The sequence below is a fragment of the Lampris incognitus genome, chromosome 8 (genome assembly GCF_029633865.1).
Source record: "Lampris incognitus isolate fLamInc1 chromosome 8, fLamInc1.hap2, whole genome shotgun sequence".
Lineage (NCBI taxonomy): Eukaryota > Metazoa > Chordata > Actinopteri > Lampriformes > Lampridae > Lampris > Lampris incognitus.
Window position 1 is genome coordinate 12,871,031 of NC_079218.1, and position 72,089 is coordinate 12,943,119.

The 72,089-nt window shown below is 45.0% G+C and overlaps 3 protein-coding genes across 7 annotated transcripts in view; 2 read left to right on the forward strand and 1 right to left on the reverse strand.

The window, feature by feature from the left end:
- Nucleotides 1–21,933: 21,933 nt before the first annotated feature.
- cldn2 (claudin 2) lies at nt 21,934–27,926 on the forward strand. 4 transcript variants are annotated; one of them, XM_056285070.1, is made up of 4 exons: nt 21,934–22,033; nt 22,895–22,981; nt 23,593–23,917; nt 26,931–27,926. In XM_056285070.1, the coding sequence occupies exon 4, from the start codon at nt 26,933–26,935 to the stop codon at nt 27,746–27,748; it is 816 nt and encodes a 271-aa protein (XP_056141045.1). In that variant the 5' UTR covers nt 21,934–22,033; nt 22,895–22,981; nt 23,593–23,917; nt 26,931–26,932; the 3' UTR covers nt 27,749–27,926. The 4 variants fall into 4 exon arrangements, with proteins under 4 accessions (XP_056141045.1, XP_056141043.1, XP_056141046.1 ...); XM_056285068.1 differs by having other exon boundaries at nt 23,593–23,909; XM_056285071.1 differs by having other exon boundaries at nt 23,598–23,909.
- Nucleotides 27,927–42,521: 14,595 nt separating this feature from the next.
- Nucleotides 42,522–58,889, reverse strand: rbm41 (RNA binding motif protein 41). The gene is made up of 8 exons (XM_056285095.1): nt 58,854–58,889; nt 53,036–53,152; nt 51,652–51,853; nt 49,394–49,598; nt 48,070–48,650; nt 46,352–46,499; nt 43,604–43,989; nt 42,522–43,472 (listed from the first exon to the last, which is right to left on the reverse strand). The coding sequence occupies exons 1-7, from the start codon at nt 58,859–58,861 to the stop codon at nt 43,802–43,804; spliced, it is 1,449 nt and encodes a 482-aa protein (XP_056141070.1). The 5' UTR covers nt 58,862–58,889; the 3' UTR covers nt 42,522–43,472; nt 43,604–43,801.
- Nucleotides 58,890–62,058: 3,169 nt separating this feature from the next.
- Nucleotides 62,059–72,089, forward strand: part of klf8 (Kruppel like factor 8) — a 109,379-nt gene continuing 99,348 nt past the window's right edge. For both annotated transcript variants that reach the window (XM_056284836.1, XM_056284837.1), the window contains exon 1: nt 62,059–62,579. In XM_056284836.1, coding sequence (XP_056140811.1) covers nt 62,553–62,579 — 27 coding nt within the window. In that variant the 5' untranslated portion in view covers nt 62,059–62,552. The remainder of the gene's footprint in view (nt 62,580–72,089) is intronic.

Consider the following 72,089-nt stretch of genomic DNA (forward strand, 5'->3'; position numbering starts at 1 on the left):
CATATTGCATCATAAGGGCTGGCTGCTACAACTGTCCTTTCCCCAGATGTCACGGCAGGCAACACAGATGCTCCCCCCTCCCCTCCAGTTGTCTGAGGCATTGCAGAGTCCCTGAATGGCGCCAGCCGGTCACAGTGTAGCATCACTTTGCGGCCCCGTAGAGGCAACTGTACCTGATAGACAACCTCTCCTAGCTGTTCCAAGACCAAGCAAGACGCCACCCAGTGGCTGTCCAGTTTAGGGCACCTGCCCTTCTTCTGAGTCAGGGTGCAAACCCAAACTAGCTCCCCGGCTGCAATGTGTTGCCCCCTGGTACAGAGGTCATAATTTATTTTCTGCCGCACCCCCGCACTCTGCAATTGCCTCTGGGTGTATGCATGTGTGGTGTCCAAACGGTCCTGAAGCTGCCTGGCATAGCTCGGGCCTGCAGAGGCAGATAGTACATCCAGGGCCTGTCCAAAGGCCAGCATTGCAGGGGTCCTCATTTCCCTGCCCAACACGAGAAGGGCTGGTGTGCATGAAGTGGAGTCCTGGACTGCAGAGCATCACGCCATGAGGACCAGGGGTAAGTGCATATCCCAGTCGAGCTGATGGGTGGATGTTAAGATAGATTACTGTTCAGATAGGGTGCGGTTAAACCGCTCTACTAACCCGTCACTCTGGGGGTGGAGGGGTGTTGTGTGAGTCTTAGTGATTCCCAGCTGCTCACACATGGTGAAGAAAACCCTGGATTCAAAATTTCTCCCCAGGTCACTATGGATGGACTCCGCGACCCCCAGCCTGCTAAACATTCCTTCAACCAGGGCATTAACGATGGTGTTGGCCTCCTGGTCCAGCAGTGCATAGGCCTCCGGCCATTTAGTGAAGTAGTCCACAGCAGTGAGTATGAAGCAGTTCTCCCGTGCTGTACATGGGAATGGCCCCACAATGTCAACACCCACCAACAGCATGGGTTTTCCCACTGGAAACTGCTGTAGCTCAGCCCTCGACTGGCCCTGTGGCCCTTTGCGAGCTGTGCAGAGGTCACAGCGCCTGCAAAAAATCCTCAATGTCCCTTCTCAGACATCCCCAGTAGAAGGCTTGATGCAGCCGGCAGAGCATCTTCGTCACCCCAAAGTGACCTGAGCCTGCAAAGCCATGCGTGGCTTTGAGAACCGCCTCCTGCATTCCTCTGGGCACCACCACTTGCCACCTCTTCTCCCTGGTTACTGGTTCCACCCAGGCTCATTGGAGGACCCCATCTGGCAGCCACAGAGTCTTGAACATGGCCCACAGCCCTTTTGTCCATGGGGAGAGAGCTGCGACCTCTTCCCATGGCATTCGCCGCTGCGCACCCATCTACAGCATCACAGGCTGCAGGTCCCGGTCCTGTCTCTGCTCTGTGGACCAGTCCATAACATCCACCACCTGCAACTCTCTACTCACCAGTATGGCCACCCAAGGCACTTTTCTGTCCTGCCCATATGCCCCTAGGACCAGCTCATGTTCCCTGGCTTCTCTGCAGTTACAATACCGGCAGCCCTCTGAGCTGCATGGCCGACAAGACAACGCGTCTGCATTGCCAGGCCATTCTCCCGTACAGTGGGTTATGGTGAATTCATAGCACTGCAACTTCTCCAACCAGCAAGCCAACTGCCCCTCTGGCTCCTTGAATGTCATGAGCCACTGCAAAGAGGCACGATCAGTGTATATGGTGAAAGACCGGCCATACAGATAATACTTAAAGTGCCAGATGGAAAAAGACTACTGTCAGCAGCTCCTTGCGAGTGACACAATACTGTCTTTCAGCTTTGCTCAGTTTTTGCTGTAATAGGCCACAACTTTCTCTCCGTCTGGCCACACCTGTGATAGGACTGTGTCTACCCCACTCGCATCCGTGTCCAGGACAAAGGACAAATGGGGTCAGGGGGTGCCAGGATTGGCGCGTTTGTCAGGGCCTGTTGCAGCGTGCAAAAAGCTGTTTCACAGTCCTCATACTAGAAGAATTGCTGGTCCTTCTGTAGTAACTTGTACAAGGGGACTGCGATGCACGAAAACCCCCGCACAACCTTCCGGTAGTAGGAGGCCAACCCTAAAAAAACGTTTAACCCTCTCTGTTCTGTAGGGGTGGGCCACTCACGTATGATGCGCACCTCCTCCTCTGCAGTGCCAGTCCCCTCGCGGTGCCCTAATAAGGTCAGCTACCAGCTCAGTAGCCTGCATTCATCGGGGTGTAGCTTCAGCCCCGCCCACCTGATCCTCTCCAGCACTCTGCGCAGTGCTGCTACAGTTGAATCAAACAAGCTACCGTGAGCCAGGTCGTCCAAAAAAACCAGGCATTCTGTATGCGGAACCCCAGCTAACACCCTCTCCATTAAACGCTCGAATGTGGCAGGCGCATTGCACAAACCAAAATAAAGGACTTTAAACTGCCATAGTCCCTTCCCTGTGCAGAATGCAGTCTTGGGCCATGCTCTAGGAGATAGTGAGACATGCCAGAAGCCACTCTTTAAGTCCAAGGAAGAGAACTAGGAGGAGCCAGGCATTCATCCACACACAGAAGGGGATATGAGTCCTTCTTGGTGACCTCATTAAGTCTCCTGTAGTCAAGTCAAGTCAAGTCAAGTCAATTTAGTCCAGAAGCGCCACTCTCCCCACTTCTTTGGCACCATAACCACTGGTGAAGCCGAGGAGCTCTCAGAGGGCTCTATTATGCCTGAACATTGCATTTTTTGTAGACCCTGCTCTGTCGCTTCCTGCTGACCCAAAAGGAGGCACCATGGGTGCTGCTGTATGGGCACGGCATCCCCCATCTCAATGGAGTGCTGCACAAGAGCGGTCTGTCCCAGCTCCTCATCATGACATGCAAAGCAGTCCTGAAATTCAATCAGCAGCTGCTACAGTTGCTGCTGCTGTTGCACCTACAGGTCACTGGCACTCCTTTTCCAGATCTCCCGCATAACTGCCATCCTCTTCCTCTTGCTGCCCGGTGAGCTTCCACAGCCCTTCCGTACAGCTAACCCTGGGCTTGTGGTGCATACTGGAGTAACAGGAGCAGCAGCGGATGTTGAGCCCCCATGTCTTTTCTGGGACACCCCCAGCTGTTCCAGTTCCCTAGGATGCGAGGTCTGCACGGAAATTAGCTAGGACTCGATGCAAGGGTCTAAGGCCAAGGATGTTGTGTTGCTGTAAAGCCCCTTGAGGCAAATTTGTAATTTGTGTTATTGGGCTATACAAATAAAATTGACTTGACTTGACTAGGACTCAGGCTGGGCTGTACTGGGCATCCGCATATGGCCTGCGTGCTGACTTCACCCCACACAGCATCTGTGGGGTCCTGCTGTCAGCTCTCCTGTGCACTTAGGGTCCTGTGGCCTCATATTCACGACATAACCCCTGCCAAAACTCAATGTGGCCATTCCCAGGTCCAGCTAACAGCCGTGATCCCTCAAAAAGTCCAGGCCCAGAATGCACATGTCCTGCACCTCTGCTACCCAAACTAGATGTCTCATGCTCCTCCCCCACACCGTCAACATCGGCTGTCCTCTCCTCTTCATTGGTGCTAGCTGTACAGAGCTGAATAGCTGTGTCCTCCAGCCGCATTCCCACTGGCACCACCTCCGGCTGGACCACCGTGACTGTCGACCCCGTGTCCACTAGGGCAGTACATGAAACACCCTAAATGCAGATAGGAATGTGGCAAAAGTCTGAAATAGAGGTTCTTCCCACCTCAAAAACTTCCTGCCCCTTGCCCCTGCTGTTATGTGAGGCCTGGCTGACATGCGTGGGTGGTGTACGGGACATTGGTGCGGGAGTGCGCAGCATCCCGCCTACTGTGACCCCGCGTTGTTTCCCATCATCTTAGCCTGGTCAGGGCAATTCCTCACCAGGTGTCTGGTCTGGCCACAGCCCCAACAGAGGCGCGTCCTGAGGCCGTGTCTGTTGGTGCCCAGCTGGAGGCAGGGCCAGCCCCCCCGATCATTTTGGTCATCTCCTCCAGCCACGCCGGCTTTTGGGCAGCAGTCTCACACTCCCCCGCCACTCTGACCATCAGGGGGGTGTCCGCAAATGTGCCATGCTGCGCCGCTTCCATCACCGTCTCCCTTTCTAGCGCATACTCCAGTGCTTCACGCAGGGAGCATGAACGAGCCAGCTGGGTATGGGCACACAGGCCAACCAGGGAGAGTGCCCTGATAAATTGGTCGCGGGCCAGCTCAGTTTGCTCGGTAGATATGCGCGTACGCTCGTCTCGTCAAACTCTCAATGTCATTAGCCACAGTCCGCAGCAGCTCACCCGCACATCTTACTTGGCCATGCAGCTCAGATCGCAGGAGCTCCAGTCAAGAGCACTGCCCAAAACGCTGCTCCAGCGCGCTGGTTAACTTGCCGTAATCAGTCCTCTTGCTAGGATCCAACAACAGCAGACAAAACAGCGCATTGTCCATCAAGTTGGAGGGCTTTCTGTTCATCCCACCAAGCCAGGGGTGGGCAACATGATCCAGAAAGGGCCGGTTTGGGTACAGGTCTTAAGCACTTAACACACCTGATTCTATTAGTCAACGAAATCTTTGCTAAAGACCTGGATTTGCAGACTCAGGTGTGTAACTGCTTGGTTGGAACAAAGACCTGCACCCACACCGACCCTTTCTGTATCATGTTGCCCATCCCTGGATCAAGCGTTCGCCCTGGCTAACAGTTCAAATTGGGCATGGAAAGCCTCCCAGTCAAATCTGCTGATGTACTTAGGTGTTTTTATGCCTACCGAGTTTATGCAGCTCCAGGTGCTGCCATCTTTGTTTACCTCAGTGTCCAAAACTCTTGATGGCTTTTCTCGGTGAGGAGCGAGGCACGAATAGCAGCTGACATCTGAGCTCCCATGCAGGGGCTAAGCATGGCTCTCCCCTGGGTGTGGGCTCTCGTTTCACCTCAGTACCCCTTCGCCAATCATCATCGGCCACGCGTTGACCTCCCGACGATCATGCATGCCCGCCGTCTTCCTCTATCTTGCTATTCACTGAAGGCTCCTTCTCCTGTAGTAAAGATAGCTGATGCTACAAGGCAAGTGTCCAGTCAACAGCTAGAGTTAGCTCTCTGGCTCATAGACTGTCTGTACGGGCCAATATTAAGTTTACTTTACTACTGAAAAATGCCCAACAACGCCTGCATTTCCTGAGGAGGCTGAGGAGCGCCCGTCTATCCCCCAAAATTCTCACCAACTTCTACCACTGCACCATAGAGAGCATCCTGACCAGCTACATCTCAGTGTGGTACGGCAACTGCACATCTGTGCATCAGAAAGCTCTGCAGTGGGTCGTCAAGGCGGCCCAGCATATCACCAGCATCCAGCTCCCAGCCATAAAAGACATTTATCACAAACGCTGCCTTCGAAGGGGTCTCAGCATCAGCAGAGATCCCACCCACCCCAACCATGGACTGTTCTCCCCCTTGTACTCTGGGAGACGCTACAGGAGCCTCAGAGCCCGCACTACCAGGCTCAAAAACGGCTTCTTTCCCCAAGCTGTTACCCACCTGAACCTGGCTACCCACTGAATGTCTGTAAATAGGTTTATACACGTGCTTTTTTTTTTAAACTTTAGCTCTTAGTCTTCATCTGTATATAGCTTATACTATGTTTGTCTATGTCTGTCTTGCACTGTTCGGTGAAGCCGCATCCCTCATTTCGTTTTTAGCATGTGCCTGCACATTGTTTTTAACGACAATAAATTGAATTGAATGGAACGGCGTGTGTGTCTGTGTGACCGGTATAAGCCCGAAGCTGTCCGCAGACGTGGAACGCACGTCTGAGCCTTACAAGTTTGTTTTTCCACATTCCATAATGCAACATGAACATTTTTTTAATCAGCGTGTTTCTTTAAACTCTGAATTTAAAAAACAAAAAAGAAGCTAAATATAAAAGCCTCTTTGCAGCTCTAACTAGTCTGGGCAAAATATTCCTTCAGTACTACGTGAAACTGTAATGAAGCTCTTAAAGTTAATACTCCTGTCTGTGCCCCTGAGCAAGGCAATGGAAAGAAGAACTGGAGTTGGTCCCCGGGTGCAGCAGCTTGCCCACTGCTCCTATACAATAGGAGGGGTTAAATGCAGAAAACACATTCATTGTAAGAATCTTCTTCTTTCAGCTTGTTCCCTGTTTTTCAGGGGTCGCCACAGCGGATTTTATAGCTTCCATCGGTACCCTGTGAGGGCACAGCACCGACGGCAGCCGTTGTTAACCCGGGCCTTGACCAATCTGGTATGGTCTTGTCAATCCGCATACTGATTTGGTAAAATGTTACGTTGAATGCCCTTCCTGACACAACCACTAACCCTATGGACGGGGTCACAGGTAAAGCACTGGATGGCATCCCAGTGTTCATGGACTTGCACCCATGACTGTCGCATTATTCATTCATTGTAAGAATACAATGACAAAATAGAGTGGCTTTCTTCTTCTAGACGTGTCTACATGCCTTTGAATCTTTGAAGCCTTTTTTTGCATTATTAGGTATTATAAGGCATCAGATTACATTTGTATTAATTTATATTAAATTAAGTTAGTTAACTAATTAGTTTTATTCGTACTAAAATAAAACCAGCCTGTTGAAATTAAACAAGAAAAAGCGAGCTGTGTAAAGAGAGGTCCTTGGAGGTCACATAACCCACACCTGACAAATAAATAAAGGAATAAAAAAATTAAAAGGTCTACTACTACTTTTGGCTATTCCTGTTAGGGGTCACCACAGCGGATCATCCGTTTCCATCTCTTCCTGTCCTCTGCATCTTCCTCTGACACACCAGCCACCTGCATGTCCTCCCTCACCACATCCATAAACCTCCTCTTTCGCCTTCCTCTTTTCCTCTTCCCTGGAAGCTCCATATTCAGCATCTCTCCTCCACACATGTCCAGACCATCTCAATCTTGCCTCTCTTGCTTTGTCTCCAAACCATCCAACCTGAGCTGTCCCTCTAATATACTCGTTCCTAATCCTGTCCTTCTTCGTCACTCCCAATGAAAATCTTAGCATCTTCAACTCTGCCACCTCCAGCTCCACCTCCTGTCTTTTCGTCAGTGCCACTGTCTCCAAATCATATAACATAGCTGGTCTCACAACCACCGTGTAAACCTTCCCTTTAACTCTTCCTTAAAAAAAACTAATAATAATAATAACAATAAAAAATTATTAAGTAAAAAAACTTAAAATTCAGTATTGATCTGAAAGGTTTCCCTGATGCCAGATGTAATATGACTGTACTCGAGCATCTCAATGGGGATGTGACCAGGAGCAATTAAGAAGACCCCTACTCCTGATGCCTCCCAATACCTCCCGCTTCAACAGGGAAGGTTTTGGGGGTCTCTCTTCCTGTCTCACACACACACATACACACACACACCTCCTAACTCCTCAGGCACACTCCAGAGCTCCAGTCCACCTCCTTTCTGTCGCTTCGCACCTTGTTAGAGCCAGAAGTCTCACAGACCGATTCTCTGAGACACACACACACACACACAGATGAAATGCCTGGACATGTTCTATCATCATTAAATTCATGTTGGTGGCATAGTGTGATGTCTATGGCAGAATGACACCACCACCGTTCAGATCAGTCTCCTGGAAGCCTTGTTTGTGTTTTGCATTTTATCTCCCACCGGACACCAAAGGGATTATACAGGGATTGCTTTATGCACACATACTATATGTACTTGACCTCGTCTGTGAACGTAGCTCCTCTTCTGCTGCGATAGTCTTTTGAGCTACTTGTCAATAAACGCTGTTAAGACAAAAATAAATAAATACATAAAAGTGTCTCAGTCGTCTTTGTGACAGATGACGTAAAAAGACAATGCTGACGTCCAAAAAGTTACCTTTAAGCTTGGTTGCGTTTGAAATCACATACTATGTACTACATACTACATATGTGTACTATCTTCTAGTGTGCTAGTGTGGTGTAGAACTAGTGTATTAGTATGTGAGTAAAACGTACAATGGCTATTCGGACCTGCCTTCTATGACTTTTGTCATAGAACCGCGCCACTTTCTTTCAGCTCTTTATGGGTTAATGATGGCATGCTGTGTATTGACTGGTGTGGTGGCCCACAACTTTATGTAAAACATAAAAATAAACAGTGATCTTAACTGTGTTCTGCTTAGCATAGTGAAAAGTAATACTTATATTTAAACAGTTCCACTGTTGTGCTGGTTTGGGTTTTGTATCGCCCTCCACCATTGTTGGTTGCTGTCGTTAAGTATCGCAATGCACTGTGGGATACTCATGCCAGCCTAGTCTGACTCATCAGATGTACACTGTTAGTATAAGCCTGCTATTGACCGAGTATTTCAATCTGAGTTCTCCCCTTCCACTATCTGCATGTTACCGTTTTCAAAGTTCCCGTCGCTACATGAAACAACAACAACAACAACAACCTCCGAGCTGGCAACCTACATGTTGAAAATGCCAAGTTCCCCCTGACACTATTTTGCAAGGGTGCCATCGCTGTATCCTGAGCCTAGCACTGCCCAAGACGATTGTGACTGGTTTAAAGAAATACAAAGAAGCCAGAGCGTTTTTCCCCTATACCAGAATGATGACGGTTTGAGCCAGACTTTTCTCAAGTGCTCAAATGAAGTGTGGAGATAGGTGTGGCTATGCAAGACTAACGCCAGCCTAATGTCCAGTGTTTGCATACTCCGATATTTCTCTGGATGTAGCAATGACATCTAGTTATTTTTCCACATACTATTTGATGCATACTATGGTTTCGCCTGTACTAAAAACAATCACATACTATTTTGGTGTACTGACTAGTATGCATGTATGTACTTTTGGACACAGCCCTTGTTTTTTAGTTTACAGAAACCTTTACAGAGACACAAGAAAGGCTCTGAGGGGGAGACAGCGACTCTCACCATGCTCACAAAACAGCTTTCCGTAGGGCTGTGATGATGAAAAAAAAAAAGAGGTTTACCAGATAGTTGATAAATGTTTTCATGGTGGCACGGTGGATTAGCATTTGTGTTTGACCTCTAGTATGGAGGTCAGCTATTCCCCATGTGTCTCCACTGGCTTCCTCTCACAGTCTAAAATCAGGTGAATCAGAGACTCTGAATAACCTCTCAAGATATGAATGATTTGGCTTCTTCCACAAAAATGGGTACCGATAGGAAAAGGCCCTGCCACCAGCTGACTTCTTTTTAACTTTTGGTACACACAGGAGCCCTGTATTTAGAGAACAAAGAGCTCGAGATGGAATGTACGGTTTAATGAGATCAGACAGGTATGATGGGGCAAGTCAGCAAAAGGACCTTGAAGTCTGATCTAACATGGATAGGAAGCCAGTGAAGGGAGGCAAGAATTAGTATAATATATTTAAATTTTCTAGTTTTTGTTAGGATTCTAGCTGCAGCATTCTGAATCATCTGAAGACTTCTAGTACTAGCATGTGGTACACCTGAAAACAGAACATTACAATAATCAAGTATGGATGAAACAAATGCATGTATCAGAGTCTCTGTGTCAGCCATGGACAGGTAAGACCGAATTTTAGCAATGCTACGTAAGTGAAAAAAAGGCAGTCTTGATGATTTCTTTAATGTGCTTATCAAAGGAAAGGCTGGGAACAAACATAACACCCAGATTTTTGGCTACCACACCTTGAAATCACAGAGTTGTCGATTGTTATTGTTACTTGATCGAATTGGTGTCTGTGTCTAGCAGGGCCAATGACCAGCATCTCAGCTTTATCCAATTTTTCACAGTAGCCAAGCAGGCCTCTAAATTAGCCATTTGAGTATGATCATCAGCCCTTATAGGCACATACAGCTGAGTATCATCAGCATAGCACTGGATATTTAGTCTATGACTGCATATAATTTGGCAAGAAGTGAAATATAGTATATAGAGAAAAGTAGAGGGCCAAGAACTGAGCCCTGAGGTAAACCATATTTAACGTCATAGAATTTTGATGTAACATTATTATAGCAGACACAATGTGTTTTTCTAGATAAGTAGGACTTAAGCCAAGAGAAAGCTACGCCAGAGACACCAAAATTACAATTTATTCTGTCTAATAGTAATACAGTGATCAATGGTGTCAAAGGCTGTACTGACGTCCAGTAGCAGAAGCAAAAAAAAGTGGAATCAGAGTCCATAGCTAGTAGAAGATTGTTCACCACTCTGGTCAAGTCAAGTCAATTTTATTTGTACAGCCTAATATCACAAAGTTTCAGTGGAGTAACAGACACTGAAAGCCGATTGAAAAGGTTCATATAGATAGTTTTCTTCTATATAGGTCAAAAGTTGTTGATACACAACTCTTTCTAGTACTTTAGAAAAGAATGGAAGATTAGAGACTGGTCGATAGTTAGAGACCATGGATTGAGGTGTGTGTTTTTTAAGTAGAGGTTTAACCACAGCTGTCTTAAAACTGCTTGGAACAGTGCCAGAAATAAGTGATAAATTAACAATGTCTAGCATTGTAGGTCTCACGAAAGGCCAGAGGTCTTTAAAAAGTTTTGCTGGTAAGGGATCAAGTTGGCAAGTAGTTGGTTTAGTAGCTGACATGACTTAGTCAAAGTATCAAGAGAGTTAGTCTCAAAAGCTGTAATAACGGGGACTATCAGTGACTCATCCTATAGATATGAATTTGGTAAGACAGGATCTGTAGGATCAAAACAACCTGGAGGCACCCTCGTTCTAACATCTGGCACCTCATTGACTACATTATCGTCTGCCAAAGAGACTGACGCGAGGTACTCAACTCCAGAATGGGGATCAGTGTAGATGACTGCTGGACTAACCACTGCCTTTTCTGCTCCACCCTGTCCATCAAGGTCGCACGCACATAGCTATTCTAGTTCTACTACATGCGTAACCTTCGTGCAATACAACTTTAACAAGTAGAATAACAGCATTATCATGCATATTAGTCACAGCTATGACTGCTGTTAGTCTTTCAAAGATAAAATTAAACTGTAATACTACTGGCTTTACATCATCAAGTCAGCTCAGCTGTCACTTTATTTTGGCATGTTGAAGTATGACAGTATGTTGCAACGCAATATTTCAGGTCTATAGCCTACATTTCGTTCAGATTTTAGATCATTTTTCAGACTGATCATTACCTGTAGCATATAGTTATAGGTCACATGTACCCGCTAGTCTGGACACCTACTCAGCCAACACATCTTTGGAAGTGTTTACAAATTTATCCAGCGGTCCTCGCACTGACTTATGAAACTCTTCTTTTTGGTCTTTTTTCCCTTTTCTCAGCTGACAAAATTTTACCCACTTACGAAATTGGTCGCACTCTCGCAACCGACATTCATTTCTGCTTCTCCTTCTTCCTTGCAGTGAGCAGCAAGATGGAGCTACGCAATACTGAAAATGAAAAAACCTGAATAATTTGTTACATTTCTTTTCATGTGACCTTGACTATGCATAATAGAATTGATTCTATTATGCAAGAACCCTGCTTCTTAAAATATGGGAAAAAGAGGAAATCCCAGAGCAACTTAGGAATGCATTCATTGTCTCTATCTTTAAGAAAGGGGACAAAGCTGAGTGCGGAAACTACTGTGGTATTTCCTTGCTTTCCACCGCAGGGAAAGCTCTGGCTACGGTCTTGGCCAACAGACTCCCCCAAATATCAGAGGAAATTCTGCCAGAATCCCAGAGCGGTTTTTGTCCTAACAGAGGCATCATGGACACAATTCTTACTGTTTGCCAACTCAAAGAAAAAGCCCAGGAACTGAGTTAACAATTGTACATGGTCTTCATAGACTTAACCAAAGCTTTTCATTCTGTAAACCATCAGGCCCTCTGGCTAGTTCTGTCAAAAATAGGCTGCCCTGACAAATATATCAGAGTACTATGACTACTATATGACAACATGTCAGCTAGAGTACTCAGCAGTTATAGAGATGAGACAGAGTTCTTCAAGGTCCACGCAGGAGTTAAACAAGGCTGTATCATTGCCCCCAACCCTGTTCTCTGTCTTCACTGCCATCATCCTCCACCTCATGGGTCCCAATCTGCATCAAGGAGTCAAAATCATGAATGGGACTGATGAGAATCTAAGGTAAAATCACTACCACATCCGTCATAGAGCTGCAATATGCCAATGAAAATGCCTTAGTATTCCTCGTAGAATAGGAACTACAGAGCATACTGGACACCTTTGCAAAGGCACACAAGCAGCTTGGCCTGGCCATTAACCTAAAAAAGACCCATATCCTCTACCAACAAAAATATACCTGCTCTGCCCCTATCCATCTCTGTAGACAACACCAGACTTGAAAATGTGGAACAGTTCCCATATCTCGGCAGCCTCCTCTCCTCCAAAGCCAACACTGACAATGAAATACACCATCGCCTCAGCTGTGCCAGCTGGGCCTTCTCAAGATTGAGTAAAAGGGTTTTTGAAAACCTTGACATTGACATTAACATGCCTACTATAACTGCCACCATTGCACAACATCAGCTGAGATGGACTGGGCATGTCCTCCACATGTCTTGACTCTCACCTCCCGAAACAAGTCCTTTACTTTCAGCTTGTGACAGGACGCAATGCCCCAGGAGGAGAAAAGAAGCAATGTAAAGATAACATCAAGGCCCACATCAAAAGGTTTGGCGCTGACCTTAACACCTGGGAACAAGCAGCAAAAAAACAGGCAGGTCTGGAGACTGGCTGTCTGTGAGGGTGCTGGGGGCTACAACCATGATCTCCACTGTGCTGCTGAAAACAAGCGCAGACTCAGAAAGGAGCGAGTTACCAGAAAGGCCCAAATCACATCCTCAACCACTTCTTCACACCCTTGCCCACATAGCCCCAAAATATGCGGCTCCAGGATCGGCCTCTATGCCCACCTGAAGACCCAGAAGGAGGACAGTAATATTTGACCCCGAGTGACCGCCGATCATGATGAATGGTTTGTGTGTGTGTGTGTGTGTGTGTGTGTGTGTGTGTGTGGACCCCTTACTTGCTTGCACCCAGTGCTGGCTGAGAAAGGCTTGAGCCATCTGCAGCCACGAGTAGATGTACGTATATGGGTCCAAAAGAAGTAAATGAGTGTTCTTGCTGGTGAAAATGCAATTAGGAGGTACTCTGCAAACATTTCGACATGTTGACCAGGTAAAAATATATGGTGACCATGGCCTAACAAAATCCGCTATCATAATTGGACAAAAAGCTTCAGGCTGAGGCAGGAAGAAACTAGAGGGCTTTAATGTGATTGCAGTTTGCTCTTTACATCTACATTGAAATTACTTGTGTTGGTCAAAGGCCTATGGTCAATTCCAAGAGCTTAATTCGTCTAACTGACAATTTGCAAGACAGTGATTGACATGTTGATCTGCTAATTAGTGTTTACCAATCATTTCTACTGACAACCAAGTAAAAGCAGCTTTAATGCAAAATACAATGCATAATTCAAAATGAATAAAGATGCATCTAAAGGAGAAGCACACGGTGAAAAGGTGATGTTGTGTAAACTGTACATCAGATTCATGTTGTCCTGAGTGACTGGAAGACATTGTATTTTTTATTATTTTACCCAAACCCAAACCTGACATTCATAAGTGTCTTCTACAGATTAAACTTGCAGAAGACCAGTCATTCAAATTGATAAAAAAAAAACTTCAATTGGCAAACTTGAATCTGCTCAAAAGTTAATTTGATGTGAAATTGAGTAATTTTATATATATATATATATATATATACACACACACACATAAATATACACACACACATAAACACACACACACACACACACACACACACACACACACACACACACACACACACACACACACACACACACACACACACAAACAAATGCGATGCATAGCGTCTTTTAGTAATAACTGACAAGTGATCATTTTCTCTGCTGGTCTGTGTATTTTTTAATCCTTTACGTGTTATTGCAGGACACCATAACAGGACAGTTCCTAGTCTGAGAGTTCACTGTTAGCCAGCTAACAGGCTAAATAGCTACTCAGTGTTTGTATTGTTCAAACAACATCCTGTTCACTGTGTCTGGTGACCTGTCGCATGAGCCCTTCCAAAAAGTCGAAACACTGGCTTGAAGGTACTACACATTCAACAATAAATCAAATGATTAAGCATGAATGAAGGCATTTAAATTGTGTTATACTTTGATCCAATTTAGACCTTACCGCGATAACGCTAATCAGATAAAGGCATTTACATGACTGTGTCTAAAGTATTGAAGTATTCCCTCCAGTAAAACCCACTGAAATTGAAACTCTAACCTAACCTGGTTAAAGTTGCACAGAACGATAGAAACCAAAATATGTCAGATTGTGGACTGACATGATTCGAAGATAACATGAAATTCTCTCTACGTTCAACCTCACAGTAACAACCGTAGTCCAAGATCTCAGTGTTGTTGGTGCGATCAGGGCCGTGGCTTGGCTCTGTTACGCCTGATGTTCCTAACACCTCCCGTTTCATTTGGGGAGGTGTCGGAGGTCCCGAAGCCCCCCCCCCCACACACACACACTCCAGAGCGGCAGTTCACCCTCCCCTTTGTGTCTTATAGCACCTTGTTAGAGCTGGGAGAGGAGCAAACCTATTCTGTTCCCACATTGACACCCACGGACGCGTGTGTGCAAGGATGCATGCTAACACATCACCAGCATCAGCCCACATACGATAACACACACACACACACACACACACACAGCCAGTTTTTCTATACCCATGAGGACCCTCATTGACTACATTCATTCCCTAGGCCTTAGCCCTAACCATCATAACTACATGCCCAACCTTAACTCTTACCCTAACCTTAACTTGATCCTACCCCTAACACTAAAACCCAAGTCCTAACCCTAAAATAGACCCTTAAAGATGATGAAATGTGTTATATGAATACATCTGCCTTTGCTTGCCTTAAAGAAGTGAAGAGTGGATAAAATGTCTTCACTTTGATGGTTAAAATCTCAAATTGGTCCTCACAACTGAACAAGAACATACACACACAAATTATTGTTATTCTTATCACTTTTGCCCTTTTGCGGTAATGGTGTTTTGTTTTTATGAAACCATAATTAGTTAGAATAAGTTAAAGCTCCCCTCCAGACATATTTTAAAGTTTAAACATACTATACGTAAGATGATTAATATATTGTTTAACATGGTTTTTGTAGTTAATGATATGTATAAGTCACAAAGGAAGCTTTCATTTGACTGTTGGTCAAGTAAAAGCATCTTTCTCCCAATATACCCAACATCTCTCCTCCACACATGTCCAAACCATCTCCATCTTGCCTCTTTTACTTTGTCTCCAAACCGTTCAACCTGAGCTGTCCCTCTCATATACTCGTTCCTAATCCTGTCCTTCTTCGTCACTCCCAATGAAAATCTTAGCATCTTCAACTCTGCCACCTCCAGCTCCACCTCCTGTCTTTTCATCAGTGCCACTGTCTCCAAACCATATAACATAGCTGGTCTCCCTACCATCTTGTAACCTTCCCTTTAACTCTTGCTGGTACCCTTCTGTCACAAATCACTCCTGACACTCTTCCCCACCCACTCCACCCTGCCTGCACTCTCTTCTTCCACCTCTCTTCTGCACTCTCCGTTACTTTGAACAGTTGACCCCAAGTATTTAAACTCACACGGCTTTGTCACCTCTACTCCTTCCTCACCATTCCGCTGTTCTCCCTCTTGTTCACGCATACTATATATCCCGTCTTGCTCCCTCTAACTTTAATTCCTCTTCTCTCCAGTGCATACCTCCACCTCTCCAGGCTCTCCTCAACCTGCTCCCTCCTCTCACTACAGAGCACAATGTCATCCGCGAACATCATAGTCCACGGAGACTCCTGTCTGATCTCATCCATCAACCTGTCCATCACCATTGCAAACAAGAAAGGGCTCAGAGCCGATCCTTGATGTAATCCCACCTCCACCTTGAACCCATCTGTCATTCCAACTGCACACCTCAGCATTGTCACACTTCCCTCACACATATCCTGCACCACTCCTACATACTTCTCTGCAACTTCCGACTTCCTCATACAATACCGCACCTCCTCTCTCGGCACCCTGTCATGTTTTATCTAAATCCACAAAGACACAACGTAACTCCTTCTGGCCTTCTCTATACTTCTCAATCAACATTCTCAAAGCAAACATCACATCTGTGGTGTTCTTTCATGGCATGAAACCATACTACTGCTCGCTAATCGTCACCTCTCCTTTTAACCTAGCTTCTATTACTTTTTCCCATATCTTCATGCTGTGGGCGACCAATTTTATACCTCTGTAGTTGCTACAGTTCTGCACATCACCCTTATTCTTGAAAATTGGTACCAATATGCTTCTTCTCTACTCCTCAGGCATCCTCTCACTTTCCAAGATTGTGTTAAACAATCTAGTTAAAAACCCCACTGCCATCCCTCCTAAACACCTCCTTGCCTCCACAGGTATGTCACCTCGAACAATGGCTTTTCCACTCTTCATCCTCTTCATAGCTGCCATCACTTCCTCCTTGCAAATCCACCGCACTTCCTGATTCACTATCCCCACATCATCCAACCTTCTCTCTCTCTCTCGCTCTCTCTATCTCTCTCTCATTTTCTTCATTCATCAGCCCCTCAAAGTACTCCTTCCACCTTCTCAACACTCTCCTTGCTTGTCCGCACATTTCCATCTCTATCCTTCATCGCCCTTATCTGCTGCACATCCTTCCCAGCTTGGTCCCTCTGTCTAGCCAATCAGTACAAGTCCCTTTGTCCTTCCTTAGTGTCCAACCCCTCATACAACTCACCATACGCCTTTTCCTTTGCCCTCACCACCTCTCCCTTCACTTTACGCCGCATCTCCTTGTACTCCTGTCTACTTTCTTCATCTCTCTGACTATTCCACTTCTTCTTTGCCAGCCTTTCTCTGTATACATTCCTGGACTTCCTCATTCCATCCCCAAGTCTCCTCGTCTTCCTTCCTCTTTCCAGATGACACACCTAGTACCTTCCTAGCTGTCTCTCTCACTATTTCTGCAGTGGTTGCCCAGCCATCCGGCAACTCTTCACTACCACCCAGCGCCTGTCTTAACTCCTCCCTGAACGCCCCATAAGTCTTCCTTCTTCAACTTCCACTATTTGATTCTTGGCTCTGCCTTCACTCTCTCCTACTTCTTGGTCTCCAAAGTCATCCTATAGAGCATCATCCAATACTGCCTAGCGGCCCAATTCCTTTCAGATCATTCCTCCTTTTTAAGATATAGTCCACCTGTGTGCACTTTTCTCGACTCTTATATGTCACCCTGTGTTCCTCCCTCTTCTTGAAATATGTATTCATCACAGCCATTTCCATCCTTTTGCAAAATCCACCACCATCAGAATCCACCACAACATTAATCACACATTAAAAGCAAATCTAAAAAGGTGATTGATTAATGATATGAACATGGGCAGATCGGTGCGGTCTCTGATGTGTTTGGGGAGGGATGGGGCAGCTATGGAGAAAGCTCTGTCGCCCCAGGTCTGGTGCTTGCTCCTGTGGGGTGGAAACAGGAGGTTGGCATCAGAGGAGCGAAGGCTGCAGGAAGGAGTGTCGTAAGGGAGCAGGAAGGAGTGTGGTAAGGGAGCAAGTCGGCAAGGTAGGAGGGGGCCTGGTTATGGAGGGCTTTGTGAGTGAGGAGAAGGACTTTGAATTAGATTCATTGTGGGACAGGAAGCCAGCGGAGGTTCTGGAGGACATGGGTGATGTGGTCAGGGGAGTGGGAGTGGGTGAGCAGCAGAGTTCTGGATGTACTGGAGCTCGTTTTGGACTTTGGATGACGGGCCGTAGCGAAGGCTGTTACAGTAGTCAGTTCTAGATGTGATGAAGCCATGGATCAAAGTTTCAGCAGCACAGAAGGAGCGTGATGGGCGGAGATGAGCTATGATTTTTTTTAGGTGGAAAAATACAGTTCTGGTGATTTGACTGAGGTGGTGTTCAAAGGAGAGGTTGCAGTCAAATGATTCTGAGGTTACATTAATGCTGTTTCTCAGAGTGGCTCATCAACTTGAGAGATTTTTTTTTACGCTCATCCATTTGACTCCTGATCCATAAAAATTATCCAAACAGGAGTCAAAAGGAAGAGATTTAAAACATTCACAACCTAAGATCAAGTTGTTTGTAAAAACCTCTTATGACCCCGAGTTCACATTGCTTTCATTACCTCCTGTAAAAACAATGAAGAGATGGTGGTAGCTCATCATGTGGGTGATCTGAGGCCACTTAATATAGTTAAGTATTAAGGGGAGAGTCACAGGAGCTCATCTTGTCAATTTTGTGTTTAAAATCACATGGAAAGAAAAAGACACCGATGTCGTGCAGGTTAAATCTGTGAAGAATGTTTACGGAGCTGGATTTGTCAAATAAAGATGATATAACAACACGGCACGGCAAGTTGGCACATTTCATACACATACAGAGTACTTTACATAAATATGAAATACATCCATCCATCCATTATCTTAACCGCTTATCCTGCTCTCATGGTCGCGGGGATGCTGGAGCCTATTAAAAGATGAAATACAGAGGAAAAAAGGCAAAGGAGAACATGAATGTCTTTAGACTGACCAGTTGGCCCCCATTTTCACACTGATCTTCAACAGATCACGGGAGCTGTGTGAAGTCCCCTCCTGCTTCAAGAGCTCCACTATCATCCTGGTCCCCAACAAACACTGTGTCACAGGATTAAATGACTACAGGCCCATTGCCCTAACATCTGTGGTCATGAAATCCTTTGAGAGACTGGTTTTGGCCCACCTGAAGGTAACCACAGCCCCCCTGCTCAACCCCTGCAGATTGCCTGCCGAGCAAACGGGTCAGTGGAGGATGCAGTCAACATGGGATTGCACTACATCTTCTAACACCTCGACTCCCCAGGGACATACGCAAGGGTCCTGTTTGTGGACTTCAGCTCAGCGTTCAACACCGTCATCCCAGAGATCCTCCACTCTAAACTCACCCAGCTCACTGTACCAGCCCCCATCTGCCATTGGATTAAAAACTTCCTGACAGACAGGAGGCAGTTGGGGAAATTCACATCCAGCACCCGGATAATCAGCACTGGCACTCCCCAGGGATGTGTGCTCTCCCCTCTACTCTTCTCCCGCTACACAAATTACTCCACCTCAGGTGACCCGTCTGTTAAACTCCTGAAGTTTGCAGATGACACAACCATCATTGGTTGACGGTGGCTGATGGTGATGAGTATGCATATAGACAAGAGGTTGATCAGCTAGCCCTCTGACGCGGCCATAACAACCCGGAGCTGAACACACTCAAAATAGTGGAGATGACAGTGGACTTCAGGAGTCCCCCAACACTGCCCCCCCACCATACTCAACAACACGGTGTCTACAGTGAAAACCTACAGATTTATCGCCTTCATAATCTCTCAGGACCTAAGGTGGGCATCCAACGTAGACACAATCATCAAAAAGGCCCAGCAGGGGATGTGCTTTCTCTGCCAGCTCAAGAAATTCAACCTGCCTCAGGAACTGTTGATTCAGTTCTACACTGCAATAATCCAGTCTGTCGTCTGCACATCCATCACTGTTTGGTTTGGATTGGTCACCAAACAGGACAGGGACAAACTACAAAGGACAGGTAAGTCTACAGAGAAAATCATTGGTGACAACCTGCCCTCCATTCAGGACTTACACACCTCCAGACTCAGGAAACGAGCAGGCACCATCACTCCAGACCTATCACACCCTGGTCACAACCTGTTCCGACTCCTCCCCTCTGGCAGGCACTACTGAGCACTGTACCCCAAAACAACCAGATATAAAAACAATTTCTTTCCGCAGACTGTCATTCAAATGAATGCTTAACACTGTCAAATAAATCCAACTATGTTGTATATACTGTACTGTACTGTACATTGTACGTATACTGTTACGTTCTGTCATGTCCATCTACCTCAGGCATGTAAGTAACCTACTAACATCTATTTCAGCATCTCTGATATATTATGTGCACCATTGCACTTTATCACCTCTTATTTCACCTGTATAAGTCAATCTTTGTGTATATATCTGAAGATTGTTGTGTTGTCGTGTTGTTATTCTATGTTAAGTACACTGAGCGAGCCACGAAACCGGAGTCAAATTCCATGTAGTGTAAACCTACATGGCCAATAAACATGATTCTGATCTATCTATCTATTTATCTACCTATCTATCTATCAGTCTCTGTATATTATATAGAGCTGTGTTGTTCGCTGAGGTGATTTTCATACACTAGTGTGTTTAGTGTAAAGTAAGATTTACTCAGGACTGCCATCTAGTGGTCAATGCTACAAACCACATAGTCTCAGTCAAAGTGAGCTTGACACTAAATTTGCATTCGTTCCCAACGTCATTCTTTTTCCAGTTTTGGCCCATTGACAATTCCTGCTTTATAAAATGTTCTCCTCTAACTAAATTATGCTAAGCTAAGCTAAGCTAAACTAAACTTCTCCACACAGGGCTCTCAGCTGCAGGATCAGATTTGCTTTAATCTCCTTTGTAACTCACCTCCTCCTTTTAAATGAGGCCACATAAACTTTTAGAAAACGAAAGCTGCGGCTCAGACAACCAGACGGCTCAGACAAGAAGAAAGAGGAAAACAGAAGATGACAAAATAATTCCCCATTTAGTTTCTGGTATTTCTCTTTCTGCTCTGTGTGCTGTTCCATTATGCAAATCCTCCATTAGCTTTCTGATTTGCTCTCTGCGCAGATGTTTATTCCTGTCTCAGTCACTTTTTCCACTCGACAATCCTCAATAAGAAGACACTCAAAAACCCCTCAATGCTCTCTTCTAGATGTTCTCAAACACACTTAGTCTCACTACTTAGATGGGTTTGCCTTCTGTCCGCTGTAGTTTTGCATGTGTTCGTCACACTGAGACAACACCACAGTTCATTGTTCCTTGTTCATTTAAACTCACTTTGCAGTCGCTAACATCCATCCATCCATCCATTATCCAAACAGCTTATCCTGCCCGGCCTTGTGATGGCCTGGCATTCTGTCAAGGGTGTCTCCCCGTCTGCCACCCAATGACTGCTGGGATAGGCTCCAGCATCCCCGCGACCCTGAGTCGCTAACTCTTAATATCATTTGAAAGGCAGCACCGATGTCTGTTTTGTGCCACAGGTGAGGTCAAAGACAATATTCTTCCTAGTGTAGACAATACATTTCTATTCTAGTCTATTATTTTCTATTCTATTCTTCTTTTCTTGGCCAGATTACAGTTCTGGTACCCCGCCACCAGCCCGTCAAACCAGTATGAATTAAGGTCAGATCAGCTGACCTTGGTTTCCTCATTAATATGCAGTGTGTATAAAGCCTCTCTGTGGCATGCATAATGGCACAGTGTCTCTGTGGCATGTGGACCTTGCCCTGTGGAAAGTGGTTGGATTACATGATAATCCCATAATGTGTTTTTTTGCTGCCATGTGAAGGCCCGCCGGAGAGATTAGGGAGCGAGGTTTGGAGGCTCACACTGGCTCCCGGCACTGGTTACATGGGAGACTAGTTAACTACTAACAGCAAAACACACAACACACACACACACAGGTAAACAGACATACACACACAACCAGGACGCCACACAGAGGTCACATGAATTTGTAATCGACCTCCGGGGTAAGAACTCTGCTCATCTGGCAGCTCATCTGGCAGCCCACTGACACGGTATGTATTTATTGTGTAATTATAGAGGATTTTTTGGGGGGGGGGGTTGTTGTTGTTTGGTGTGTGTCGCCGCTTTGCAGATGACAAATAATGACACTGAATCACAATGTAAATTTGGGGCTAAGAGATTTTGTGTGTGTGTGTGTTGTGCAACCGTGTAAGCTTGTGTATGTGTTTGTGGGAAATGGAGACATGTTTGTTGACTGATCCGTTGTACCTGCCTCTGGTGTGTCTCCACGTGTGTCCTCCCTGACCGTGGGGATTACAGACGGATAACCTGGTCTGGTTCCTGTCACAGCGGCTGTACGTGGACTTGGTTGGATCAGCTTGTGGAAAGGAAAGGAGACCTGTAACAGGTGAACTACTCACACACCATAACTTGCTTTGGGAATGGTCTTCCTACAGGTTCTGAGCAGAGCACTGAGACAAACTGAAAACACTTTGTAGATCATCGGTCATTGTGCAATTTCTGCTTTACCTCATTTATTCTCTCAGGGGGAAGACTATGCTGATGCTCAGAACTTCAGTCTGTTGTTCTGCTTTGGCAGCAGGTTGGAAAGGCATTGTGACTTTAACTGACTTATCAAACCTGGAGATTAGATAAACTTTAGTGGACACAACAGGGAAACTGCAATTTAAGTTGATTTGATCTTACGCGATTTTACCTTTAATTATTTTGTGAGTAATACAATGCTAAGACCACTGCTAGCATTTTAAAGTACAACCAGAGGGTGTAAGCTAGCCTGTAGCCCACTCACTGCAATGCAGACATCCTCAATTGTTTCTCCGGGGAGCCGAAGAAGGAGGAGGAAGAGGAGAAGTATCATCCTATAACATGAACAAGTTGGTTTATTTGTGTCTTCTGTAGCCTTGTGGTCAAGACTACCCAACGAGGTTCGAGTCCAAAACATCATGACTGTAACAGTAGTCATCCACCATACAAATCTCATATATATATAAAATAAAGAAACAAATTAGATTGAATAGCTAACTTTTTGCCAAAGGTTGCTATTAATTTCAAAGGTAAGAAAAATGATGATCAGTAATCTGCACTGAGACCAAGTTAGTCTGAGTCAGTCTGCTGTGGAGTTCAACACAAGACGTGAGTCCATACATGAGGACTAATTGCAAAACATCAAATTGTGCCTTTTATCTATTTATTTCATTATCATTATTTTTTTCCTGTTTTTTTATGTCACATGCTGTGGATCCTGCAGCACCACGCTGCCATTCTCCTGACCTGGAGTTTGGGCCCAGGTCCGGACCAAAGGTCTGCCCGGCCCGCAGCAAGAGATGATTGACAGGTGAATGGTTAACTGACCAACTGGTGACAAGGATGCCTGTGTCTCACTATCAGAAGTGTGTGTGTGTGTGTGTGTGTGTGTACACAAGGGGCAAAGGTCTGGATGAGCTAGGGAAAAGGACAGAGAGAAATTAAAAGGGGTATGCCAAAAACACACACACACACACACACACACACGGATAAGTTAGTGCATCTGATGTGGAGAGACAGAGAGACAGAGACATAGAGAGACAGAGAGACAGAGACAGACAGACAGAGAGAGGGGGGTGTTTGTGTGATGAACTGAGAAATTGAAACAAAGTGTTACTTGGTTATAAGTAAGACTTATTAACATATGAGGCTACTGAGACGTTGGAGATTCAGTCAGGTGGTTGTTGACATCTGAAAGAGACATACAGAGATAAAGAGAGAGACAAAGAGAGAGACCACATGTTTGTCGCTCTAGCTTGTTTTTACATCATTTCGTGAGGAGACGACATGGATGAATTGATGTGATTCAAACAAAGGTTCAAAATTGAATGTGTGAATTCACCATGTAGTGTGTGTGTGCGTGTGTGTGTGTGTGTGTGTGTGTGTGTGTGTGTGTGTGTGTGTGTGTGTGTGTGTTTGTAGTACAGTAAGGTGGTGGTTGTTATTAGGGGACGGCGATACCTTCAGTCACAGCATCAGTGTCAAGGGGCCACGAAATCAGCTCTGGGTGTAGCGTTGTCGGTCAGAGAGGAGATCTTACCAGAGAATCGGGGGCCACGTTCACAGAAACAGCAGCCAGCGGTCTCTTCAGCTGAATCGACGCCTGCGATAACAAGTCCTGCACCTCCTGCTCAGCTGCTGTGAAAACCAAAAACCATCCAACGCCCACATTAAGCTCAGCAGAACCAACCCTTGACTGTCGCTTCTTGCCAACCTGTCAGTCCCAGCTACACCCACAGGTAACAAGGTGTGTATGGCGCTGTGGGGTGGTGTGTGTGTTCCAGGGTGTTGGATTATATGGAGTATAAAGAATGGATGGATGGATTTCATATAGCTATATACATATATATGTATGTATGTATCTCTATCTATCTCTGTTGTTATGCATGCCATGTTGTTATCTCATCTATAAGTCAATCTATCAGTTTTTCTTTCTCACCATTTATCTATCTATATGCAATGTTGTAATGTTATATTATGTTATTATATTGTTGTTACGCTATCTCGTCTTATCTCATTTATCCATCCGTCCATCCACAGGGACGACACAGCTAGGTATTGTTACATTTAATTAAGGTGCAACCAATGCAATGTATATAGCACCTCTAGCCGTAGCGCATTTGCAGACCCTGTCCCTGGTTAGACTTTTGAGAAATAGATAAAATAATACAACACTCTAATACAAGCATAGGGACTAACAATAAAACAGACAAAGGCAAACAACCACTACAAACAGCAATTAAAACAACTATGACTAAAAAGGACAATTAAGAACAGCAAAAGAGAATGGAAAATGTGTATAATTATGTACTTCAGTGTTCACCGATTTGCATTTGTTTAAGCCATAGTTTTGCGTTAGCACTGAAAGCTTTAAAATCAGTTAATGCTTTTATTTCTGATGGTAGGCTATTCCAAATCTATGGGCCTTTAACCGGAAAAGAGGACTGATCGAATGTTGTTTAGCGTTTTGCAGTCTCCACTAACTGCTCCCCTCATAGTGGCTCCTTTGCTGTTATATTTTAAAATCATTTGATTAAATAGTTCTAGGGCAAGGCCATTCACACAATTAAAAATCATGGTAAATAAAATGGTGCCATCTTATTGGCTTCTGAGCCAATATTTTCAAAGATTGCTTGTATAATGACATTATGGGTTTCATTGCTGATTGGGTTGCCTGGCCCCAAACAGTTAGACAGTAAGAAAGATGTGACAGAATCATGGCATGCATGTATAATTGGACGGCCTTTATGGGTAAACAAGATCTTATAAGTCAAAAACAATTAAGGTTAGTCTTGATGGTCTTGGACACTTTCCTAATATGTACTCCAGGTTTTAATTGGGAATCCAAGACAACACCTAGATATCTGAGCTAATTTACTTTCTTTATTTCCTTCAGATCAATAGTTATTGTAAAGCCATCCAAGTTTTCATCTTATTGAAAAGCACATTGAAATAGTTTTTGCACAGTTCAGTTAGGAAGTTATTTGGAAGCCACTGTGAGACACCGACCATTTGCTTATTAAGTAACTCTGCAGCCTGTTGTGGAGACTTTGTCGATACATAAATAATTGCATCATCAGCATATATTTGGCACCCGACCTCTTTACAGCTGTCTGGTAGCTCATTAATGTATAAGCAAAAGAGCTATGGTCCCAGAATGGAACCTTGCGGTATGCCCATTTTGCAATTTTGAAGGGGTGAGATCATACCATAAATTTTGACACGTTGTGCTCAGATTCCAGATATGCTTTAAACCAGCTGAGAATTTTTTGGGGAAGCTTTTTAAGTTTATTTAGAAGTATCTCATGATTCATTGCGACAGGCATGTGGGTGCAAGTCCATTAATACTGGGATGGTGTTTTACCTGTGCCCTCATCCATAGGGTTAGTGGTTGTGTCAGGAAGGGCATCCGACATAAAATTCTGCCAAATCAGTATGCGGATTGACAAGACCATACCGGATCGGTCGAGGCTCCATACCAGATTGGTCAAGGCCCGGGTTAACAATGGTTGCCATTAGTGCTGTGCCCTCACAGAATACCTATGGAAACTATAAAATCCACTGTGGTGACCCCTGAGAAACAGGGAATAAGCCAAAAGTAGAAGAAGAAGTATCTCATGATTCACAGTATTAAAGGCCTTTTTCAGGTCTAAAAATACTGCTATCATTACTTTCTAATCATCTAGTGATTGCTTAATAATTTCTGTAAGACAACATGTAGCCATTTCTGTTGAATATCTTGGTCGAAACCCAAATTCTTTTGGATTGAGAAGCCGGTTTCTTTCAAGAAAATTAATCAACTTGGGCGTCCGGGTAGCATAGAGGTCTATTCTGTTGCCTACCAACACAGGGATCCTGGTTTGAATCTCTGTGTTACCTCCGCCTTGGTCGGGCGTCCCTACAGACACAATTGGCCATGTCTGTGGGTGGAAAGCTGGATGTGGTTATACGTCCTGGTCGCTGCACTAGCGTCTCCTCTGGTTGGTCGGGGTGCCTGTTCGGGGGGGAGGAGGAACTGGGGGGTATAGCGTGATCATCCCAGGTGCTACATCCCCCTGGCGAAACTCCTCACTGTCTGGTGAAAAGAAGCGGCTGGAAACTCCAATAAGAGGAGGCATGTGGCAGTCTGCAGCCCTCCCCAGATCGGCAGAGGGGGTGGACCAGCGACCGGGACAGCTCGGAAGAGTGGGGTAATTGGCCAAGTACAATTGGGGGGGAAAAGGGGGGGGGATTAATCCAATGCTCTGCCACTAACTTTTCCATCACGTTCGCGATTGTAGGAAGAATTGTGATCAGTCTATAATTACAAGCTTGGTCAGGTTCTCCAGACTTAGAAAATGGAGTTATAAATGCTTGTTTAAATATTTGAGGAAATTCCCCAGTACTGATGGATAAATTTATCATATGTGTTGTAGGCCTTATCAGAGTATCAGTATACTTTTCATAAAATCAGTGTCTAATGTAAATACATCTTTAGCCTTTGAGTTGTTTAATTGATTGACTACTTATTAAATTTTATCTTGATCAGTCTGTGTGATGAAAAGGGAATTCACTGTATCATTTACTGAGGTCTGACAGTTCTATCAGTTTAAAGTTTGGTACCAGTTCTTCCACGGATTGGACAAAATAGGTATTAAGTGCATTTGCAATTACCATGCTATCAGAGCTTATCACTCAATTTACATTCAGTTGAATTATTCATCTTCATTATTCGCATCATTCATTATTCATATATCCTCCATGTGGTTATAATTATGCAGTCATGGCATCAGAAGCACTGGAGCTGATGGGTTTCTTCCTGGGTCTACTGGGGATGCTGGGAACGCTGGTGGCGACCGTTCTTCCATACTGGCGCACCTCGCCACACATTGGCTCCAACATCGTGACGGCTGTGGACAACATGAAGGGCCTGTGGATGGAGTGCGTGTACCAGAGCACTGGTGCCTTTCAGTGCGAAACCTACAACTCCATGCTGGCCCTGCCCTCTGACCTGCAGGCCTCCCGTGCGCTGATGGTCATCTCTCTGGTGCTGTCCATCCTGGCCATTGCTGTGGCAACGTTGGGCATGCAGTGCACCGTCTGCCTAGAGGGCACAGGCTCCACCAAGAGTCGCATGGCGGGGGCTGGCGGAGGGTTCTTCCTCACTGCGGGCTTCATGGCACTCGTGCCCGTGGCGTGGACCATGCACGAGGTGGTCCAGACCTTCTACCAGCCCAACATCCACACCAGCATGAAGTTTGAGCTGGGCGAGTGTCTGTACGTGGGGCTGGCTGCGGCGCTTACGTCCATACTGGGCGGTGGGCTGCTGTGTTTGTCCTGCTGCGAGGAGCGTGATGGCGCCCGGGGATCCAGGAGGCACGGTAGAGGGTACCCTTACCCGGCGGGAGCGGGAGCTGGGATGCGGACATCCTCGCAGACCTACCGCAACCCCACCCTCCAGTTGAGCGGGGGCAACCAGACAGCCGGAAGGGGGCAGGTTCTTGTGCGTAGCGCCAGCGCCAGCTCTCGTTCCAGCGCTCAAGGGGTCCGAGGCGTCAAAAAGTCTCCGCTGGAATATGACGTCATGGGGTATGTCTGAGGGGCATCCCTGTGTAGGTCCAGAAACACGACCCCCTTTCACATCAAACTCAATCAAAATTATTTATAAAGCATGACATGAATATGTTCACACAAGCACCATGTTTTTCTCTGTGGTTGATGGACTTGATGTTAGTTGTGCTTCTCAGTGGACATTTAAAACTATTGAAAAACAAAACGAAACAAAAACTTTTCATAGGTTTTGTTAAAGTATTAATGTGTAATTACTGGAAAGATGATATAATTGTAAATTTGTATTTTTACTGCACTACAATTTAAAATGGCAAAAGGAAATATAAAGACATAACCACGTGTGTTATAGTTTATCAGTTGCAACCACCATTTCAAAAAATTTCGGCATACAAATACATGATGTACAACAATTACATATACCATCATAATATGAACAACCAAATATGATTTCTAGGCCTAATTTTTGACGGAAACTCAAACAGAGGTTGACCAGGCGGTGTCAAGTGTAAAGGTCACTGCGTTTGGTTTCACCTTGCCTTGGATTATTTGGGATTATTTGCTTTTTTTTTTTCCTTTTCTTACCGTTTCTACAGATATAAGTTGTCAAACCATAGCCCTACACTATCTGATTAGTAGGACTATCTTCAACAACTTGGATAAAGACTGTCGATCAATCTATACAAGGTAAAAAAGTTGTTCAACGCTATCACTGTTCACCGATATTTAGCTTGTTTGTAAATAAATAAAAAAAAGTTTACATTTGTTTGAAATGTGCACAAAATTCTTTACGACATTACAAAGGCAGACATTTTTAATATTTTTAGTGTGCATGGTCTCAATAGCAATGGAGCCGCCAATCTACTCCACCCAGCCGGGATAGAAACAACCTCATGTGTTAATGAAATATAAAGTTTAGACCAGTTAAAAAAAAAATGTGAAGATGATGCAGAATTGTTTCGGATAATCTGAAATACAAATGTGAGGGACATGTTTGATGGAAGTTCATAAAACATCGCTGTGTGTGAAATACAGGCCTACTGTACACTGGTACAGTATAAAGGACCACTAACAGGGAAAGTATTTTGTTGAAATTAAATGCATGTATTCTTTAGATCGATGTTGGCACACAGAAACTACCACAGTCAAGGATTTTCAGCCCTGACCTGAAGACAAATAGAAAGTGGAGCAAAAAACAACCCAAAACAAACACGGATCCTGACACTTATCCGATCAATACGGCTGCTGAAGTATTATTGACTTGAAAGTTGGGGTCAGGGTGAGAGAGGCCGATATAAATGAGTCCATTTTGATGATTAAGTTATGAATGAGTTAAATATATCATATGATATTATGTAATACATTATAACACCAATAAGCCAGTCTTCACATGTAAACTGCTCGGTTACCTATTCAGAGTTGAGAAGGTTGCTCTCAAATGGTTACCGAAAAGAGAAATAAACGAAGGCCAATTCAATATTTCCAAGATACAGATGATCGGGTTGTAAAAATGATGTCACTATCTCAACCAAGGATCATCACATATCAATTTTAAATTGAAAACATACATTCACAAATCACTTCATGATCTACAGAATGATTCTAAGTTTGAGTTTGATGTCTTCCGCTTGACTGAGACGTAGCAGCAACCCCATGACTTTTCACAGCTTACTCAAACTATTGCTCCTGGGTTTGTGTACGCCTTGAAATCCCATGCCACTGGCAAGGGGGGGGGGGTCTCGTGATACTTTACCGTGAAAAGTGGAACTAGTCTCCTCTAACTGTGCCTGTTTATGTTTCATCTGAGTCCATTGCCCTACAAATCATTGGGCCAGTTCCTACTATAGTATATTGTAACGTGCATGGATAAGAAGACACGCCAACCGCTCGACTAAAGGGTCGGACCCGCCAGCCAGCAGCCAGCGTGTCTTCTTATCCATGCACGTTACAATATGCTATTAGGTATATTATTGACTACCCAAGGCCAATAACGATTTCGTAAATGAACTTTGTTTTTCTAAACTTCCTATGTTCTTTGTCCCCTAATATAATATTGCTGGATAATTTTAATATACACATGGATCATATCAACCATACTCTCACAAGAGATTTTACATCATGCCTGAACAGTTTTGGATTATAGCAATATATTGATTTTCCGACGCACGCCAAAGGACACATCCTTGACCTGATTTGCTGCTCTGATGTAACTCCTCTTAATTGTAATGCACCTGATTTGCCCATTTCCAACCACAAGCGAGTATCTTTCAATGTTTTCTCTTTTTTTTGTTGATTCCCCCCCCCTTTTCTCCCTAATTGTACTTGGCCAATGATCTCACTCTTCCGAGCCATCCCGGTCACGGCTCCACCCTTTCTGCCGATCTGGAGAGGGCTGCAGACTACCACATGCCTCCTCCGATATATGTGGAGTCACCAGCCGCATCTTTTCACCTGACAGTGAGGAGTTTTGCCAGGGGGACGTAGCATGTGGGAGGTTCACGCTACCCCCCCCCCCCCCGAACAGGCGTCCCGACCGACCAGAGGAGGTGCTAGTGCAGTGACCAGGACACATACCCACATACGGCTTCCCACCTGCAGAATTGTGTCTGTAGGGATGCCCGACCAAGCTGGAGGTAACACGGGGATTCGAACTGGCAAACCCCATGTTGCCAGGCAACAGAATAGACCACCATGCCACCCGGACGCCCCTAATTATCTTTCAGTGTTAACCAATATTATTCAAAACAAATTTGTTTTGCTCCATCTCATCCCGTAACATTAAGAATATTGATTTATCTGCTCTTTCTAGTGGAATTCATAACCTCTCCGGCAAAGAGAATTTATCCACCCCAGATATACTGGTCTCTCATTACAACAATTGACTTTATAGTCATTTATATATTTATTTATTTACCCCCCCTTTTTCTACCCAGTTGTACTTGGCCAATCACCCCGCTCTCTGAGCTGTCCCGGTTGCTGCTCCACCCCTCTGCTGATCCGGGGAGGGCTGCAGACTACCACGTCTCCTCCGATACATGTGGTGTCACCAGTCGCTTCTTTTCACCGGACAGTGAGGAGTTTCACCAGGGGGATGTAGCGCGTGGGAGGATCACGCTACTCCCCCCACTTCCCTCTCCCCCATGAACAGGTGCCCTGACCGACCAGAGGAGGCGCTAGTGCAGCAACCAGGACACATACCCACATCCAGCTTCCCACCCGCAGACACGGCCAATTGTGTCTGTAGGGACGCCTGACCAAGCCGGAGGTAACATGGGATTCGAACCAGAGATCCCCGTGTTGATAGGCAACGGAAGACTTTATAGTCTTTTAAATGGACTTACTCCTTTAAAATCCTGGTCTGTTTCCTTTACCCACTCTGCCCCTTGGTTTACACCTGAATTATGCCAGCTGAAAGCTAAAGGCCACCGCCTGGAACGCCTTTATGTGAAAACTGGCCTTGTTGTTCATAAATGAGGCTCTTCCACAGCTAAATCATCTTATTATGTACATTTTATTAGATCAGGAGAAGCGAACACAAGAGCCCTGTTTTCCACAGTAAACAATAATTTATGGCCACCGGACACTCTTGGACCTCACCTGTATTCAGTTGCTCAATGTAACATCTTGATGACCTTTTTTAATGCCAAAATTTAAAACATTCACCAGCAATTGGCCTCTTTGAACAATACGACATACAGTTTATCTTATTCACCCTTCTATGTTCCCCTCTTTTCTTCACTATCTAGTTTTAAACTCCCAAATGTTGCTGAAATATCTGGTCTTATTCACAAATCCAAATCATCTACCTGCCAGTTAGACCCTCTTCCTACTCACTGAGTAAAAGTCTGTCTACCTTCTCTGTCCTCTTTAATAACTGATATCATACATTCCTCCATTACTTCCCTCATCTCTCAAAACAGCTGCAATAGCGCCAATACTCAAGAAACCTGGTGTAGACCCCAACAATTTGAATAATTTTCACCTAATTTCAAATTTATCGTTCTCTCTAAAATACTTGAAAGAATAGTTGCAGCTCAGGTACACGCTCACTTGACTGACAACCATCTGTTTGAGCAATTTCAGAATTTCAGCCTGGTTTTCTCTCTTTTCACAGTACAGAGACAGCCCTGGTGAAAATCACTAATGATTTGTTGATGGCAGCTGACTCTGGGCCCCTAGTCATACTCGTCCTTCTTGATCTGAGTGCAACCTTTGATACCATCTCATATAACATCCTCCTAGAGAGATTAGCGTCCACTGGAATCATCGGCACCTCTCTTGCCTGGTCTAGATGATATCGCTCTTGCCGCACTCAGTTCATCCAACTTACATATTTGAGTAGTCCTGTTTTGGCCCCCTCCTATTCATTATTTACCTTTTACCATTCAATTTCACTGCTACGTGGATGACACCCAGCTCTATTTATCCATCAAGCCTACTTCCACTCTTCCACCCATTTCCCTTTCTGACTGCTTACTAGAAATTAATTGGTTCTCATACAACTTGCTCAAACTTTAATAGTGATCAAACCTGAGGTTCTCCTCATAGGTACTAAATCTACTTTGGCTAAAACTGACAGCTTTTCTCTATTGGCAAGTGTATAGTTCCTCCTTCCCCTCAGATTAAGAGTCTGGGTGTCATCTTGGACAGCACATTATCTTTCGAAGCACACATCAACAATGTTACTTGGTCTGCATACTTCCACCTATGAGATATTAATCATCTTCATCCATCGCTTACACCTAACAGCTCCGCCATTCTCATTCACACCCTGGTTACATCCTGTATTGACTACTGCAATTCTATCCTCTTTGGCCTTCCTCTCAAATGTCTTCATAAACTTCAATTGGTTTTGAATTCAGTTGCCCGTATCATTATCAGAACTCCTTCCATTGATCATATCACTCCTGTTCTTCAGCAAGTTAATTTGCTCCCTGTTAAATATAATTGAATCGCTTTCAAGATCCTGCTTCTCACCTTTAAGGCACTTAATAACCTAGCACCTTCATATCTTTCCGAACTCCTTCATAACCACACGTCCTCCCGTACTCTCAGATCCTCTTCTGCCATCCAACTCACTACACCATCTGCCTGCTTGACTACCATGGGGTCTGGAGCCTTCAGTCATTCTGCCTCCCACCTCTGAAACTCTCTCCCACAAGATATTCGCAAAACTGACTCTCTTTCCACCTTCAAATCCCATCTCAAAACGTACCTTTTCAAACTAGCACATTCAGTCTGATCCTGACTTTAATGGTTACAACCACATCTGAGTTTTGCACAGATGATGATTTTATACCTATCTGTTGTATTAAGTTATTATTGTATACCCCTGCTTTGTTTGATTTTATGTCTGATACAGTGCTGCTTGTTTTGAACTGTTTTGTAAGGCGCCCATAAATAAAACGTATGATTATTATTATTTCTTTCGTGTTTCCTGTTTTACATCCTGTAGAGCTGGGTCCAAACTATGGACCTGAGGCACTATAGGGTAGATGTCACTTGACTGAAAATACTCGTTGTAATATGTGGGCTATTCCGAGTAGGGCGAGCTTCTGGACTGCATGGATGTTGATGTTGCCTGGGATATGGTTGGTGAACTTTTCCATTCCCTTCTTCACGATTTCTAGAGCTCCGATGAGCACTGGTGTTGTTTCGGTCTTCATACCCCATGTCCTGTTGATTTCAATCTCCAGGTCTTTGTACTTGGTCAGCTTCTCTGGGACCTTCACTGAGGTGTTTTTTGTTTGGATGGTATTGCCATGGCATGTCGATGAGCATGCACCTCTTTCCTTTCCTGTCCTTGGTAACGATGTTGGGCTTAATGGTTTTTATCTCTCTGTCAGTGTGGAGTGGCATGTCCCAGAGGATGGTGATATCATTGTTCTCAGTGACCGTTTTTGGCTGATGTTCGTATCACAACTCAGTCGTCTTGCTCTTGTAACTCCTGCAGGTATGCTGGTTCCAGTGCAGGTATGCTGTTGCCTTGTTGTACCTGTATATATGTACTTGGTCTTTGCCAGTTCTGGGCAGCCTGAGGCAATGAGGTCGATGGTTTCTTTGTACATTATTATTATTATTATTATTATTATTTCACACCTAAAAAATCCTAATTTTATAGCTTGTTTTTCTGGGATACTGAACTAGCAATGTAACGCTGGTTAAGTGGGGTGGTGTTGCATATTGTGAGACCAATTATCCACCTGCCAGCATGCCTTTGAGCAAAGTTTTTCCATCTGCTCTGCATATGACCCTATTCTTCTTCCTATCATTGCTATTATTATTATTATTATTAAAATTATTCATATCATGTCACAGAGAATACTGGTTTCTGATTGGCTAGAGGGTGTGTTAAAACCAATTAAAATGCACACGTCGGGTTCAGCTGTTTAATTACTGTTCTAAATTTATGCGTAGACCACAACGTTGCTCTATGACCATAACAACATGCTGATGAGTGGTAAGCTCAGTAAGCATTCAAGTTTTAGTTTAATTTGAGTTTATCCACACTTTGTGAAAACTACTATAAAAAACTAAACTTATAAAGGATTTATAAATGGTTTATAATTAGGTTGTTAACACTTTATAAATCATTAATACACCATTATAAACAAGTTATAACAGTTTTCGTACAGCGATGCAGGCTCAATATTTGGCAAGATCAAGTTACTGCTGCACTTTTTATCTATTCTGTTAAATCTCAGATCTTGCTAGTTGGTAAGTAACCAATGAGATCTGAGGCTTAGCAGTACAGATAAATGTGGGCTAACTATTTGGCAAGAAACAAGTCACGGTTGCCCTTTTTATCTAATGTGTTATAACACCTTATTAATAATTTACAAAGTGCTCACAACCTAATTAATAAACTAATTATGAACGATTCATAAACCCTTTATAAGGGTAGTCTTATCTTCAAGTGGTACCAATATACTTTCGATTGAAAAAGACTGTTTCATGAATGTAGAGAGTTCATTAATAATAAGATAAGGCAGAGCTGGGCCATATGGACAAAATGAAATATTACGATATTTTTGGACCAAATACCTCGATATCGATATTGTGACGATATTGTGGGGATGACTTTTGGTGCTTTCACAAAACCTTTCTACAATCATCAAAAATCTGATTGTTATTATATAGACATTACCAATGATTATTTAAAATATTCATCAGTAATGCCTATATAATAACTATGTGGGTAAATGCAAAAAATAGAGCAGCTAGAACAGTCTGAGAAGTTCAAAATATTACATTACTTTACTGTGATGCAGCCTTGAAAACCCAGAAAAGACAACACTTATGCCATATCACAATATCCAAAATCCCAGGCGATATTTAGTCTCATATCACGATATCGACATAATATCGATATATTGCCCAACCTGAAGATGAGGCTTTGATAATTGCCAGTTACCAGCAGGCATTCTTGCATCAAAGTCTCAGGCAGGGCGGCACTGGGATCAAAAAGTGGCCTGGGACTGTCCCGATCAGCCCGCCACAATCGGCCGGTCACCAACCATCCTTGCTGGTGATTTCCAAACCTCCAGCCCCTCTTTGTAGTTCTGTAAGTCACAAAGTAGAGATGTCTGAAGTGAGCAAAGTTGGCTGAATAGATAATATACTCACAGACTGAGGGCCTGGCTGTCCTCCTGCCTCTCACTGACTTAACATCTGTTGCACTGCTGAAGCGGTACTTTTCTGGCCCTGGAAAAGATTATGAATTCGTAAGGGAAGAACACAAAATCAACACAACAAATGTAAAAAAAGAAAAAAGAAAAAGGGTTTTAGCCCCAACTACTACTGCTTGCTAACATTGGCGCCACTCTACACGTGTTAGAATGCTGGCATGTAAGCACTAAAAGCTTGATTTTATCTGCTTGGACTGAAATGCTTGCTAAACTGATGCTCATGTTACCCACCAGCTTTCAAGATAATGGCAAATAAAATCAGCATAATGTTTAGCTTGGATAACATTTTAATGCACAAATCAAACTTTTGCATCGCACCTACGTTGGCAAATACGATAATGGCAAACATCGGAGCCTGGTCTATTTTCTATTATAAGTTGTTTTGTAGCTATAACTACTACTACTATACTACTACTTTTGGCTGCACCCGTTAGGGGTCGCTACAGCGGATCATCCATTTCCATCTCTTCCTTTCTGCGTCTTCCTCTGTCACACCAGCCACCTGCATGTCCTCTCTCACCACATCCATAAACCTCCTCATTGGCCTTCCTCTTTTCCTCTTACCTGGCAGCTCCATATTCAGCATCCTTCTCCCAATATATTCAGCATCTCTCCTCCACACATGTCCAAGCCATCTCAATCTTGCCTGTCTTGCTTTGTCTCCAAACCGTTCAACCTGAGCTGTCCCTCTATATAATCGTTCCTAATCCTGTCCTTCTTCATCACTCCCAATGAAAATCTTAGCATCTTCAACTCTGCCACCTCCAGCTCCGCCTCCAGTCTTGTCGTCAGTGCCACTGTCTCCAAACAACATAGCTGGCATCACAAAACCTTCCCTTTAACTCTCGCTGGTACGATTCTGTCACAAATCACTCCTGATACTCTTCTCTACCCACTCCACCCTGCCTGCACTCTCTTATTTACCTCTCTTCTGCACTCCCCATTACTTTGTACAGTTGACCCCAAGAATATAAACTCATACGCCTTTGTCACCTCTACTCCTTGCATCCTCACCATTCCACTGTCCTCCCTCTCATTCACGCATATGTATTCCGTCTTGCTCCTATTGACTTTCATTCCTCTTCTCTCCAGTGTATACCTCCACCTCTCCAGGCTCTCCTCAACCTGCTCCCTACTCTCGCTATGGATCACAATGTCAGCCGCAAACACCATAGTCCATGGAGACTCCTTCCTGATCTCGCCCATCAACCACTCACAACCTCTGCTCAAGAGCAGATCTTTAATGTAATCCCACCTGTCATTCCAACTGCACATCTCATCACTGTCACACTTCCCTCATACATATCCTGGACCACTCCTACATACTTCTCTGCAACTCCCGACTTTCTCATATAATACCACACCTACTCTCTCGGCACCTATACGTCTCAATCAACATTCTCAAAGCAACATCACATCTCTTTCGTGGCATGAAACTATACTGTTACCTGCTGATCGTCACCTATCCTCTTAACCTAGCTTCTATTAGTCTTTCCCATATCTGCTGTGGCTGATCAACTTTATACCCCTGTAGTTGCTACAGTTCTGCACATCGCCCTTATTATTGAAAATCAGTACCAGTATGCTTCTTCTTCACTCCTCAGGCATCCTCTCACTTTCTAAGATTGTGTTAAACAATCTAGTTAAAAACACCACTGCCATCTCTCCTAAACATCTCTATGCCTCCACAGGTATGTCAGCAGGACCAACTGCCTTTCTACTCTTCACCCTTTTCATAGCTGCCCTCACTTCCTCCTTGCTAATCCACTGCACTTCCTGATTCACTATCCTAAAATCATCCAACCTTCTCTCTCATTTTCTTCATTCATCAGCCACTCAAAGTACTCCTTTCACCTTCCCAACACACTCTCCTCACTTGTCAGCACATTTCCATCTCTAGCCTTGATTGCCCTTACCTGCTACTCATCATTCCCAGCTTAGTCCCTCTGTCTAGCCAATCGGTACAAGTCCTTTTCTCCTTCCTTACTAGTTAGTGTCTAACCTCTCATACAGCTCACCATACGCCTTTTCCTTTGCCACCTCTCTTCGCTTTATGCTGCATCTCCTTGTACTCTTTCTGTCTACTTTCTTCATCTCTCTGACTATCCCACTTCTTCTTTGCCAACCTCTTCCTTTGTATACTTTGCTGTACTTTGTCGTTCCACCACCAAGTCTCCTTGTCTTCCTTCCTCTGTCCTGATGACACTTCAAGTTCCTTCCTTGCAGATGTTTTGTAGCTACAACTAACGTTAGCATATGTTGCTAGCTCATAGCATCAGCTTACAATGTCAACTTTCTGGCCCTGTTTCAGTCCCTGACTAGTCTGATGATGTCTGAATGACACGTTTAGTTTTTGACATTTTGCTGCCTTTTGCTCAAAGGTTCTCTGTTTTGAGACCCTTAATTTAAAGATTAAATCAATAAACTACCACATCTTTCTCAGCATCAGGGTGTGTTTAGTATGGGGGAGAGGCAGCGATTGGCTAGCTGCACTGTACTCTCTCTCTCTCTCTGGTCTCAGGGTTGCGACTGTAACACTCACGGTGTTTCTCAATTGAATTTACTCATCAAACATCACCTACATTACAGTGCAGTGACTCTCAATCAGGTGTTACACTAAAATTTGTGACTTATGTTCAAGCTAGGCAAAAATTAAGGAATGATCCAAAGGAATTTGGCAGCGTGGACACCTCCAAGACCTCCCAGCTCCTACTTTAGTTTAGGTGTGGTTAAGTTTAAGGTAACAGTCTGGGAGGGCAGTCGTTCTTTAGCAGCAGCATCTTGTAAAGACCGCGAGGTAGCGTTCTGTCTGTTGCATCCGTGTGTTCATGGCAATTATCCAAAGGAATTGAATCAAGTGTAACTGGACTTGGTATATTGTATGATCACAATGTTCAACAGTCACAGAGTTTGGTGTAACACCGGTCATCAGGTACCACCAGTACTGCTGGTTTCTATTCTGCCAGGTAGGTCATTACATTCATCTGTGTATCCCAGCTGGTAATTTTTGGAGGTTTTACACCTGGAACAACAGGTGAAGGCAATGACCTACCTGGCAGAATAGAAAACCAGCAGTACTGGTGCCACCTGAGGACCTGATTGAAAACAACCAGTCTAATGCAATGGTATTCAAACTGGTCACCCGGGACCCAGATTCAATTCAAAACAAGCAAACTGCCCCCAGTATGGAGTTCCAGTTTAATCATTTCTAAATGTAGGCATGCTGAGTGTGCACCAGTTAAGCAACCGCCAGTTTGACCCAGAGAAAACACACACACACACACACACACACACACACACACACACACACGGACTGTGGGAAGTGTAAACACATTGTAAAAGCAGGCCAACCACTGACACATACTGTACTGAAAGTACAGTTGGTCATGCATTCTCTTTACTAGGCCCAACATTTTTCAATGTGTTTTTATTCACTTGTTTGTAGAGAGGAAATACAAAATACTGATTTTTTTTAAAATTTTAGTCGAAGGCCAATAGTTGCAAGATACCAAATAGGCTTTTTGGAGTTGAATCAGGATCACGTGTTGCCATACTACACTACCGTTCAAAAGTTTGGGATCACCCAAACAATTTTGTGTTTTCCATGAAAAGTCACACTTATTCACCACCATATGTTGTGAAATGAATAGAAAATAGAGTCAAGACATTGACAAGGTTAGAAATAATGATTTGTATTTGAAATAAGATTTTTTTTACATCAAACTTTGCTTTCGTCAAAGAATCCTCCATTTGCAGCAATTACAGCATTGCAGACCTTTGGCATTCTAGCTATTAATTTGTTGAGGTAATCTGGAGAAATTGCACCCCACGCTTCCAGAAGCAGCTCCCACAAGTTGGATTGGTTGGATGGGCACTTCTTTGAGCTTGAGCAGATTGAGTTTCTGGAGCATCACATTTGTGGGGTCAATTAAACGCTCAAAATGGCCAGAAAAAGAGAACTTTCATCTGAAACTCGACAGTCTATTCTTGTTCTTAGAAATGAAGGCTATTCCATGCGAGAAATTGCTAAGAAATTGAAGATTTCCTACACCGGTGTGTACTACTCCCTTCAGAGGACAGCACAAACAGGCTCTAACCAGAGTAGAAAAAGAAGTGGGAGGCCGCGTTGCACAACTGAGCAAGAAGATAAGTACATTAGAGTCTCTAGTTTGAGAAACAGACGCCTCACAGGTCCCCAACTGGCATCTTCATTAAATAGTACCTGTTAGAGCCTGTTTGTGCTGTCCTCTGAAGGGAGTAGTACACACCGGTGTAGGAAATCTTCAATTTCTTAGCAATTTCTCGCATGGAATAGCCTTCATTTCTAAGAACAAGAATAGACTGTCGAGTTTCAGATGAAAGTTCTCTTTTTCTGGCCATTTTGAGCGTTTAATTGACCCCACAAATGTGATGCTCCAGAAACTCAATCTGCTCAAGCTCAAAGAAGTGCCCATCCAACCAATCCAACTTGTGGGAGCTGCTTCTGGAAGCGTGGGGTGCAATTTCTCCAGATTACCTCAACAAATTAACAGCTAGAATGCCAAAGGTCTGCAATGCTGTAATTGCTGCAAATGGAGGATTCTTTGACGAAAGCAAAGTTTGATGTAAAAAAAATCTTATTTCAAATACAAATCATTATTTCTAACCTTGTCAATGTCTTGACTCTATTTTCTATTCATTTCACAACATATGGTGGTGAATAAGTGTGACTTTTCATGGAAAACACAAAATTGTTTGGGTGATCCCAAACTTTTGAACGGTAGTGTATATTATGAAATTCTCCATCAGCCTTTAGAAACTGAACTGGTCCTCATTATCTGTATTAGCTTTATCATATTATATCAGGCTGATCTGGTGCATGTCAGGAATCAGCCAGCCCACCGATATGAAGGCGAGTCTACTGAGCTCACGTAGGCCTGTTTTAAATACCAGCTTGAACAGAGACACACTAAAACATGTGGCTTTAAAATAAGAACAAATGCATAAAAAAACCTGGGAAGAGCTAACATTAGAGGAAAAAGTATTAAAAAAAACCAAGAAAGGGATAACGTGATAATAGGTGACTTAAAATATTATAATATAATATATTAAGTTACATGAGTTATTGATGCTTAATAAAAACTGTCTGGGCATTTTTCCAGTAGGTTGGATTACACTTTGTTAATCAGACTGTAGAATACATACCTATGTACTGAGATGTGGACAGGAATAAAACATACCTTTGAACTGTGTAAGCACGCGCGCATGCGCACACACACACACACACACACACACACACACACACACACACACTCATCCTGATTACATAAATATAACTAACCTAATATTGCTATTATTTGTGATAGTATGGCTATTATGTCCAACATATCTGTTGTATAAATTGGTTAACTATTAATGTCTTCCCTTTGGATACTATTGATCCAATTCAAGTCCCTTATTTATTTTTTGGGATTTTTTTTGTATTTTTACCTTTTGCAGGGGCGTTTCCAGGATTGAGGACATTTGGGGCTTAGCCCGGATTTCTGTGTGTGTGGGGGGGTACAGACTCAGATAGCAAAATTGCTGGGGCCCAGACCCATCCCACACCCAACTTTTATCTTTCTTTCGTCTGGCCCACATACTGCGTGGAATGATGGCAATTGGGCGGTCCGCTGCTGTTTGCCAGATCTGGGCCAGAACCAAGCCATAGCAATGCTGCATGTGCCACATATTTGCCAAAGGTGGCCCATATTTGTTTTGTGATATTTGGGCCATATTCACAATTTACCACATGGGCCATACATCTCAGCAACATGTAACCCCACTTCAGGGTTACATGTTGCCGAGAGCATCGCATCTTTGCCAAAAAAGGCCTACATTTGGGCCATATTTGCTATTATACATGTGGCCCATTTCAGGCTCACATCCATTTTGTCAGGGCCAAAAGAAGGCCATCAATGCCGCATCATCGCCTGAAGTGGCCCACATCTGGATGCTATCTGGGAAGGAAAACTCTCCCGCAATTATTTTTCTTTTTTATAAACAAGCTCTATTTTGATGCTTTTTCATACACTCCGGCACCTTATTTACATTCACAGTATATCTTAATCATTGAAAAATTGAAATGTGTAACTCAAAAACTCTTGTTTACTCTCCAGATTATGAACTGTGATGTTAAAAAAAAATATTAGTAGTTGTTAGTAATTAGTATGAATGAGTCGTTACTGTTATAGTTCGTTTTATGGAAAATTGATTTATCTACGAGAAACCCCCCCAGCTAAAGGCCAGTACAAGTATGCTGTGGAGTCAGGCGAGTACGGCCCGCTAGCTAAGCGGCACCTACAGTCACGACGAAGAGGATTACTCTTCACCGTGACTGTAGCTGCCGAATCCAGTTCATATCATAAACCAACAGGCAATTTCAGACATTATTGAAAAGTTCCTACACAGGCTAAATGCTTACCCTTCCTTCTCTTTTGGAAAAATCCAAAAGGATTTGAGTTAATTTTTCCTGCACCCTCCGCCATTCCTCCTCTACTCTTCGCTACCCGCTTTAATTTGTGTCACGTGACTCAGCCCCGCCCATCAGACCCTGCCACGCATGCGCGGCGCGCGTGCACATACGGGGTTAGTTTAGAGACCTGCATTTATTCTGACGGGCTGTAATGTTAGGAAGACTATCGGACATCCACACGTTACGTTTTTTTGTCGGGCTTCACAAAGGCTTACATTTAAAATGTTATCCGGAACTACGCATCACCTGGCGACGCCGATGTTTATCAGACAGGGGCAGTGGACTGGAGAGGCAGACCGGAAATGAGGTATGGCGGGCAACAAACCGAACCGGCGACCGTGTGGCGTGCGCGCTCGGCTGGGGAGGCGGCCCAACTCCGGCCCCTTATGTTCATGATGACGACACCTCTTTACGTTCTCAGCCTTTACTGGACTTGGTGGTTCAAATAAACGAAAACAAAAAACGGAATATGTTAAAACTAAGTATGGTTTTTAACATGTGCTGGACAATGTGTCTCGGAAACTGTCTTTCAAACTGTGAAAGCAGATTGTGAGTAAGTGGGCCGCTTTTTTTATGAATGGACAGAAAGCAACACAATGCATTAACAAAACATATTCCTTTTATTTTTTGTCTTTACAAAAAAAAAAGAATTCAGACAAACAAAACACACTGCAAGTGTTTCTGGGGACTTTAGAAGTTGTATTATGTTGTATTGCACACACCCAGCTCTGTGATAAACACACATCTGCCTTTCACTGGAGGGGTCAGAGGTCACAGGGCCGCTGGCTGATGACCCTGCAGTGAGGCAGGCCATCGGATTGGGTCAGCGTTTTACTCAAGGTCATCGATGAACACACTGGTTGCTGTGAAATGTTAAAGAAAAAAAGGTTTGTGCTTATGAGCAGAACATATGGGTTACTGACTTGTCTGAATCAGGGTATTTTAGCTCGTCTTGCTTTGGAGAAATGAGATCGATGTATTACTTTGATTTGTATTACGCTTAGTTCTGCACAAGAAGTGCCATAATTCACTCTTCCATGTCCTCCCCTTGCTCGCCCACCCAGTCCGCCCTAATCTTCCCCAGGGTTATGTTTTAAGAGAGGCGATACAAGCATTTATTCTTGAGATGGCCTTTTTTGAATTAAAAGGGATCTCTGGCATATCATCCAAGCCTGAAACTGAAGATATTTTTAGAAATTGGGGTCATGGCGCTGAAGGAGGTGGCCGGCTTGGAAATACCGAGATAAGCTGGACCGAGGAAGGCCAGATGTGTGTGACAAGTCATCAAAGCTTAAAAAACATTGTTTATGTACATATCCCTTAAATTGAGAAACACATTGTCTTTGCCAAAGAGAGAATGCAGAGTCTAGTCTAGCTGGGGAAAGGTGATTATTGCATATAGGACTTGTGTTGAGAAAATGTTTGAACCCAAATTCTGTCTGAACTGAAACCATATCTTGAGGGTATGGATGATGACAGGATTGTTAGTAAAGGGTGAAGAAGAAAGGGGAAGACTGGAAGTGTGAGAGATGATGAAGTGCAGGCTGCAGCTTCAGAGTGGCACCAGTCTGGACCTGCAGGAGGAAGACGGCGCATCATTTTTTTGAACATTTGCGGCCCAATAATAGTAGCAAAGATTTGGAAGAGACTGCTTAAATTTGTTTTCCCACACAAATTTTACAACCAAGAGAAAATCAGTCCTCACCTTCCTCAAAGTCTTCATAAGTAAAGTTGAGAGAGGAAGGAGACACAGATGATCGTTGTCAAACAAGTCCCCTATTTTTCCACTTTTGGCCAAACTGTTTTTCCTTACTACACACATGCACACAAAAACATATCTACTGTGCATGCGGAAATACTGAAAGGAAAAACTCCAAAACCAAACAGACACATCGGTCAGTCTTCATTCAGGAGCCGGCAGGTCAGGCTCTGCCAGAGAGGTTTTATTTTCTCTTGGTTTCTTCTCATTCTTCGAATCCTCCGTCGACTTCTCCTCGCCTCTCCGCTCACGTCCAAACTCGATAACAAGAGGTTTCCCGAGGAGCTGGTAACCATGAACCAAGTCCAAGGCTTTCTGGGCGGTTTCTGTGTCTGGCAAGGGAAAACCAAAACGCCTTAGAACGAGAATGTGTAATTGTTTTAATTGACTTTAGTTTAGCTTAACCTAGTTAGTTTGCTGGCACATTTTCTACATGAAAACAATACAAAACAGTACAGAGAAGAAAACAGAAGTTCTGCAGGTGAGCAGAGGGCTTCTTAACATTTCACCAATAAAGAATTTGTTGTGTGTGTGTGTGTGTGTGTGTGTGTGTGTGTGTAGGAGATGCAAACCAAGTATTTGACAAGAGAAATACTGTTTTTTTTTTTATTCTCCCCCTTTTCTCCCCAATTACCCCACTCTTCCGAGCCATCCTGATCTCTGCTCCACCCGCTCTGCCAATCCGGGGAGGGCTGCAGACTACCACGTGCCTCCTCTGATACATGTGGAGTCGCCAGCCGCTTCTTTTCACCTGACAGTGAGGAGTTTCACCAGGGGGATGTAGCGCGTGGGAGGATCACGCTATTCCCCCCAGCTCCCCCTCCCCCCTGAACAGGCGCCCCGACCGACCAGAGGAGGCGCTAGTGCAGTGACCAGGACACATACCCTCATCCGGCTTCCCACCTGCAGATCCAGCCAATTGTGTCTGTAGGGACGCCCAACCAAGCCAGAGGTAACACGGGGATTCGAACCGGGATCCCCATGTTGGTAGGCAAAGGAATAGACCACTACGCTACCTGGACGCTACCACACATATGTGTTTAAGGTAATTCTGAAGGCACGATCACATTGTGTTCCTCTTGTGTTTGTGTTCCTCATGTTTGTAAATAATAATAACAAATCAATCTTATATAGCACTTTTCTAACACTCAAAGTCGTTTTACAATAAACATTTATTTTTATTTATTTTATTGTTGGGGAGGGGTTAGATTTTTTTCCCCCTTTAGAGAGAGATAATTGCTTGTATAACAGTCATGCACCAATTCAACAACTTCCATCCATCCATCCATTATCTGAACCGCTTATCCTACTCCCAGGGTCGCAGGGATGCTGGAGTCTATTCCACCAGTCACTGGGCGGCAGGTGGGGAGACACCCTGGACAGGCTGCCAGACCATCACAGGGCCCACCAACACACACACACACACGCGCGCGCACACACACACACACATTCACACATAGGGATAATTTAGTACAGCTGATTCACCTGACCTACATACATGTCTTTGGACTGTGGGAGGAAACCGGAGCCCCCAGAGGAAACCCACTCAGACACGGGGAGAACATGCAAACTCCACACAGAGGACAACCCGGGACGACCCACTAAGGTTGGACTACCCCGGGGCTCGAACCCAGGACCTTCTTGCTGTGAGGCAACCGCACTAACCACTGCGCCACCACAACTTACATTTTAAAAAAAAGTTTTTTTTCCCTTCATTTTACATCAAAATCTATTCATCTCAACTTATGCTAAAACAGCCAAGTTTTTGTGATTTTGTCACCAAGTCTAAGCAGGTGGGCAAGCAACATTCCAACCAATAATATTAGATTTTGCGTCAACCAATCAAAAATCCTGAAGCATCAAATCACGTCCCTCCCTAATATCCCATTTTACCTGGAAACACGTCACATCACGGAAACAAAGCACACCGAATACCGTTTCATTTTGTCTATAAGATGTAAAGCGTTGTTTTTAAATGGTGTGTAACACTTGGTTATCAAAGTAACAGTGTACAGGCGTTCTTGAACGCCACTTCATGTCACTGTTTTGCTCTCCACAGGGCGGTTCAATAAGAGGGATATAGAGAGTACGTTCAATACCATGACAGTTTGTCTCACGTTCATATCCGATAAACATGCCAGAACGTATAAAAAAGAGGCTGTGTGCTCTGAAGTACATTTTGCTGCCTTCACCTTTTATGTTTTCTTGTTTTACATATAGAAGTAAAGGATTTTGTTTTTTGTTTTTTTTAATTATAAAATTTTTGCAATGTATTCTTTTTGTGTAATTACTATGGTTTTTTTTTCCTGGCCCAAGATAACTCTTGCTTCTAAGAGAAAAAAAATAAGGGGGTTTACATGATAAATACAATGACTGTTTGGAGAGCACGGGGATGATTTTAAGACTAGAAAGTACAGGAATACTAAGAACGTTTCAGATGTGTGGAGGATTTTTCTGTCAGTATTTGAAATAAACTTTTACATTAGTAAGAAAAAAAACTGCTTGTGAAATTGCTGTTTGGTCTCCTCCTCTCTCAGAGGGGACTGGCTGGAGGGAAGGCAGTGATGGAGATCAGCGCGGGAGAAAAGGAGAAAACAACAGGAGCTGGATTCTGCGGGGAGGAGGTCTGGTATGTGGATACAGAGACCACGGGAAGGAAACTGTTTAATGTGGTTGAAACCTTCCGCTCCTCACCTGCGAATGTGATGAAGGCCTGGCCCTTGAGCCTCCCTGTCAGCAGGCGGTACAGGACAGGCGGGCCTCCCTCAACTTCAAATCTGGAAAACAGCGCCACCAGCTGGGCCACAGACGCCTGTGCACTCAGGTTCTTGACACACAAGACCTTCGGAAAGAGCGAGAGAGAGAATATTAGGGAACGTTGAACTGCTAAAAACGGTCTGACAGTCATAAAATCACATGGACATATCTTCATCATCTTGTTTCAGGAATCATTTACCCCTCAAGAACCAAATATGTAAGATTGCTTATCATGATTTAAGCACATTTATCCTGTTTCCAGAAATCTTAACTAGTTGAAATATTGCAGATTATTTAGCTTGTTTTGGGGGTTTTCTCGCTTCAGCGTACTCAGTTTTGACATGGCATTTTTGCAGTGTAATTGTCATTAAATTAATAGGTGTCGGGTGTAAGTTATGTGGAAAATCCCCCCAAACATCTGCTTTTAGTTGTTGTCTCTGCTTTTCTGCAGTTAAAGAGCAACATCAACCCCAGCATCAGCTCTCCTTTCTCATCTTTGAAAAATACTCAGAAACCTGATGTTTTTTAGCATTTCTCTGCCCACTGACATTTATAAAATGGAAATAAAGGGGTGTAGGTATAGATGAAGAGAACGGATGGAGGTGTCCATGTATAAAGGATATAAAGGGGTGTAGATGCAAAGGACGGTGATGGAGGTGTCCATGTATAAAGGATATAAAGGGGTATAGATGTAGAGGATAGTGATGGAGGTGTTCATGGATAATGGATATAAAGGGGTGTAGATGCAGAGGACGGTGATGGTGGTGTCCATGTATAAAGGATATAAAGGGGTGTAGATGCAAAGGACGGTGATGGAGGTGTCCATGTATAAAGGATATAAAGGGGTGATAAAGGGGTGTAGATGTAGAGGACGGTGATGGTGGTGTCCATGTATAAAGGATATAAAGGGGTGTAGCTGTAGAGGACACTGATGGAGGTGTCCATGTATAAAGGATATAAAGGGGTGTAGATGTAGAAGACGGTGATGGAGGTGTCCATGTATAAAGGATATAAACGGGTGTAAATGTAGAGGACGGTGATGGAGGTATCCATATATAAAGGATATAAAGGGGTGTAGGTGCAGAGGACGGTGAAGGTGGTGTCCATGTATAAAGGATATAAAGGGGTGTAGATGTAGAGGACAGTGATGGAAGTGTCCATGTATAATGGATATAAAGGGGTGTAGATGCAGAAGACGGCGATGGAGGTGTCCATGTATAAAGGATATAAACGGGTGTAAATGTTGAGGATGGTGATGGAGGTGTCCATATATAAAGGAGTGTAGATGTAGAGGACAGTGATGGAGGTGTCTGCTCAGAGTTTAGTTGGCTAACATCGCATGTTGTCTTTCTAATCGCCTCATATGTTATTGGTCTGATGAGCTGGACACTGCATATGTTGCCTACATCACATGGGTCTCGCCATCTGTGATGCCCACATATGACAAACAATTTGGAGGTGGTTCGTGGTAATGTGTATGAAAAAGTGTGGATTTTCTCCCTAAGAGCAGTCTTGGGTTACACCTCTTTTTTGTTGAATTTATCATGAATTCAATCCAAGACTCATTCCAAAACGTTTTCAAATCAAAACATGTATATAAAGGATATCTATAGCTTATAAACTACAACTGCCAACATTGTAATGGTTCTTCATACCTTGGAGGGTTCCCCTGGTTGGTAATTCTGGAACCTTGGGATATTCCGTATCCTTTCATCCGATTCCCGATTTTCTTCTATCTCCTCGTTGGTAATGTTCTCTATCTTCCCTCGTACTACCACAGGCCCAGCTGTCCCCACCATTCCAGCTCCACGCAGACTGCCGATTGGCTGGTTCACTGTGATGCTTCTTGGAGCAGCCGACTGTTGTTGCCGCCTCGCTGTGTTATCATCAAGCAGCTTGTCTGTCGTGTTTAAACTGGACTCTGATTCGACACCTGAACTGCTTTTCCCGCCCAATGTGTCCAACAGAAAATCACTGCGAGCCTCTGATCGGACAGCATCTTTCTGCCCACTCTGCAACTTGTCCATGTTTGTCTGTAATTCTTGGGGTTGGTCAGTCTCTTTCTGAGAGTGCTGTGATTGGTGAGATATACTTCCAGGCTCAGGAGGGTTCGATGTTACAGAAGCTGTGCCGTGTGAGTCCTTCTGCGAAGCCTGTCGTCCGAGGACATCTCTGTAAAGACAGTCCATCAGATCCGAGGATGACGCCCCCTGCTGGTCCTCCTGGTTATCAACATCTGTGGGTGAGAGAAGCAATTATATTGTAAAAATGTATTCAGACATTAACTTTCAAAGGTACCATGTTTAACATTTTGGCTTTCTTGAAGCGTAAGATGACTCATAAATATGGTTGCTGAATAGTTCTGATTGAAAGAGTAAATGACTGATGCCCCACAACCCCATTTCCCAGATCTCTGCATTCATAATGCATAGAAAGAACATCTGGCGACAACATTTTTACAATCCAACATGTTTAACTTGCACCATTATTCACTCCGACAATACACATAAAACGTTTCCTCCCTATACTTCCAAACTACAGCATGATTAATTCTACCATATAAAACATTTGTGTCTAAATCTGTATGTGTAAATCTGTTAGCCAGTTTGTCTCTTAAAATAACTTCCTACATCTTCCTGGAATATTTCTCAGGGCATCCAACTACCACTGAATCACCAGCTGCCTCCATGTGAAACAAAGACCTTGCTGTCACATCACTTGACTACATTTCTACATTTGCAGAGTTCATTATCCATTATCTAAGCTGCTTATCCCAATCGGGGTCGCGGGATGCTGGAGCCTATCCCAGCAGTCATTGGGCGGCAGGCGGGGAGACACCCTGGACAGGCCGCAAGGCCATCACAGGGCCGACACATTTACACCTAGGGACAATTTAGTATGGCTGATTCACACTTGCAGAGTGAAACTACAAAATACTTGTGATATGCATATCTGTAGTAAAGCCCAACTGACCCACACCTTGGTGGTACAATGCTGTGAGGAAACCCTGGCGGTGGCTGCCATGGAACAGCGCCCTCTCGATCTCGATCTCCCGCCGGGACAGCGGCCGGCTGGAGGAGAAACGTTGCGGCTGGGACAGGAGCGCCGCCCTGGTGGCCATCTTGTCCCTGATCACCTGCAGGCGCTGCTGCCTTGCCCCTGGCGCGGCGCACACACCATGGTCCTGGAAAGAAAACCGAAGGGCAAGGAAAAAAAAAAAACCACACACAACGGCAAATTAAATGTTCAGGGTTTCGATCCCATTAGCGGCAATTGATTATCACATAATCAGGGATTTAAATGTCTTTTTTAAAAACACACAATGAGATGTTCAACTGGTCTGACTGAACTTATTAACTGCTGAATACAAAACAAGTAAGCACCAAGGAGCCACAAACAGCAACTGTTAACATGGAGAACAAACCAGAAGAACCAGAAATCTCACAAGGAAAGGAGACAGGTCATCAACTGACGCTGCTACGGTATGAAAATCAAAGTTTTGATTTTCTGAACAAACACACAATACGTACAAATAAAGTGGAGGGCATTTCTGTCACTATTTTCCACAACAGCAGCCCAACGCCTGCTCACATGATCCCACATTGACAAGACGTGACTACAGATGTAGAATGAGGAAAAAACAATGAGTCCTCTCTCCTTGTTCTACACCCATGATTCATTATTCCAATCTGAGCAACAAGTGTGACTTACTGCAACGCAACGCCAGTGTTCATCGCTCTAACACTATATGTGAGGATGTTGACTTCTTCAGCCAACCAACCAGCAGTGTTGAGGAATACTTTTTATTGCAAATTACTGTGCTTCTGTTTAACTCGGTACCTGTTGGGTACTGGATGACCTCATTATCATTGTCCTGCAACAAAAATTGGTGACTCTTAGTGACTCAAACGGCTGTCAAAACACCTCAAACATCTTCCGATGTACGGTGTATTTGGTAAACCGGTGGTATTCGACGTCGGCGACTACGCTCCAACCTTAAAGGGGTCAGAAACAGTTAAATGTCTTTTGAGCTGTTAACTGATATTTTGGTGAAGTTGGAAATAGAAGGTAACAGTTAAAGGCAAAAACTCCACAGAAAGGTGCATCTATTGAAATGCCATAGTTTCAGGCATTAAAAAAACAAACCATTGTGGTGTTTGGGTAGCGCAGTGGTCTATTCCATTGCCTACCAACACGGGGATCTCCGGTTCAAATCCCCATGTTGCCTCCGGCTTGGTCGGGCATCTCTACAGACACAATTGGCCGTGTCTGCGGGTGGGGAGCCAGATGTTGGTATGTGTCCTGGTCGCTGCACTAGCGCTTCTTCTGGTCGGCTGGGGTGTCTGTTCAGGGGGGGAGGGGGGAACTGGGGGGAATAGCATGATCCTCCTACACGCTACGTCCCCCTGGCAAAACTCCTCACTGTCAGGTGAAAAGAAGCAGCTGGCGACTCCACGTGTATCGGAGGAGGCATGTGGTAGTCTGCAGCCCTCTCCGGATCAGCGGAGGGGGTGGAGCAGTGGCTGGGACAGCTTGGAAGAGTGGGGTAATTGACCAAGTACAATTGGGGAGAAAAAGGAAGGAACCCCCCCCCCCCAAAAAAAAACGCTCTTTTCCTAGGGATTGAAAATCAAAAGTAGGTGAATGTCACTGGATGTCCTATACTGTTGTACTTTAGTACAACTCTACGCCATCAGTTTTAAAATGGTCACCGCCCCCCTTATAAATATATTTAACAGATTGCCGCTCTGTGGCCGAGTGTCTTCAGACCAGCAATTAAATCATGGCTGCACACACAGGAAGAGACAGCAGGGAGACAGAGAGAAAAAGAACCGCAGATATGTAGACGCTCTCACCTATTTTACGACCGCAGACATCATGCTATTTTAACTGATCAATCTCTGGTATTAAGCACACAAAACCCCCACAACAACACTAATCTGGCAATTATTGAGCCCCTTTTAACAGCATGAGTGTATGTGTCTGTGCCGGAGAACCCCAGGTAGTGTCGAACCTTGTTTGTCACACAGTCGTTTATGGAGAGCGGGAGGGTTTTCGTCGGAGCCCCTCCACCTCCCTCCCAACTCTCCACACCAATTTCATTGCATTTTTTAAAATGGTAGTTAGTGCAGGCGGAGAGGGGATAAAACGGGGGTTTCATCACCCTTTAAAATGTACCATCAGATTCTATAGCTGCCTACAAAGATGGAACTGCTGACCCTGTCTGCAGAGTTTACCCTCTCGGCTGCCTCCGGTGTGTCCTTGTTGAGCCACAGCTGGATCTCCGTGTCGGTGAGACCGAGCTCCCGCAGGCCAGCCAGTTCCTTCTCCCCATCCTGAAGGGCCTGGAACTCAGACAGACTCCTCACACCGACGGCCTGCTCCCCAAATGGCTTGTAAAGGGCTGCCGGGGCGAAACATCGCTTCTTAGCCACACACCTGTGCAGGGAGAGGATGAGAGTGATGTTGTTGTTCTTATTGTTTCTAGTACACAAGGTGTCCAACAGCAGAAAACTACCAAGTTGCTTAGCAAATCAATCAATTAACCAAGGTTAGCCTGTTTTATCTCCTTCTAAACAGATATTACTCAATTTTTTCTGACACTTCCCAGGAATGCTGTCAAAGACCAAATTCCAGTCCTGACCATTGACTGCCAAAATGTTCAGTTGCTTGTCACTCAGGAACTGCGACTTTTCCGCTGTGCTCCCTGTCAGTTACCCAAGATGAGAGCACAAGCTATGTGCCTTAAGTTTAAACAAGTGATAGTGATAACCACAAAAACAATCACGACAATATTAACGCTAATAACAGTAACTGAAGTTAATAGAGATCTTAACACCTCAATGTAAACACAGGTCTAGCCTAGATGTTGACCCTCAGCTGTTATTTTCAGATATTGTGCCACAAATCTCAAGTCCAACTGCCACACCAAAGATCAATTTGTGGTATTTTGGGATGAACAGTTTGAATGATAATCGAGTTGGTATGTAGGTTTGTTTTTGTTTTTACATTTCTGTTTCCTGACTAGTTCATCTGGTCCAGTTACTAACTGCACAATGTTAAGGAGCTGTCACCCTTCCAAAATGAATTCCATTAGCATTGATCTGGATGGAGATCCTGTGTCACATGGTCTAAATGTTGTTTCTGTGTCCAAACCTGCCAGTCCAGAACATTTTCTAGAGTAAATGATACTATTTATTCAATACTATCCATTACTATATTGCACCACACTGCACTCTACTTAACCATACTATACTTTTCTGTACTGTACAATACCATATTACAGGCTTACTATGATGAACAATATGGCTGCACAAACAATTGTGCCAAATTTTCCATTGAATTTTTACTTTCTACATTTCATAATTTGAGAGTACTGGTTTTTCAGCAACATCGAAACACCTCGTTTCATTCTGAACATGTACTGCTTCGTGAAAATGATGCAGAAATATGCTCCAAAACTAACATTGTTCCTTATGATGATAGAAACCATTGATTATGAGAAAAAAATACTGGCAAAAAACACAAACCGTGATGAATATTTTCCAAATCATCACACTGCACTTCGACTGGACAGACAGTACGGTGTAATACAGCACGATGCTTGTTACTGTGGCTCACCGGTTGATGTCGATGTCCGTACTGAGCTGCTGGAGGAGGAGGCCATGGAGCTGCCGCTGGCCCTCTGTCTCCTGTTCCTCCAGGAGTGGGCCCTCCTCACATGTGTGACGACTCACCCTGATGTGCACATGCAACAGACAACAGTCACTGGGTCAGAAAGATGGAAAGTGTGGCTGTCTTACCTTAAAAACAAATTGTCCCCCTACATCGCAGGTCTCTGCTACTTTCCTGATTTATGTATGTCTTTGCATCACTTGATTTCTGATCTTGATTTCTTAGCGGTTACTGTTTATTTGATTTTGTGTAAAGGCTCAAAGGTATGTACTGACATTTATAGCTGCAAACCAGATATTAGCGTGATTATTCGGTAACTGCACATATATCTGCCGGTAATCTCTCTAGTGTATAAACCTCGTGGGGGGCAGTATGCTAGCAGTGAATTTGTTGTTGATAAATTTGATGAATAATTCCCTGGAGACCCCCCCCCCACCCTCCCTCCTTTTTATGGTCCTTCGAGCCGGATTAGAGTACCAATCAAGGTATGGAACATACACATACGGATGGATGCCCAGACCCAATCTGCACACCACCGTGCTTCACAGAGAGAACGACACCCTCCAGCGTACCTGAATGACTATGTGGTTGCAACTCTCCCTCATTTGGGACAAACCCAAACCACACCTCCCAAGGTTCATGCAGTGAGCAAACACGGAACTCATCCCAGATGAGCGCCAGTTCCAGGTCAACATGCTCATCGGTTGGCAGATTTGCCTCTAATGTTCTCTCCGTCTCTCCGAGCTACAAACGGCCCTTCTCGAAGCGCAAGTGAAGCACATTGAGCTTGAGGAGTTGCAGAGGACCAACAAGCCGATATTGAATGTGAACGACTCCACACTCAAGCCAGAGAGGCACAACAGTTGCAAGAAAAGGCCCATAGAGCCTGAGAGTCATTAAACAGACAACTGGAACGACGGCGACAGCTAAAGAAAAGAGAAAATGAGCTAGAAATAGCTAAGCTTGTCACTTCTCTCCTTAAAGAGAAAATACAGGACCCCGATGGCGCCAGAGCCTCACCATCCCCATCAGATGACGGAAAGGCAGACCCAATGTCATTATCCCCACGGTTATTACCTGACAACAGCAGACCTCTACCACCGATGGAGCACAGAGACATTGGTGTGGCTCCTCCTCCGGTGTCCCTGGGCGTACATGGATGAGATGCAACTGACCTCACCAAGGCATTCTACCAGATACCATTATCGAAAGACTCAATGAACTACTGCGGGGTGGTAACACCTTTCAAGGGTGTTCGTGTATATGCTTGATGCGCCATGGGCATGCCTGTCTCAGAGACTGCCCTAGAGTAGCTAACATGCCAGGTCTTTTGTGAACTCCTGGAACAGGGTAAAGTGGCCAAGGTCGCGGATGATTTATACTGCGGGTCAAATGCGCTTGAAGATCTGCTTAGTGTCTGGAAGGGAGTGTTGTCAGCACTGCGACATTGTAGACTGAACTTATTGGCTGCAAAGACAGTTGTTGCCCTTCAACAAACAAACGTCCTGGGCTGGTTGTGGCATCATGGGACCATCCAGGCCAGTCCCTACCGTGTTGCTGCATTAGCTGCATGCTCCTCTCCTAAGAACGTGGCTGGCCTTTGATCATTCATTGGCGCATACAAGGTGCTTGCCTGTGTGATTAAGGGCTGTGCATCCGTCCTGGCCCCACTGGACGATGTCATTGCTGGCTGTGAGTCAAAGGATGTGATAACATGGTCAGGTAAACTTCTGTTTGCCTTCAACAATACACGGAAAGCCCTGGCCACTAACCACTCAAATCACATTGCCTCAACCAGAGGACCAGCTCTGGATCGTCACTGATGGCGCAGTCAAGGAGTCTGGTCTAGGAGCCACACTTTATATCACTCGTCAAGATTCAGTGAAAGTTGCAGGCTACTTTAGTGCTAAACTCCGCAAGAACCAGTCAATTTGGCTACCATGCGAGGTAGAGGCCCTATCTATTGCCACTGCACTGAAGCACTTTAGCCCGTACATAATCCAGTCCTCAAAGAAAGCCTGTGTGTTAACAGACAGCAAGCCTTTGAAAAGCTATGCAGAGGAGTTCTCAGCTAGCCCCGTGTAACTACCTTTCTGTCTACAGCCAGTAGGTTTCAAGTCTCTATTCGGCATGTGGCTGGTGCAGCGATACTGCCTTCTAATTTTGCCAGTCACAATGCTCCCGACTGTAACAATACCACCTGCCAGATCTGCACTTTTGTCCGCACCTCTGTGGAGTCTGTTGTACGCCAGGTTACGGCTGAGAGCATTCTTCAAAGGTCCCAAAAACTCCCCTTTACCAAGAGATCAGCATGGCTGGCCATACAGGCTGAGTGCTCTGACCTCGGAAGGACATGTGCTCATCTCCACCAAGGCACCCACCCCTCAAAGAAGCTAACTAACAACTTAAATGTTACCTGAATGTAGCTACATTATCCAATGATGGTGGTGCGTCACCATACCCCCTTGCTTCTTCAGCTAACGGTATCATAATTCCAAGGTTGGTCCTGGATGGCCTCCTTATGGCCTTTCATATAAAACTTGATCACCCTACAGCTGGCCAGCTAAGATTGGTTGTGCAATGCTATTTCTACGCTCTGGACATGGATGCTGCCATCCAACGTGTCACTGAGGGTTGTCACCAGTGTGCTACACTTAAGAAAGTCCCTGCCTTTGTGGTGGACCAGTCAACATGTGATCCGCCAGTCATCGTCAGTGCATCCTTTGCAGCCAATGTATTCATACGTGAGCACCAGCTCATCCTTGTGGTCCGTGAGTGTGTCACCTCTTTCATGGCATCCACTCTCATTGAAGATGAATGGCACCAGACCCTTTGTGATGCTCTGATTTGCTTGTGTATTGGCTTGCGGCCACTGGATGGTGTATTTGTTGTGGTCAGAACTGACCCAGCTCCTGGCTTTGTGGCAGTGGGTGGCGACACAGCACTTGCCAGGCATAGGCTGACTGTTGAGGTCAGCAATGCTAAGAACATCAACAAAAATCCTGTCGCTGAAAAGGCCATTCAGGAGCGCCAAGGTGAAATACTGTGTCTTGAGCCAAATTGCAGAGTTGTCACCCCCCTGCTTCTGTCAGTTGCCACTGCCCACTTGAACAGCTGCATCAGATCCCGTGGTTTGTCTGCCTGTGAGATGCTATTCCAGAGGGACCAGTTCTCCCACAGTCAGTTGCCTATCAATGACCGGGACGTCATTATGCAGCAGCGTGCACAATGGTTGATCAATCATCCATATAGCATGAAAGCCAAAGCTCCCACTGATCATGTTTCATCGCCTTCCATAGTCCGTCCTGGCAACCTTGTATATCTCTATAGCGATCGAAATAAGTCGAGCCTGAGACAGATACCTTGTCATCAGTGTTGAAGGGTTATGGTGCAACATGCAGAAGTTCACAGGTACCCAACTCCATTGCACTTCATACAGAGTGAGATTGAGTGATTGCTACTAGGTGGCAAGTGACGCTACTGATGTGGTCTTCTGTGATGACGCAGACAAGGACACGTCTGACATGGATCCTGATGTCTCTACTCCCCAGGGCCCTGACATTCCCCCTGCCATAGCCGAGCCTGCTCCAGCACCCTTTCTGCTCACTGGGGTTCTCAATTCTCTTCCTCCAGATGAACCCTCTACTGGTCCAGTTAGTGAACAGCATGATGAAGAAACCCATGGGACTATTCCGAATACAGGTGGGGCTCTTCGGTGTTCCAGCTGCTCCCGCAGGCCTCCCACATGGTTTAAGGATTTTGTTGCTTTGTAGTTTTCTTGTTTATGCCTCCACGCCACTGTTGAGCATTCCCATAATTCCTTCAAGGTCTGTGTGTTCTGCCTTTGCAGCGTGTTTCATGTTCTGTTAATGTTCTATCCTATAGTGCCTTATGCTCTGTGCCCTTTGTAATGTTTGTGCCCTTAGTGGTGTTTTTCTACACTGCTTGGGTTGTCTTATGGTTGTTATGGGTGGGTCTGGTTGTACTGGAAAAGGGGGTGGCGCCAGGAATGTATTGTGCACTTCCGGGTTACTTGGGTTGTGTACGTCTCTCTCGTTACCTTGACGTCTTTCAGTAAAATCATCTATGCACTTACCGGATCGTGTCTGTGGCTTTGTGAGTGTTCTCACCTTATACTGGCGCTATCTCTCAACCGAACCCTTGGTAAGCACACAACATGCACACTAACATACACATCCCCTTGGTTTCTGGCGTTATTTTTGAGAGACTGGCGGTTGGCACCGCCTTCTGACCACATTTTGAGAGGGAAACAGCAGTAAGGGGGGAGGGGCAAGGAAATAAGTTTTTCAGTCGATCAATCAATCACTCATCCAAAGGAGTTGAATCAAGTGCAACTGGACTTGGTATATATCCGTGAAAGGTCCAGTTGCACTTGATTCAACTCCTTTGGATAACCATGACCTGGATGAATGAGAACATTCACAGACAATCAATCAGTCATTCAGTCAAGTTGCATTTTATATAGCGCTTTTCTAGCTGCAACAGCCACCCAATTTTGATGGGTTTTTTTTTCTATTTTGTATTAATCTTCATCTGATAGAGTTAAGCTCTACCTGAGTTTGTGTTGATTTAGCCTTTTATGTTTTCGTTTGTGCTTCTGTTACTAAATCGCTGACTGTCACACCTATACCAAAATCAACCCTAATAAGATGTAGCTGGTTAAAACCGTGATCTCAAGCTTTCATTCAAGCCTTCTAATGCTTGTCTATACTGGTTGATTTTCCACAGACAACTGATTTGTAGGTCAGATACGCACAGCGCCGCTTAGGGCCCAGTGCACAACGTTGCTCCAAGTTAAGGATTATGCATTTTTTCCCAGTCTCTTATTTTCATTTTGAGGTCTATTTGCAAGCATTTGTGTGTCGGTCAAAGACACGTCATTCCACATTTACCAGGTCATATGCAAAGCATCCGTCTTGCCAAACAAGCTGCGTTTTCCTGTTCTGATTGGCCATCTATTTACATTGACAACAGGTGTCCATATACAAACGGGACATATTAATAGAACACATGATGTGTCATTTTATTTTTATTTTTTTGTACGATGAGAACACGATCAATAAAAAGATCAATGAAACATTAAGAAATAATGGCGCGAGAGGCTTGAAAGCAATCTATAACCACAGCCATAAGAAAAACACACAAGCGCTTACAAAGCAAGAGCTCAAAAATAACTACGATTACGTCTCTAAAGTGCGCCGGAAGTCATGAAACGCACCGGTTTTTTTTTTTAATTTCCCGGGAGAGCGAACCAACCCCTGGCCGGCTCTGGCTACTTTAACGTCTTCGCTGGCTGCTGTGGTTACACACCGGCAACTGATGAACACGGCAAAGCCGGATAACGTTAGCCAAGTATTGAATGAAATAGCGCCACCCAAGTTGAAGCTCGATCAGATAGAGGGAAAACACTTGCAAGATGGAAACGTGCCCCCCCCCCTAGCTCTGACAGCAGTAAACGCTTTCCCCTCTCAAAAATATTTTCAGCATTTGGAGTTTTAACTTAACGTCCGATACTGTCTTTACTGCCATCTCCAGTCCTTATCCTGTACCGGATATCGTGTCTCAGTGGATCATAACGTTGGCTGTAAACTGCAGCCCTGGGCGTTAAGAAATCACACGGTTACCGAAGTGTTGAGTATTTGGTCACATGAATGTAAAAGCTCATCTCGGCGCATTTCGTTGGACCGTGGCGCAAATGAATCCTCTTGAAAATGTGAAATTGCGTGCAGAGAATCTCGCTTACCGACGCATTTTTCCGGGTCGTCCTCGCTCGTTTCCTCCCGTGGCATCATGGGAAACGTAGTGAAATTGTACGCGGGGGCGGGTGGGGTGGAAAAGAGGTCACAGATATTCAGCAGCGTGTCGATAGGCCATAGGGAGGAACTAACACAGTATTTCAGTAATCATTTATGATGACTATGACACACACACACACAAAAGAAGACGATATTTCATATACATAACAATTTCATCTGAGCCTTTTTAATGAAACAGTTTGCTACAACTTTTTTGGGGCCTTTTTTCTGGGAAAGCTCAACCTCTTAATGGCTACAAAAAAAGAAGAAAGACAGATCAATTCACAATATCTGGTGAAAATTCCGCTGTATTTATGTGAGATACCACTTTAAAGGGGATGTACTGGTGTTTTTTTATGTTTTATTTACCCCTAACCATTTCCCAAAGCATACAAAAGTGTTTTTTCAAAGTGCGCAAGAGGAAGTCTCTGCAAGCTGAGTTTTCTTTTAACGCCTTGCTGAAATGAACGGGAACCTTTAAAGTGATGTTGAAGTTTGGTAGTACCTTGGGTGGTGTAGTTTCCTGACCATGATGTAAATCCAAATAATCGTGAAGTCGTGGCAATCGTTGCACTGTGCACCTCAGATTGATAATAATAATAAAAAAAATTCTCCATTCACTTGCATTATGAGGGGAAACGGTTCTCAAAGTCACATGCAGTTATACAAGCCCTGTCGCTCATGTTTTGGTGTCTATTTGCATGAGTAGAAGTGCAACCTTCTCCGTCCCCTCAGTGTAAATTCACTGCATATGTACAACACCTCTCATAGCATGCGAGCGAGCCCCTACTCGGTGTGTTTACTATGAGGAATGCTGGTTTCGAGAGTGGGTGTGGAGACTTGGCATCAATCGGATCAATGCTTACATACTCAGGTATTGGCAAGGTGAATTTTCTTTGAATGATTACAGCAATAATACTCAACAAAGAAACGCAGGAGTCTCTCGGATGATAAAGGGATACGCTAGGATTATTTCAAGGCCATCCGCTAAAAAGTTTTATGTGGTTTTTGGAAATTTGCATGCTTTTAGTCTATTTTGTACCTCAGAAAGTAAAGTATTGTAGCGAATTCGGGGGACAACGCAGCCACAGGAACTGCCGCGGCCTGGAAGCGAACCCGTGTCGCCCGCACCGCAGGAGACATCGCTAACCGCTAGACTAAAGGGTCAGACCTGCAAATCAGCGTGTCTTCTTATCCATGCACGTTACAGTATCCATGGGCCTCAACAGCCGTTTCAATGGAGAACGCAGAATAACGCACATTGATGCCCTCACACTGGTGGCAGCAGTCAGGAGCAAAACAGTGCGCCACAATTCTTGTTGTTTAATTGTTTTAATTACTGATGAATTCGCCAGTTCGGGCGAAGGAATTCGAAACCATGTGATTGGCTGTTTCTTAAGCGCAATGCGCACTGGGACTCGAAGTTGTCGCGTCTATTATGTAGTCTTGCTCCTGTGACTATTTTTCAAGGAAGCACGTTTTTCAACGCTTCTAATTGTTTATACTTGTGATTAAATCGGGAAGGTTTCACGAATCATCCAATTGTCTCACGGAAAATAAATAAATAACGGGATTGTTTGTTTCCTCCAGGACCCCCCCCCCCCCACCCCATATCTCCACCCTACTGGTCACATAAACTACCAACAGGGGCCTCATGTAGCAATCGTTACTATGGGCAAATCTGTTCTTACACACCCATGGAATTTTTTAGCCCTCAAAATTGTATGACAGTAGTTAAGTAGTGTAATCGGTTATTTTCTTGCCCGGTGCGGGATTCGATACGGGGTGTACTGCACCACAAGGCGACATCACTAACCGCTCGGCTAAAGGGTCAATCACGTTACCTAAAGGCTAATGTGTGTTATTAGTAGTTTACAGTAGCAAAGCATGTTGGGTAGTTGTAATTCCTTCCCCCTAACATCTATCGTCTACCTCTTGCAACAAGCAGTCACCCAGGCCTGCAAAGACACCAGTGTTAGCCAATCGGTGTCTAAATTCAGGGGTTACCCAGGTTCTACACTGGTCTCAGAGACAAAAAATACCATGGGTGTGCAAGAACAAATTTGCCCGTAGTAATGACTGATACACGAGGCCCCTGTGCTTGCTAACTTGGTGAAATAAGATTAAGAGAAATTTAATTTTCCCAAAACATGATTAATAGGGCTTATTATGTAATATATTGGCAGAATCTGCTCAGTTTTGCTGCACAGCGGAAGTGAAAGGAGCAAGAGAGAGAGAGAGGGAGAGAGGGAGAGAGAGAGAGAGAGAGAGAGAGAGAGAGAGAGAGAGAGAGAGAGAGAGAGAGAGAGAGAGAGAGAGAAAACAATATTTTGGATTAATCATCTGGGGTGCACGGAGCAACTATTGGAGATATTTCATGATGATTTGGGGTTGTATTAAGGCCAGGTGACTACACAACTCAGGGTTCTGCCAGACTGTAAAGGTTTCCGCTCTGGGTGGCAGGGAGATGCTTTTGAGAGGAAACTATAACCCACGATGGCGCGCTTTAGGGAAACTGTCAGGAATAAATGTAGTAAAAGGTTTGTGTCACGCAAAAAAACACCGGTATGGCCCTTTAAGAAGGAAGGGAAAAAAATGCGCCTGTGCCACACCCCGCTTCACGAGAAAGGGTGTGTCTAACAGGCTCCCCGTCACACCCACCGCAGGAAAGCGCTGAACACCGCCCCCCTCCCCATCTCCTCTCTCATAACGGAGGTTTGTTAATATTTATTATTCCGTACAAATAAAACACCATCTTCCCAACGGGGTCAGAGCGGGTGCCTTCAATCGGCCCTCGACTTACGTCATATGTAGGTGACATAAGCGCTTCCCCTTCAACGCCACACGCGCACACACACGTACGGCATGCAGTCCGCACGGCGCGGCGCCGGGACTGCGTGTGGATGCGATGCGAGCGGCGCTAAACGTGCACACATGCTCGGACGGCGGAGGAGGAGGAGGAGGAGGTGACGGCTTTTTTTTTTTTTAATTTTATCTCTTTATGCGTTTTATTTTTCCTTCCGGGTGATGATGGGGTTGCGGGCCGCGCGCCGCTCAGGTCGCCGGCTTTGCTCTGCGGCTTGCAGGGCTGCAGCGCGGCTTTTGACTGACGGAGATGAGGGGTGGGGACGCAGGGTGGGGTCACAAAGCAGGGAGAGGCGGAGGAGGAAAAGGGAGAGAGAGAGCGCGAAAGAGAGAGAGAGAGAGAGAGCCCAGCCCTTGAAAACGCACACACACGGCAACAACACGGCCGAGATCGAGAGACTCCGGGGGGGGATAAAAAAAAAAGAAAAAAGCAAACGAGAGCCGAGCCGAGCGGAGCGGAGCGGAGCCTTCCCTTCGACGCTGCGGATATGATCTGAGCAGCAGACAGGAAAGCAACGGTGAACGCAGTCTCTCTCTCTCCCCCCCTGCGTTGATTGATTAATTTGCAAAAAAAAAAAAAAGGTTTGGAAGAAAAAAAGGAGAGAAAAAAAATCGCCCGCCACACACAAAAAAAAAGAAAAAAGAAAAAAAAGAAAAAGAGGGCACAGTTGCTATTCAGATACAGCTACACCCAAATCCGACCGACTCCCCCCCCTCCCCTCCTCCTCCACACCTTCTTCTACTCCACCCCTCTTCCGCTGGACCCGCGCAGCAAACCCGAGATGCACACGGAGACCCGAAGCAAGAAAGTAAGTCCGCATGATCAAGTTTTTCCCGTGTTCAATGGAAAAGAGAGAGAGAAAGAGAGAGAGAGAGAGAGACAAGTAATGCACACTGACTCCGTGACCTGGGCTGCCACGGTCGGCTCAACATGTGCCGTTATTGCAGAACCGGAGCGGTCATTTTGGGCACAGTGCAATAACAAGCAGCCCTCTCTGAGTGGCAGTTGTCGCGGACAGCCGCGCGGGGGGGTTCTGCTAGTTTGGACAGCGGCGTTAGGTGGACTTGCAGAGTCCAGCACAGCCTCCTTTCTCACTGGAGATGGTTGTTTGACTCAACGCAAAACTAGCCTGCAGCTCTCTTCCACTTCTCTCTCTCTCGCGCTCTCTCTCTCTCTCTCTCTCTCTCTCTCTCTCTCTCTCTCTCTCTCGCGCTCAGTGTGTGCGCGAGCCCGGCTGGGGCTTAGGGTGTTTTGAAGTGCACTGTGATCTTTCGAGGCAGGAAGGAAACGGGAGGTACAAACTGCAGCTAGGAGGACACCATCTTAGTTTTTAAAGGGCCAGCAGCCCTTTATCGCGCGCGGGCGCGCGCGCGCACGCTCCGGCAGACCTCTGGGAGTCCGCCAGGTGTACCGCCTTCCACCGGCGTGGGGTCTGTAGCCCGGCGTCATACCCCCTCTCTGCGGTTGCATCACCTGCATTTGTCAATAGCGCGGCAGCAGAAAGTGCAGCAGTCCCGACGTGACCGAAGTTCAGTGTAGTTAATGTCGGGGAAGGAGGCTGTGGTTCAGCGAGGAGGCCGCGATGCTCCCTGAACACCTGTACTCACAGATAAAGAGCCCAAGTTTGCCCCCTGTAACACCGACCCTGTCCGGGTCTGTCTGGAGCTGCCGTCCCCCATGCTCAGCATACAGGGTCATACTACTATATAAGACAGGGTCTTATATAAGACAGGATCCTATATAAGACAGGGTCCTATACAAGACAGGGTCCTGATAAGACAGGGTCCTATATAAGACAGGGTCCTGATAAGACAGGATCCTATATAAGACAGGGTCCTATACAAGACAGGGTCCTATACAAGACAGGGTCCTATATAAGACAGGGTCCTATATAAGACAGGATCCTATATAAGACAGGATCCTATATAAGTCGGTCCTGTATAAGACAGGGTAAGATAATTCTGGGCAGTAGGGAAAATATCGCGACAATCGTAGGGAAGTTTGCACAATATCGCTGCACGTCGTTATCTGCTTTACATATGCAGAAAGGCCACGGTTTAACGATCCAACTGCAGTTAATTACACCGAGCTGTTTGGTCATGTAAAGTGTCCCATCAAACCAAAGCTAGTGTCCAAATACTGCTCCCTCAGGTGTTAGAAACAAGGTATAGTGATGATGTGCCTTGTTGCTGACCGCTACAAGTGAGCCTGTTTGCGTTGGTTTCAGAAGGGTTTAACGAATCCTTTGCTGGAAACACTTCTGCTGTCACCTGAGCGGGGGAGCCCCCGGGGTTCTGACGGATCGGGCAAAGGGCCGCTTCCCGAGCAGCGCCGTCTCATACCGTCTGGGGTCCGACTGTAAGCGTCCGGGTCGGGATCTGGTTGGCCTGGCGTGGTGTCGGCCATGTTGACAATTAGAGTTATTATTAGGCCGCCTCTGCTGTCACACACTTGTACAAAAACATTTCGATCATAAATCTCTTATGTTCTCCGTCACGGAGGAGCGGTGCCGGTGTACTGGGTGTGCCAGACGAGCTCTTGGATGGATGAGCTGTCTCTGTGACAGGATCTGTTTAGGGAGGAAAAAACTTCTTTGGGGGGCCTTTTTAACAGATGTAGTCGTAGTGTTCTGGATCTGCCCTAAGTCTTGTGACGGGAGAAGACGTCTACGTCATCCTCGAGAGAGCCCCGGCCCTACATTTGAAACACTATGAGCTAAACCGTCTTTCAACTCGATATCCATGTGGCGACGGGGTGTTGGACGACACCTCCGGACGATTTATTATACCACTAAATGAGTCCTTAAGATGATAAAGCCATTACATAACCCCAAACTTCATGATACCCATGGGTGGGGGGGTGGGTGGGGGGGGTGGATATTTGTCGTGGCGGATAACAACACAGCCGAGAGGAGAAGGGAGTGTAGACGGAGGTGCAGCTACAAATGAGGAAAAGGGAGACGGTACAACAGCGGGCCGAACGGTTAGAGGAGGGGGGTTGACTGTGTATATAACCGAAATACACAACGCGGTGCTCCTCAAGTATTCTGTTTTGTCGGTGCCGCCGCTTTTCTTACTTTTACCTCTGACCGAGCTGAAGGTTTTTGACCCCGCTGGGGTCAACATCAATGTGCTCTCGTCAGGGTTTGGGCGCCGTGTTGTTGGAGGTGCTGTTAAATGATAACAGTACGGTGATGGTGCATCACATCGGCGAGCCCAGTGTGTGTGTGTGTGTGTGTGTGTGTGTGTGTGTGTGTGTGTGTGTGTGTGTGTGTGTGTGTGTGTGTGTGTGTGTGTGTGAATGAGCTTGTATTGGGTGTGTATCGGGGTGGGACTGTGTGTGTGTGTGTGTGTGTGTGTGTGTGTGTGTGTGTGTGTGTGAATGAGCTTCTAATGGGTGTGTATCGGGGTGGGACTGTGTGTGTGTGTCTGTTTGTGAGAGAGATTGTGTTTATATCAGGCTGTGTGTGTGTGTGTGTGTGTCCCAGATCATAGAAATTGGTCAGTGATACTTTCCTGGGTAGGGTTACAGCCAGAGGCCCCTTGGATAAAAGGTTGTTGTGTTTGTGTGCATGTGTGCGTGTGTGTGTGTGTGTGTGTGTGTGTGTGTGTGTGTGTCTGTTGTGTCTATCAGCCTGTCTGTGTGAATGAGAATACAAGTGTGTGTGCTGTGCAATAAGTAATGATTTACTGCATCAATCAAACTTCATTCAAACTAGTTAGACACTTTACCCATCTCCAAGGTGAGTGTCTATACGTGCACTTGCATGCCTTAACTCTGTGTGTGTGCGTGTGTGTGTGTGTGTGTGTGTGTGTGTGAGTCAATAAGCCCTACCCACCTTGTGGCTGTCTGACTGTGTCACCTGGTCATGGTGACATGGATGGCAGGAGGGACCAGAAACGGAGCAGCCAATCGTGGCACATGTTTCACTGTGGCCATGGTAGCCTGGGCACCGTTCCATACACGGAGATAGACTTGTAAAGTGTGTTGTCATTTTGATGCATAAATCATTTGATTTTTCCTCATTTTAACTCCAATGAAAAACAGATCCATAGGGGTGTAAAACAATCCCCTCTAACTGCAACCAGAGCTTTTATTTCACTATATTGCACAGTGCTTCGCCATTGAGTATTTCTTTATCAGTTTTAGATGGATTCAGATAGGCTTAGAAATTGCTGTAAAAAAAAAAAAAATCAATATGCTAATGTTACGCCCCAAGGAAGTCCAGGATGAGGGGAATAACAATAAAAATTAACCCAGGGAAAGAGAAGTGAGGAAAATTGATCTATAAGGAAAAATTAGGAACTCTTTACTAATGTTTTGGCGGCCCAGTGGCCCAGTGGTTAGCACTGTTGCCTCGCAGCAAGAAGGTCCTGGGTTTGAATCCCAGCCCGTCCCAGGTCCCTTGTGTGTGGAGTTTGCACGTTCTCCCCGTGTCTGCATGGGTTCCCTCCGGGTGCTTCGGTCCCCCCCCCCCACAGTTAAAAAAGACATGCATGTTAGGGTTAATACTCTTGCCTGTGCCCCTGAGCAAGGCATTGGAAAGAGGAACTGGAGTTGGTCCCCAGGCACCGCAGCTGCCCACTGCTCCTATACAGTAGGATGGGTTAAATGCAGAGAAAAAAAATTCACTGTAAGAATACAGTTCGTTGTAGGAATACAACGTCAAATAACGTGGCTTTCATTCATGGCCTTCATTCGTTTCAACTCAAATATTGATTAACCAGGACAGACGCCACAGAACACTAAACAAGACAGGAACAGATATCCAGCCTCACCTAAAAAGGGAAAGGCTGGTCTGGTAAAGCAACAAAGAACAATACTACACCCTCCCTCTAAAAGGGAGTCAAACTACCGATTCTGGCGCACAATAACTCGAGAGCTTTAAAACGCTTAAGTAACACACAATCTAGAAACTACCGAGTCCCCAACAGGGCACTGTGTGCTTTCCCCTCCAGGTCTCTATACCCAGGCATTAATGACTTCATAGCAGCAGGTGCAAGTGACCAGTCCCGGTAGCCAGCTAGGAGGCGGGGCAGCACCTGGAGAGAGACACAGGAGGGAAAGAAGCACACACACGGCACCATGGGACAGCGTATCAGCTACAACATTGTCTGTCCCTTTCTTGTGCCGGATTTCAATGTTGTGTGCTTGCAAAAGCAGAGCCCAACGCATCAACCGCTGGTTATGGCTGTACATTCATGCAAGGAAGACCAAGAGGTTGTGATCAGTGTACACAATCACCGGAGATGGACTGGAACCAACATACACTTCAAGGTGCTGTAGAGCAAGTAGCATGGCCAAGGTCACACAAACCAATGCAGCAGATACCTTGCTGGGGGGGGGGGGGGGCAGCGATATCCAGAGTTTTTTCCTGCCCTCTTCTGGACAGCTTCTCTGGAATGATAAGGCATAAGCGTGTTAATATAACACAACCGGGTTTTCCTCTTGCGCTCAGGTGTGCAGATGACATAATCTGTGTCAGAAAACTTGCTCCCCACTACATAGGGATCTGAAAAGGCTAAAACTGTCACTCAACTGCTTTGTTATCAAACTGCTTTTTCATACTGCCCTGCGAGGAGGAGAGTGCTTATTTTGCCAATGAGTATGCATGACGCAAATCCTCCCGACACTGAAACAAAATCCAGCGCGTTAGTCTCTGTTGAAGAACTAGACATGGACTACTCTTTTAGAACTTTCAGTGGGCCACGCACATTGTAATCAAACACAAGTTCAGCTGGGCTGAACCCAAGAGACTCCTGTTTTGCATCAAGAATGACAACAAGAACAAAAAGGCGCCCCTTCATCCCAGTTTTTCCCCAATGTCATGTCAGTACTTCCTCGGCATGGACTTCAGAATTTGATGCCAATGCTCAAGTGTGGTTTGTGACTCTGAATGGTATGTGCTGGCCACAGAGACACACCCAAGAACTGCCAAGTCTGTTTAAAAGTCTGAAAAAGAAAGTTAGTTCCCTGATCAGTCTGCACAACTTTTGGGAGCCCAAATTTGATGAAGAACATGGTCAAAGCTTTAGTGATGGCTGGAGCAGTAATTTTTCAGAGGGGAATTGCCTCAGGGAAATGGATGGAAACACATTACAGACAGTAAAAACTAGTTATTAGACTTCGTGCTGGGCAAGTGACCAACACAGTCCACTATGACGTGTTCAAACGGCTCATCGACAATAGGAATGGGGCGTAGAGGGGCTGGAGGCACTACCTGGTTTGGTTTTCCCACAATTTGACAGGTGTGGCACATTTTTTCAGAAACACACCACATCGGATTTCATTCCTAGCCAAAATAAGTGTTTTAGAATACGGTCGTGGGTTTTAGTCACACCTAGATGACCAGACCATAAATGCTCATGGGTTAGCTCCAGTACATGCTGCTGACAGCAAGCTGGAAAAATTATCTGGTAAACTGTGCCCCAGTCCTTACCTGAATCATCTGTTGTATCATCTGACCAAGAAACCAACTCGCGCATCATCACATTATCAACAAAGAATGACCGTTTTTCACTGCACTCACTCACACTTAGGTTGTCCGTTGTGTCCGATGATGACAATCCTGCCTCTGTCACTTGTGAGTCTTCTTATGGCTGTAAAGCCCAATCCGCGATCCACACTGTTTGCCACAGACAGAACAGGTGAGATCACTGACTGGGGGTGTAAGTGTGGTACTGGCTTCATTTCTCTTCAGACATCTCCTGGTCCGTCGATCACCATGGTCCTTCTCAAGCTTTTGCACCCCTTGTTGACAGAGCTGCCACCAGATGGAGCGTTGGGCGGCAGTGTCCTCCAGCTGGTTCGGGTTCAGGCCGCACTTTTTTATGATGGTCTTCAGTTGGTCTTTGTACCAGTGTCCTCAACACCTGCAGTGAAACACTTGGCCAAGGACGGATCACTTTTCTTGGCACTGATGAGTGTCTCACAGGTCGGCAGCAGTGACACTACAGGAGGAGTAACAGGCTCTGCCACACCCTCATTTTCTTTTGAGAAGCATTTCACCATTTCACCAACAGGTAGCAACCTATCCTCAGACAAAACAGAAACAAACTGTGAGTTGGACAAATCCACATCCTGGACCTGCTTACAGGCTTGAACTCTGGTCAGAACACTAGCTGTGAATACATCTGGATGATTTTGGGCCAGGTCATCATGTTCAGCCTCAGAAAGGGGGACATCAACAACCTCAGGAGCAGAATAGACGTTACCCCTGCTATGTCGTTTCCCATGATTAAGTCAACGCCCTCAATAGGAAAACGGGAGCAAGCGGGCTGGCCAGCAGGAGACACCATTTTAATTAACCTCACACCCTTCGGCTGTTCTGGAGCTGTTGCCTGCTGTTTTCGCATCAAGGTCAGGCAGTCGGCAACTATGAAACCAGTCTCGTGACAGAATAAAACACCATTCCTCAACCTTGGGATTTGACGATGGTGCATTGGCTTGTGTGACATGCTTGTCACCAGTTCTCTGAGACAAATCACAGTAGGAGGAAGAATCGCACTCAGTAAAAACAGTTGTGCGTAAGAGCAAACTCATCCACCAGAGTCGCGGCCTGTTCTACTATAGTTACTTTTTGTTTATTTAGATAGACCACAGTATGCTCAGGCATACATTGTTTAAATTCCTCCAGCAACATCAACTCACGCATGGAGGCTAGGTCATTAGCCTTATATGCTAAACACTATCAAAAACGATCTCTTTCTCTCTGGAAAAATCAACATATGTCTGGCTTGATGTCCTTTCAAGGCTTCGGAAACGCTGTCTATAAGCCTCTGGCCCTAGTTCATACACTCGCAAAATAGCTCTTTTGACCTTATCATACACAAGACTGACTTCAACAGGGATGACCGCTTACACCAAAAATGTATTGTCCACATCTTTTGGCCAATGTAAAGCAGCGGAAATGCACTCAAACCCCGAAGTAAGACTCAACCTCAGACTCTTGAAAAACACAAACCAAGGAGATATTTCTACTCTCATCAAATGTAACAGCAGAATCCGATGATAATTGTGCATCAGCAGAAACAGGAACTGTTGCACCAGAATCCACTTTACCTGTTTGCAGTTCTAACTGACTTAGCTATTAAGATAAGCCAGTTAGAATTGCAGTGTCTGCCTCCATCATCATCATCATCATCAGGTCGAGTATCCTCGGATGGATCTGACCCTCTCGCGCCACCTGTCTCAATCTTGCATAGCAGCTGGAAGATCCTCAGATAGACATCCTGCGTCGTCAACAAGTTGATTGATGTAATTTCTTGCAGGCCTTCCCACATGTGTCTTTCCACGTTTGGGTGACCAAAGCAGAGTGTCGCTTGCAAGTTCTTCCTTGCTGCTCCAGCAATGACCAGCAAATCAAACCCTTCGTTCTTGGATAGTGTTTGAAATGGTGGGTATATTGCCATAGGGACACTTCTTTGTAGGGTGCTTCTTCCAGGATACATTTAGTGCAGCACGTAACATTCTGGTGAAAGCCCCATCAAGTTTGGATTCCAGCCATTTAGTGAGGGTCCAAGAAGATAGATCCATAAGTGAGAATGGACTCAACTGTTGCTCGAAAAAATTCCCGCTTCAGTTTGTCTGGTAATGTGGACTTCCATATGACGTCAAGTCCCTATGCCTCCAATTTTTGTATTTCCAACTCCATTCGGAGCTCAAACTCTCTCTTCTCTGCAAATGAAAACTTTTTTTCCCTGTACCTCCAGCTGAAGACGGGCTGGCACACTTAGTCAGGCATCTAACCTAGAACCAGAAGATGACGCTACAGAAAGTGGATTGAACCATGGCAATGTGAATGGCTTCCCCTCTGTCTCACTATTCTTTACACCAGAAGTAAAGCTAACAGCCTGCTGCTTGGTTGCCTCTCCCACCCGAGGATCAGAGCAACTTTCACCTGAAGGTCCTGCCGTCTCAGAGCGGCCCTCATCCGAGGACACTGCTGCCATAGCCCCAGCTACCAAACCAGGAGGTTCCACAGATGCCAATAAGTCGAAAACTCCTTGGGTTACCAAACCATTTAAAAGAACAGCGTATAGCTCCTTTTTAACAAGGCACCTGGAGACAGGAATACCGTAGTACTCGGCAATCACACACAAGTCATCTTTTGGGCATTTATCAAACTGACCCACAGTAGGATTAGCCACAAACCCGTTCGAATCAAACGCTGCCACACTCACCAAGAACCAACAGAGTATCAGAGTTTCTTTTTTTCCATCCCGGAAAAGCCCCCTAAAGTTACATCCTAAGGAAGTCCAGGAGATGAGGGATGTAACAATAAAAATTACCCCAGGGAAAAACAAACGAAAAAAACGGATCTATAAGGAAAAATCAGGAATAACAGTTCAAATGTCGATTAACCAGGACAGACGCCACAGAACAATAAACAAAACAGAAGAGAAATCCAGCCTTACCTAAAAAGGAGAAGATTGGTCTGGTTTTAAATGCAACAAAGAACAATACAAACAAATAACAGTCGATAAACTACACCCCCCCTCTGAAATGGAGTCAAACTACCGGTTCTGGTACACAATAACTCGAGAGATTTAACACGCTTAAGCAACACACAATCTAGGAACTTCTGAGTCCCCAACAAGGCACTGTGTGCTTTCCCCTCCAGGTTTCTATACCCAGGCATTAATGACTTAGTAGCTGCAGGTGCAAGTGACCAGTCACGGTAGCCAGCTAGGAGGTGGAGCAGCACCTGGAGAGACACAGGAGGGAAAGAAACACTGTAGGACAGCACATCAGTCACAACATTGTCTGCCCCTTTCTTGTGCCTGATTTCAATGTTGTATGCTTGCACAAGCAGAGCCCAACGCATCAACTGCTGGTTATGGTTGTACATTTGTGTCAGGAAGATGAAGAGGTTGTGATCAGTGTACACAATCACCGGAGATGGACTGGAACCAACATATACTTCAAGGTGCTGTAGAGCAAGTAGCATGGCCAAGCTCACACAAACCATTGAAGCAGATACCTTGCTGCGGGCGGCAGTCACCAGAGTTTTTTCCTGCCCTCTTCTGGACAGCTTCCCTGGAATGATAAGGCTTAAGCATGGTAATATTACACAACCAGGCTTTCCTCTTGCGCTCAGGTGTGCGGATGACATAATCTGTGTAAGAAAATTTGCTCTCCGCTATATAGGGACCTACAAAATAGGCATTGAAAGCAGAGCCAGGCTTTCGCAGTAAAACTAAAGCTTGATCACCAGGCTAAAACTGTCGCTCAACCGCTTCGTTATCAAACCGCTTTTTCATTCTGCCCTGCGAGAAAGAGAGGGCTTCTTTTGCCAATCAAGATGCATGATGCAAAC

Coding starts and splice junctions, on each gene's coding strand:
- cldn2 (XM_056285070.1), top strand. CDS start 26,933: ATGGCATCAGAAGCACTGGAGCTGATGGGTTTCTTCCTGGGTCTACTG.
- rbm41 (XM_056285095.1), bottom strand. Junction 48,651..49,393: donor CACAGCATTGTACCACCAAG/GTGTGGGTCAGT, acceptor TCTCACCCACAG/ATGTTGATAACCAGGAGGAC. Junction 43,990..46,351: donor GGCCTTCATCACATTCGCAG/GTGAGGAGCGGA, acceptor TTCCCTTGCCAG/ACACAGAAACCGCCCAGAAA.